Genomic DNA, 72,089 nt, shown 5'->3' on the forward strand with positions numbered 1-72,089 from the left:
GCTTATGCCATACTGACTGACACTATCACCTGGGTTGGAAAGTCTCAAGAATATATTCTGAGTATGCTCAGTGCCTCGGTCAGGGTTCCCCGTTCTGTCTTGGATGATGGTGTTCCCGTTTTTGATGGTCTCAATGAAAGCACGAAAAAGCTTAAGGCATATTCCGTAAGGGTAACTCGTGATGCCCTCAATGACACCTTCATTCCTCCTCCACCCGATGCTGGCAAAACGGGGGAGAAAGAACAAGCTGGTAGAACTCAGCATACAGGAGAAGCATCTGGTAGTCAGGAGCAACAAAGACACGCCAAGGGAAAAGGCAAAGATAGTACTGTCCAAGTCAACAGAAAGAAATAGTTTTGGCTAGATTTGTTAAGATCTTGACTTGTACTTTTGTTGTTATCTGGCGTATTTTGTCTTGCTGACCATCAATCTAAACTTATGCATCTATCATTCAAATTGACTAATTTTATGTGATGCTTATTTATGTTTTGTGCTAAACACTAACGTATCTTCGTTAAATCAACTGTGTTATTTATTCACATTGCCTTATGATTGTCTGCTGTGTTGATCTAAACGTTGACCTCTTTTTATATGTCTTCTTAACTAAACCTCATTGAACAAAGATATACTCAGTGTACTTTGATATCTAAACTCAATCTTCCGCATAACTTAATTGAGTAAAAAGAATATGTTCCATGAGCTGACCTAATTCAGAAAACTGACCTTAGACTTACTTGATTAAACCTTGAAATGTTTAAAGTAAAACTAAGTCAGTAAGCTCAACCCTTACGGGGGGGGGAGCTCAACACTGAGTTCCTTACTGAATATTTTTGCCAACATCAAAATGGGAGAGTTTGTTGAAACACCTTTCCACATGATTTTGATTTGACAAAATTATTTATATGAATGATAAAAATATTCCAACACATTAAATTTAAATACTTTGATTTATTCATACTAATGTGTTTGTTCAATGTTGAGTTATTTGATTTATAAGACATTAAGATAAAAATCCTAAAGGCCCATAAGTGGAAACCAAGCCCAAGTCAACAGATCAAGATCTCACGGCCCAGGAAGATAAAACGCAGTCGTACTAAGTAAAACGCCAGTGCAGCTTGAAGAAGGATCGAGAAGCCTTCATCACAACGGCTTCAAAACGAAGCTTCTGAGTTGAGCGACAAGGTAGTCAGGTCAGCGGCAGAACAGAACAAACTTGAAGACAAAGTATTTCTACTTTGGGTAAAGCTCAGAAGATGCAGAAAGCTGTCTGGAAGACTTTACTATAAATGTGGAAACATTCTGCTCTGTCTGCCGAAAAGCTGCTGAGCACTGCCGAAGATAGAAGATACAAGAATATGATTGGCCGAGGACACTAAGCACGTACTGAGTGAAAGCGACAGGAAACCGTTTGCCTCCAACGGTTATTTCGAAATTCGAAATCACAGGTGTTTGAAGTGTCACTATAAATAGGCCTCTCAATTGCTTCATTCAATGCAGATCTTCACATTAAGTCGAAACGCTGACCAAATTAATACTTGAAGTTCTGTGAGAAAAGCAAAGCAAATCTTACACCAATTCCAATCTTGTATAAAAGTCATGAGTGATTTTATTCATCTAAAGTGTCTTAGCAATTGTTGTTTAGGACAAACACTTATCATTTCTAGAAGTATAGAAAGGAGAAGCTGAGTACTCGGTTATAGTACTCAGCGGTAGTAATAGGAGTGAGTAGAGGAATAGAGGAAGGTACTCTTGTATACTCAGCTTCTGTTGTAAAAGGTTTTGTACTCTACCTTTAAAGAGCTCAGTAGAGGATTCAAAAAGCTCGGAACGAGTTCCGGGGACTGGACGTAGGCGGAGAGACCAAACCAGGATATATCTGCTGAGTAACATATTTCTAACCCTTAACTCCTTTATATATTGCTTGCTATAAAACTGACTAAGTAACGAATTCACGCTGAGTTGAGTGCACTGAGAAGCTGAGTTCAGGAATAGACTCAAGTGCTATCTCCGGACTCAAGAAAAGAAACAGACTTAGTCACCAGTTGACTAAGCTTGTGTCTTAAACTACTGAGCACTGCTGTGTAAACATTTTCTTAAAGAAAAGAAGTCAGCCTTAACAGACAAATTTTTTTGAATAGTTCCTATCCCCCCCCTTGGAACTAATCTTGTCACGTTACACGGGACCAACAGTTTGCTGGTCCCTGAAATATAAAACTATACTAAAATTAAAAAATTATACTAAAATACTAATACTATACTAAAATTATAAAATTATACTAAAACTATACTAAAATACTAATACTATACTAAAATTATACTAAAAGTATACTAAAATTATAAAATTATACTATACTAAAATTATACTATACTACAATTTAAAAATACTTGTACTCGCAAAGCGACCACCTCTGGACTGTGTCGGTTGTCTGCCCTGGGTCGGCTGCTCATCGCCATCCTCACCCTCGCCATCACCACGAGCTACAAACTCTCGCAGTACCTGGGCTACCACCTCCAAATAGTCCTCCACAGAATCGCTATCACGATATCGGTCATCATAATCCGTCGCCGCCTCTGCTCCACGAATATCGGGTTGATCCACAATTGGACCCCTCCGCACCTCCTCCGCCGCATCCCCTCTCCGCCTACGAGCCGATATATCAATACCACGCATTCTCGTATGCCGTGGTGTATCCTCCTCGTCCATATCTATACGACGAGCAGATGACGGGACGTATTTCCCCCTAATAGTAGGCCGCTCCGTCTACAAAATTACACTAAATTAATCTAAAAATTTAACATATAAATTATAATCAAATTAATATCAAAATTTCACATATAAATTAAGCCCCAAATTAATCTAAACATTTAACAATTTAATTTAAATGTAAATATAATTTTTTTTTTTAAAAATTCAAAAACCCCTCGGGCGTATGAATATCATGCCCGAACTATAGATCGGGCGTATGAACATCACGCCCGAACCATAGGTCGGGCGTATGAATATCACGCCCGACCTATGGTGCGGGCACTACAAAAAAAAGGCTTTTAGTAATGGTAAAATTGCTTATTAAAAGTCAAAATACCCTTTAGTAAAGACTTTTAATAAGTGGAAAAGCCCCTTATGGACCCCTTGTTAAACGTTGCCTTGCTAATTGTTTTTAATAACGGAAATGAAATCCCTTATTATTAAACTTACAATAATGGAAAATTTACCATTATTAATAAATGTTTATAATAATTCAATATCCGCTTATTAAAACTAATTATAATAACATAAAAAAGACTTATTAAAAACAAGTTTAGATAACTAAAAAGCCACTTATTACAAACTAATTATAATGATAAAAAGAATCACTTATTAAAAGTCCTCTCGTTTTATCGAAAAAATATATAATAATAAACAATGTTCCGATTAAATCACCATCTCTGACATTTAACGAGTCTCAACACAAATTAACCATATATAATAAAGATTGAAAGACCAACCATTGAATAATTACAATATATATATAGGTACCATAAAAATATTAGTGTATATATAGGTACCATAAAAATATTTCTAATAAGTGCACAAAAAGTTGTTTGTGAAGTTAGTTTCATCAAGAGATACAATTTCCTATACCAGAGAACCTGCCAACACCTTTCATAGCATCGCGCCGGGGGCACTACTCCTTATGGGTCGACGCCATCTCAGCAGCTGTGACTGGAACTGCTTCCGCATTCTGGAGCTAAACCCAGCTCAGCAGTGAACAAAACCTTCCCAGCGCACATAACAAAATATATCAAAAAAGTTGGGTCTGGTTCATAGGCTAATGATGTCTCTGGTGCTACCACCAATGCAGAAGCTAGTGATGTCTCTGGTGCTACTAATGATTCTCCTCTGGGTTCCTTATTCTTGCATCCTTACTCATTTGTTGACTATAAAGTGACAGCAAAATTCTTTTCTCGTAATCATCCCTAAAGACCTTGTTCTTGCTCTAAAATGACATAAATTTCTTAACCTAAATAACAATGTCTGAAACAAGGATTAAAATACAGGAGGAATATTCAAACAAGTAATGACCTGACTACAATAAGTACTTATCTAACATACCTCTTCATGGGAAAGCTTCTCCATCGCCATTATGTCTTTCTTGGCAGCAAGGTCCTTGGTCTCATTCATGGCCTTGTGACTACTATAGACACAGATTATAATTGAGGTCCAATACCATATTGAATCTTGCATTATAACATACGACATCATTAAGCTCTTCTTCAGACGAACATATACCACAACGAGTAGAACTAATTGTTTTCGCAGCTCACCCAGTGCCCGCTGCAGAGGTTCTATCTCCTTTCTTTTCTCATCAAATATTGATCTGTACTGAGTACTGATCATTTTCATTTCTTAGACTCCTCACTTGTTCCATCACTTCTGCGCATTCTGCAAATACATTCATCAAAACCACCCAACTAATATCAAAATGACACTTTGAGTAAACCATTTCTCAAATCAGATCATATCACACGCTTCCCTATGGTTGTTATTAGAACAGATTTAATTGTAGCATAAAATGAATGAAGAACATATTTTTAAATAAAATATCATGTCAACCCTCCACTGTACCTAAAATAATAATATGACCTTCAGAGAAGTACAACCTATCGACCTGTTTGATAGTTGGGTGTGCAGCTTGCAGGTTTGGAATTATGAAAAAAGTCCTCCATGCCATTATGACTAGCGGGTTATATATGATGAAGCTATCAAGTATATGATCCCAAAAAAATTGTATAATGACACTAGATTAGATTGAGCAACAAAAGTATAGAAGTTAAACACAAGGTATACATGTTTAGAAACAGAACTAGATACCAGTTTGCAGAACTGGGATACCAATTCTGGAAACAGAATTGGTATACCAGCTCTGGAAACAGAATTGGTATGCCAGTTCTGTTTCCAGAATTGGTATGCCAGTTCTGTCAACATGTTGAGACAATATTACCTTACTTTATGTGATAAACCTTTTACTTTGTGTGAAACATGTAAGTAGGAATTCTAATAAACATTTTACTTTCTGTGAAACATGTTGAACAATATTACTACTGACTGTATCATCTAACCGGATCTTGTACTTATTAACTAATACATATCTAATTTTAGGCTCCAAAATTTTCATAAAAATGGACAAGGTAATTGCAAAAAGTGATAGTTCAGGTCATATAACGTCTTTCTATTGAGTTTTAAGTTAATAAACACCACATCATGGTATTAATCAACAAATTAAGCAACCCATATCCAACTACCAAAACTGTAAAATTGAGTCAGATGCATGGAAGAATTAAATCAAACAAGCTTGCTCTAATTTTAATCCAAATTATAACCTAATTCAGGAAAGTGGGCAGGAGAAGAAAGCAATGATTAGCCAATTTGGAAATTAAAATCAGTTTGAGTAATAGGAGTACATCCTTGCTTTTAAAGCTGGTGTTGATTAAAAAAGTCACTACCAATTATGAAACTGTGACTTGTGCATTACATGCTTTTTCTATTGGCATTTACTCCAATATTATTGACTCTACATAGATTAAGGACAGAAGATTATATATTTAGAAGTTTTGCATGTCTTCCTAAAACAAGAAACATAGTAACTATACTTACCTGGTTAAAAGTATGAATATCAACATTTGCTTTTGAGTACTTCTCAATAATCTAAGAAAATAAAACTTAATTATTTTATCAGTACAACGAATGGAGGAAAAAATAAAAAAAACTCACTTAAATCATCCATGTCAGGCACCTTTAGAGTGTCATCATGAGTATTGAGTGAGTTCATCAAGAGCAGGGGAACGTTGCACCCATCCTTCGAATTAAGATTCTACAGCAATCCTAAAGTCATTTACACACACACACATAGATCATCCCAAGAGAATATAAAGCAACACATAAAATTATACTATATATAACCAGCAGATAGACGAAAGAAGTAATAACCTCAACCTCTATGACAATAAAGTCAAGGAAGGAATGTATCTACTACGAACTAGAATAACAGACCTGCAATAAGCAAGAAAGAAACCTATCAAATTAACATGTATGTCCATTGATGCACTCAAGCTCATAGGTTATTATATTCAAAAGAATCATGAAACAAGTATTTGAATGTTATACTTAAGTCTGGTGCAACCCATAGTTGTTCCAACTCCTCCATTAGGCTTCAAAACAACGAGTTCATCGAGAAGCTTCTTAGTTTCTTCTGGATCTGCAACAACCAGATCCACCATTTGAGCATACTTTTGAAAATACAAAAGAAAGGAAGCCACAGAATTGAGATATAGGATTAGCATACTAATTTTCAATAAAGATACATACCTTGACGAACAGGGGCCAAGGTATCATTAGGAACAACTACTTCATCAGAACATGTTTGAATCTTGCTCCATTTCAACCAGCCTGTTTGTCATAGCTCAATCAAAATAATCTTCCATATGTAAATTTATATAAAATAGTTTAACTAATCCAATTTGTTTACGAGTCCTTGTGTATTCTGTAACGGAATAACTTTAAGTTGAAAAACACTCAAGAGGAAAAAAACAACTTTGAAATTTCTATTAGTTATTGTACAAAATAACAGACCAAATATATGTACATGGATTGCACAATCATACATATAAATAAAACATATTGAATGTCATAGAACTAAAAATAGGTACATATATCTATCAACTTTGTTGTGGCAGTTTCTGCTGGCGAGGCTCCCTTAACAGCACTCCAATTGTTGTGGGTTAACCTCATTATGGACACACTCGGAGCTCTGGCCCTTGCGACAGAACGACCCACAGACGAGCTACTGCAGAACCCATCTGTAGGTCGAAGGGAGCCCCTTGTAACAAATATTATGTGGAGAAAACTGCTAGCTTAAGCTATATCCCAGATATCAGTACTTTTGGCTTTGCAATTTGAGGGTGAGTCTATATTTAATGTCACCGTAGAGGTAACTGACACCGATTATATTCAACACGTTTGTACTTTGCCAAGTATTCAACAAGTTCAATGCAAGAAACTTGGAAAAGCAAAATGTGTTCAAAAGGAATCCATAGGAACAATTTCAAAGCTCATATTAGTATCAGCTTCAGTATTAAGTGCACTCCAATTACATGATCATCTAGGATGATAGCATACCTTATTACGAGAGGCATAAATTTTAACTCTCTTTGCCCTGTTAGCAAACTTCAATGTATTATGTGTTTCCTCCATACTACTAGATGCAGAAATAACTGTAGATATAACCCGTATAACAAATTAAGAGAAGGAATCCATATATTAGTTGGCATTATCTAATAATGTCACTGCAAGACATTTGCTCCATCCTCTAGTTAGAAACCAGACGAAAGCAAAAAAACAATAAGAAAATAGATACATGAGCAATTCCCACTGGATTTTATCGAAAACATAATCTATATGATAGTCTAGCATCAACACATTCTGCGCATTTCATGTGTTATACATAATTTGGTTATAAAATTCAGAGTATATGCATGGTCAACTAATGAAAGCAATAAATTTGAAGAATTTTAAATTTACATTTTCTTTGAACTCCTTGAAGTTGTTAACTCTGCTTATTAGCTCCGCCTTAGGGAGGAAAGCCTGCAATCCTTGCTAAATCCAACTCCCAAAATGTGCTTTTGACACTATATGCAAAAACATGAACACAATCAAATCAATCACACAAACCTCAATCCTTGTAAGGAGTCTCCCAGTATTCCACTTTATGCATAACACCATGTAAAAAGCCAAAAACGATTTCAGCACTCATTTTCAATTTTGAAAAACTAAGTCCAATCTGACTGCTGAAACCTAAAACACTATTCCACCTCTTCCATGTACTTATAAACTTAGGAAGAGAAAACAAGAAGAAAACCCTAAAATTAAAGCAACTAAGACAAATAATGGGCACGAATTAAGAGGGGAAACCTCAATTTTCAACTAATAAACACCAAACAAAGATTAAATCGAATCTAATCAAAATAAAAGTTCAAATGTATCGAGAATCAATAAGCAAAATAGCTCAAGAATAAGAAAGAAAAAGAAGAGACGTTTAAAGTTTTTACAAATTGGATACTCTGATTAGGTTCTGGAGACTCTATGTGGATCTGTGTTTGTTTGGACTTAACATTTTGCGACTTCCTTCTCTTAACCTGCAATCAATAGAACAGATTCGCAGAAAACACAAACATCCATGGAGAACGATTACAAAAATTGAAGAAAGAAACCTTAGTAGTGAGACCGAACTGAGGCAGGAGGTGAGCGGCCAAGAGAGGAGAATGACGTTCATGGAGAGCGGCCAAGAGAGGAAATTGACGTTCATGGAGAGTGGCGAAGAGAGGAGAAAACATCAGTCATTGTGTTTGACGGAAGAAGAACAGCAGCCATCGGGTTAGGGTAATGACCCTCAATTTGGGGGGAACAAAACGAAAAGAGGGAGAGAACCAAAAGTTTGGGAGGGAAATGAAAATTCATGGGGGGAAAATTTAGGGCATTAAAAGCAAAACAAATTAATAAGGGATTAATTTGTTATTATTATAATTAATAAGTATTTATTTTTTTTATTAGAATTTATAAGGGGTTTTAATTTAGATATTAAAATAGAAAATAAAGGGTTTTAATTTAGAATGAATTAATAAGGGGTTTTTTTGGTAAAAGTAAATAAAAAAATATTTTTGCTTATTATTAAATAATAATAGAATTTGTGCTTATTAAAAGTATTTTTTATAAGTGAATTTTTGACCCTTATTAAATTTTTCTTACTAATACTCCTTTTTCTTGTAGTGGGGCATTAGGCTATCACACCCGAACTACTGGTGGGGCGTGATATTCATACGCCGGAACCATAGGTCGGGCGTGATGTTCATACGCCCAACTGCGATTTCGGCATTTTTGAAAAATCGCCCACAGATTCCATTTTTAAGCTTAAATCAAAAAACAAAAACCGTAAATCTTACCATTTCCGCTTTTCCTTTACAGTTGTTGTTACGCTCCATGTTTTGGTTCATAAATTAGTCCGGATTTGATCAAAGAGTGTATAGGGTGTTTGAGAGGTTTTGTGTTTTTTCAAATTTTGGGTAAAGGGTAGTTCGGTCTTTCCCGAGACTAGAGGTAGGAATCAGTGGCTAGGTATAGTAATTCACTATCCAAAATCAAGCCAAAACTCTCCACAATTTTACTTTCAATTTTGACTTCTAGTTTTTTTTATTTGATTTCATTGTAATTTTCGGTTTATTCAAGCAATTAAATTTCATTGTTGCACTTATATGTTTCAGTCTTCTTACAATTTTGTGATCTTTCTACAATTTGTTTATTTTTCTTTTGCTTAGCTCTGAATAATCCGGATCTTGGGAAATTATTCAATCCATTTTATTTCAAACAATTGTTTGAAAGTTAGATTCAGCGCATTTCAAAGTCTGCGAGTGTGAGCTCCTGAACCCCTTTGAAGGTTCGTTTAGTGCAATGGACATCGTCACTTAACGCTGTCTTAGGACGCCGCTTGGCAAGTCCTTTCCAGTACATGCATTATTAGTCTTTTCATCATGTTCTTAATTAGGCTAATTCGATATGTTAAAGTCACCACTCGGGACTAATATCCAGAAACATAAAATTAGATGACATACAGGTTCACATTATGTCATCTCTTCAAAGACAAGTTTGTGAACTAAACATTATAAGGGTTTGATTAATAAAATCGTAAACTTGACTTCCGTTAAAATACCAAATATTTCTAATCTATTTTTAGTTTATAATTCTTCACCACATAGATTGCGGAAAACAATAAATAAATTTGAAATTATAAATTATATCCCAATTTAATATCAAAATCATATACATTTGATGTAGCTCCAAACAAATCTATTAAACATTATAAATAAGCGTTAGCTGCGGGACGTTGAGACCCGTCTTTTGGATTTATTCTACGACGCCAGACTCGATCACATAGGACTTAATCAGATCATAGAAATCTAGCACATCAACATAACAATTCGATCCATGAAACTACATCTATCTATTCTAATAGATTAATCTATGCTGAGCATTTATATGCCTAAATATGCTTACTGGAATTTAAATTTACCGAAAACAGGAACTACAAACTAAACCCGAGATAAATGATGTATAGAGTGTGAGATAAATGATGTATTCAACTATAAAGCAGAATTCGAGACTTGCTAGAACTGTAGCCAATCAAGTATAGAGTGTGAGATAAATGATGTATTCAACTATTTTATTTACAGCTAGGAATTGTGTTAGCTAATCGAGCAGCTGATGAAGCAGCTAGGGGTATTCAAACTTGGGTTGGGTGGGTTATAATTTGATTTTTACCCAAACCATATAAGGAAACTACTTCATGGGTTGGATGGGTTATGTGAGTTAGAATAATTTTTTTAGATGGATTGGATGGGTTGGGTTATATAGGTTGGATGAGTTATAGTGGGTAGTGGGTTGAAACTTATTTTGCTTTTTTTTTACTATTTTTCTTCTATTTTTTTTTATCTCAAATTGTGTAGGCTAAATACTAAAAAAAAAAGTTAAATTTACATTATGTGGTTGAAAATATATTTTTGTTCTTTTTACTTTTATCGAACCACACATGTCAAATAATAAATAATAATAATAAAATATGGACATAAAGATTAAACTTGACCACAACGTTTACAAAAAAAAAAAAAAGTGTAGATTTGATTTTAATATATGAAATAATACATATTTATCTCTAACGATTCTAAGTAATATCATTTTTACTCTTACATTACTGAAAATTTGAACATCCTGAGTTGACTGTTATTTAAAAGTTACATCGAATATTCTAAACTTTAATTATGTCTATGATACAGTTAAACCTCGATAAATGAATGTTCGATAAAGTAATAACATCATTTATATAATAAATTATTTCGGTCCCGACTTGGGCCAATGGACTAAAGTAATAACCTCGCTAAATGCATTAAGTAATAAAAATATTTAAATCCTTAAGGACCCAATAAAAATATAAATAAATAATTATTGAATTACATACAGTATATATATATATATATACACACACCAAACCTTTCAATCAATCAACTAGAAGTCATTTCTTCTGAAAAAATGTATCTATAGTTGATTGTTGAACTTAGTTTTAAATGCATTAAAGTTTCACCAAAAAAATTAAACGTCTCTAGATTCAAGTGATACTTTAATTGATGTCTTTTGATTTTTCTTACCACATACAATGTATGCATTTTATAGTGAAAAATTATCTATAAAATAATAAATATTGATTTATCGATAAATGAATAATTTATTCATTTATCGATAAATAAATAATCTCGCTTAATGAATATTTCCAATCCCAATGATATGCATTTATCGAGGTTTTACTGTATATAGTGCGTTACAAACATAACTATAAAAAACTTGTTAAAATTTTAATAAGTAAGTTTTTTACATATAGCCGATTAAAGTTGATATGAGTAGTTAAAAGACTTAAGTAGAGAAAGAAACACATAAAAAAAAAGTTAGGAATTGGAAGTAATGAAATTTATAGTCTTTAATTGCTGCAAAAATAGCACATGGCTTTGCTTGAGCTGCACTCATTTGACGAACAATTTTTTTTTGAAGCGGGACTTAGTCCGCTCATTTGTCGATAGCCCTGAAGATATACAACCAATCCATGATTGTGATGTCCTCTCTCTCCAGCAACACCATTCACCATCCAACCCCCTAATTCAGCGATTTCAAGAACCTTCACCTGGAATTTGCAACCACAGTATTTTGTTTTCGTATTCCTCCGTACTACTTCCTCCATATCCCTATCCCTATTCCTTTGAGTATTCTTTATACCACGGGCACATTTAACCAATATCCATTTTAACTTACCCCATGTCTTGTGAGAAGCTATAGTTAACTCGAAGCCAAGCCGAATCGCCGTCTGTTTTCCCCAGTTAACAGCTTCATGGTATGTTTCAAACGTTTGTACAGGATAAAATTCCCCACTGTAATCGACACCATTACCTCCAAAGTCTTCTAACGGAACCTACAAATGATGACTAACGAATATTAGACTCCATTACGATCAAATTCGACAATTTTTCGGGGTCTAAACTCCTAAATTCAATTTTCAGACTACTGGGCGTGTGTATATCACGCCCCACCACAAGGTGGGGCGTGTGAACATCACGCCCCACCACATGGTGGGGCGTGATGTTCACACGCCCAATAGTCCGACAACCCCAATTTTTGCAAAAATTAAACCGAAAACAGATATACTCAAACAGAAAAATACATCGACTTCAGCGGCTTGGTCGTTCTCGTCTCCTCCTAGGGATGACGGATTGCTCGCCATTATACGTGTAATCTCTGATTTCAGAAAGAAATGAGTTTGAGAGAGTTTAGGGTTTTCAAATTTTTTGCTAAGGGGCGGTATCGTCTTTTTTCGGGGCTGAGGGTGGGAAATTGGGGCTGGATATAGTAATCCACTTTTTTTATCCATTTAAAATTTCAAACACATTTTTTTAATAGAGCACATGAATCGGCAGAATCGGTGGACTTGCTCGATTCACCACCGATTCGGGTGTCATGTCCGATTCAGGTATGCTTTTTTCCGTTTTAGAATTTTTTTTATTGTTTTCTCAATTTTCCGTTTTACAATTTTCATTTTTTTCATTTAAAAAAATATCATGAGATTAATAAAAAAACAAAGTGAGAATATAGAGAATTATATGGGTTAAGTGGGTTAGATGGGTTATGATAAACCATCAAATATAAGATTTATAACCCATTCAACCTATCTAACCCATTTAATACTATATTTCATGGGTTGGAATTTGGATGAGTTGAAATTTGGTGGGTTATTATAACCCAACCAATTTTGAACAACCCTAGAAGCAGCTCGTTTAGTAAAAAAAAGAAGCTATTTTATTATTTACGATGTGAGAAATAAAACTACCCATGCCATGGCTAACAATGATTGGGGTATTTTTGTCTTATCCCTTTCAAAACTAATTTCAGTATTGATTTTGAAGTGCTCAAGGCCTTTCTTGAAGGCAGGCTTTAGGCCAGTGTTGCTGGTATGGACTGGATCAATTTCTGGCCATTTGCAAAAACAAAACGACACCGTTAAACTCCAAACCTTCGTCAATGGCGAGCTGTGCGAACAGTTTGGAAAATAACAGCAACACAGAGAAAAATGACCCCTTGAACAGAACCAAGCGAAACGAAAACTGCAAATTCCATTTCCACGGCCCTTCAGCCTCTTCTAGAGCCATTAACAACTCTTTGATTATTACTTTTTTAATCCTCAAATCTCAAATAAGATCATCATTCAAATTTCAATGTCACCTGGTTCATATCTCTCCTTCTCTGATCTGTGTCTACCTCTCTTGTATTATTGTCATCCCAACTCTACTGTACTTTTTACCCCTAATTTCTCCTTTCTTTACAGTCCGGAATCTCATGGCGACCATTTCCAATCCTCTCTCGCTTAAGCATGGCCTTTCTCTTTGGTGTCCGCACTTATCCTCTCCTAATCGGAGATTCAACTCTCCTTCCATCGGTTACCGAAGTCTCCACCGGAACTACGTCGCCGCCTCCTCCGCCGGCTTCTCCAATGACAATCGAGAGTCTGTGCATTTGCTTTTGTTTAGTTTGAGCCTTGTGAATTTTATTTTATTTTTGAACTAACTGTTTTGGTTTGGTGTAGGTTTGTGATCGTCGGTGGAGGGAATGCGGCCGGTTATGCTGCCCGGACTTTTGTGGAGCACGGTATGGCTGATGGAAGGCTCTGTATTGTTACTAAGGAGGTGGATTTTCGCTTCTCTTATTTATTTAAATTCTGAATTATGTGTTTTGATTTTGTTCAACGGTTTGCATTTTGAATGTGATGATGTTTCTGTAGCCGCATGCACCTTATGAGCGACCAGCTTTGACCAAAGCCTACTTGTTTCCTCTGGATAAGAAGCCAGCACGCTTGCCTGTAAGAATTGCTGCATTTTTAGCTTTTCAATTTATGCAGCTTGTGCTGTTTTCTTGATGCTGAGAAAAGCTACTTGAGTATAATTTGCGGTTTAAACTTAATACTAGAGCTTATTGGCTTAGTTTCTTTTCAAAAGAGAGATTAATGTTGTCAGCAACTTTGACATTCGATTCATTTATTGTTTTCTCTGTAAAATCACTCTTTCTCTTAGTCCTTTTGTATGTTCATGTCAATTTGAGGCTTGAATATCATGTTATGTTGTTCAATTATGTTAGGGGTTTCATACATGTGTTGGATCGGGTGGGGAAAGGCAAACTCCAGACTGGTATAAAGAGAAAGGGATCGAGGTACTCTTTTATTTATTTTTTTCTATAGTACAGTTTCCAAGAAATGAGCTTGAAATTGTATTTCTGTTTTCCATTATACTATGGCGTTTTGCTTAAGAAAGTTATGTTTTCAATCGAGTAAATCTAACATATCTGTAATGTTTTATTTGTGATATTATGTTTGGAAAAGTAAAATTTTCCATGTGAATTGATAGCACAAGAGATTGACATGTTGACAACAACACACCTTATTAAGGATCATGATTTTTCTTTTCTTAATTCAGCAGAGCGTTCTTATGGTTTCTTTTTGCTTTTTCTTGTTCAGATGTTGTATGAAGATCCAGTTGCAAGCATTGACATTGAAAAGCAAACATTAGCAACAAACTCAGGCAAGCAGCTCAAATATGGAACTCTTATAATTGCTACTGGATGTACAGCATCAAGGTATTTTAACATTTAATAATCTAGTTATCACTTACTGTATCTTGTTGCTGTGGAAATCTTGATTTCTCTTCTTTCTTGGTCTTAGGTTTCCTGAGAAAATTGGAGGAAATCTGCCTGGTGTTCACTACATCAGGGATGTGGGAGATGCTAATTCGCTGATTTCTTCTTTGGTAATTTTACTTTCATGTTGCATATGTGCTATGACTGAACATATTCTCAGTTTCCATTATTTCATTGTTGTTTTTTTTTTGCAAATTAACGGAATCACCCTGAAATGTAACATTTTGTTGTTGTTTTTAACATTCCAACAACAACAACAACAACAACAACAAAGCCTTAGTCCCGAAATGATTCGGGGTCGGCTAACATGAACCATCATATAAAACCGTGAAAATCAAGTCGTGTCAGCCACACATCCCTCCACTCCGTCCTATCCACTACCATATTTTCCTCAATTCCTAATAAACTCATATCACTCTCGATCACCCTCCTCCAAGTTTGCTTAGGTCTTCCCCTACCCCTCACCACTACATCCCTTTGCCACTCTTCGGTTCTCCTAACCGGCGCATCAAGCGCTCTACGTCTCACATGGCCAAACCACCTTAGTCGGTTTTCTCTCATTTTATTCTCAATAGATGTGACCCCTACTTTTGTCCTAATTATTTCATTACGCACCCGGTCCTTTCTCGTGTGACCACACATCCATCTCAACATACGCATCTCCGCCACCGACATCTTATGGATGTGGCAGTGTTTCACTGCCCAACACTCCGTACCATATAACAATGCTGGTCTAATTGCCGTCCGGTAGAATTTTCCCTTCAATCTATTAGGCATGCCGGGATCACAAAGGAAACCCGTAGCACTCTTCCACTTCGACCAACCAGCTTTAATCCTATGAGCAACATCTCCATCTACTTCTCCATCCGTTAGGATAATAGATCCTAAATACCGGAAGCAATCCGAGGCCTGAACAACTCTCCCATCTAGGGTGATTGTCCCTGCCTCCCTACTCCCACGGCCGCTAAACTTACACTCCAAATATTCTGTCTTACTTCGACTCAACTTAAAGCCTCTAGATTCTAGAGTTTGCCTCCATAGTTCCAACTTCATCTCCACTCCTTCTTTCGTCTCATCAACCAACACAATATCATCTGCAAACAGCATGCACCATGGTATACCATCTTGAAGTGAACTTGTTAGTTCATCCATAACGATGGCAACCAGAAATGGGCTTAGTGCGGAACCTTGATGCACTCCAATCGTAATAGGAAACTCTTCAGTCTTCCCAACACTAGTACGTACACTCGTGCATACTCCCTCATACATGTCCTTTATGATGTCAATATATTTCCGCGAAATGCCTTTCCTTGATACTTCCCTTGGTACCTTATCATATGCTTTCTCCAAGTCAATGAAAACCATATGCAAGTCTTTCTTCTTATTTCGATAGTGCTCCATTAATTGTCTCATTAGATGGATGGCTTCCATAGTTGATCTTCCCGGCATAAAGCCAAACTGGTTTTCCGAGATCTTCACCGTCCTCCTTATCCTTTGTTCAATCACTCGCTCCCAAAGTTTCATAGTGTGACTCATTAATTTGATTCCCCGATAGTTGGCACAATCTTGGACATCGCCTTTGTTCTTATACAAAGGGATTAAGATACTTTTCCTCCATTCTGATGGCATCTTATTGTTTCTCCAAATTTTGTTGAAGAACGTCGTCAACCATTCGATTCCTCTTTCTCCCAAACATCTCCAAATCTCAATAGGAATGCCATCAGGTCCTACTGCTTTCTTCAACTTCATCTTACTTAATGCCATTTTGACTTCACCCTTTTGAATTCTCCGCAGGCATTCATGATTTATCATATCGTGACGGATACTTATATCTCCAACATCTTGTTGGCGATCTCCATTAAATAAGTCATCAAAATAGGACCTCCATCGTTCCTTGATATCCTTATCTCCAACTAGGACTTTCTGGTCCACATCCTTCACACATTTAACTTTTTCGAGATCTCGCGTCTTCCTATCTCTCATCCGAGCAATTCTATATATGTCTCTTTCCCCTTCTTTCGTATCCAATCTTGTATACAGATCCCGATTCACCTTTGCTCTAGCATCTCGTATGACCTTCTTTACTTCCCTTTTAGCCTCTTTGTATTTTTCGTAGTTCTCGTCACTCCTACATTTCCCCAATAGTTTATAGGATTCTCTCTTACTCTTTACTGCTTGTCGTACTTCTTCTGTCCACCAAGATGTGTCCTTACCCGGTGGCATGCTACCTTTAGATTCCCCTAGAACTTCAATTAATTTTAACATTCCAACAATTTCAATTAATTTACTTTGTGCCTATCATGCGAAGATATTTTTTTTTTAATTACGAGAAATTATGTGCATTCTTTACTGTTGAATGTTTAGATGGATCTTAAATCATTTTTCCAATTGGACAATCTTAATTGAGTTAACTTGGGATTAAGGCTTTGTGCATATTCATATGTTAATTGAATTGAATTTAATACTTAGTTGAGTTGGGTATCATATTCAAACCTTTTTGCTGTGCTTGATTTTTTAAATTTGCTACCTTTTCCCTTCTTATGATTAGAAGTTTCCATTTCCATGTAGGAGAAGGCAAAGAAGGTGGTAGTTGTTGGTGGCGGTTACATTGGCATGGAGGTTGCTGCAGCAGCTGTTGGTTGGAAAGTTGATACCACGGTATGTGTTCATTGTAGCTTCTTTGGTGTAGGGAACTGGTCATAAATATGCATTCTTTGAATTACAGAATTTGTTCATGATTAATGGTACTTTCCTCAATTGACTTGTCATCTCTTTCATTTTGGACAATTTCTCTTAAGATAATTATCTCTTAGCACATTACTGTCCATGTTAGTGCACCTTTATTATCAAGGTTTTCCGACTGATCTTCACTTCATGCAATTCTTGTTTTGTTTTTTCACATGAAACTATGAAAATACTCCTTAGGTTCTCTTTTGTGAAGGCTATTTGATAAATTATGGTACTTGTTGTCTCGAGCAAAAGTCTAGGTAGAGTGCTATATTTCAAATTTTTACATGAAGTGGGTGTTCACAATTCAAAGAGCAATTGTTTTTTCCCTCTAATGACCATATATATTTATGAATGTCATTCTGATGACCGATGCTCTTAGAAACCTTGCATTTTTTGCATGTCACATTCTTATCTTGGCATTAGCTTACTGTTTAGTTTATTGGAAAAATTTCATGGACAAGCAACATTTATAAAATGCAGACATTCAGGTTTGTGAATTACATTTTAAGCATCTCCTCAAAGCCTGTTTAGTTCATCAATGGACAAAATAGCAAAGGAAAGCCCATTCCATTGCATGAAAACAGTCTTTTATATGTTGATGTTGATGCTTGAGCTTAAATTGAACTACAAAGTTTTTATTCTGTGAAATATATAATTTTTCCAGAGATTGTGCTTTCGCTTGAGGGCGAGCCTTGGCGCAACGGTAAACGTTGTTGTCGTGTGACCAAGAGGTCACGGGTTCGAGTCTTAGGAGCGGCCTCTTGCCAAATAAATTGGCAGGGGAAGGCTTGCCCCCAGTACACCCTTGTGGTGGGACCCCTCCCCGGACCCTCGCTCAGCGGGGACGCGTAGTGCGACCGGGCCGCCCTTTATTGTGCTTTCGCTTGATCTTAAATTGACCTACAAAGTTTTTATTTTGTGAAATAGATAATTTTTCCAGAGAAGCATCTTTTGCAAAGGTTGTTCACTCCTTCACTTGCCCATAGATATGAAGAACTCTACAAAGAGAATGGTGTAAATTTTGTGAAGGTGTTTTTTTTTTCTTTCTCCCTGGATTAGAACTAGTAGGTTTTATGTAGCTTGTATACATAAAAATTGGAACATAACTTTGCATGTGGAATTTTGAATTCTTATATTTTTGTCCAGAGTGCCTCTATAAAAAATTTAGAAGTTGGTTCAGATGGACGTGTGGCTGCTGTTAAACTTGAAGATGGATCTACTATAGAAGCAGACACGGCAAGTTCCAGAGCTTCATGTTTGGCATTTTTTATGCATTTAATTTTAAGTATAGTTTCTAATGCACTTGTATATAAACATACATATATCTTGGAATTTTTAACATATTTTTACTCCCTTACTAGGATGGCGAAGGGTTCTCTCTGTTTTCCTAGTCTAATGGAACTGGAAGCAACTAATAATTTTCCCTTTTATTTATATGTTGCAGGTTGTAATTGGTATTGGGGCAAAGCCAGCTGTTGGTCCCTTTGAAAGTGTGGGGTTGAATTCTACTGTTGGTGGAATACAGGTGAGCATGGCGTTACAAAGTCTTTTGATATCTTAATGGGATATTCTTTTTAAGCCCAATAAGAGTAATTTGACTCGCTTGTGCTTGAATTACATGTCACTCTGTCAACTTCTGAACTCATATTTACATGTGTCAAAGAACTTTCATGTACTCTTTTAGATAAGCGTAATATTTATAGCCTATTGATTGTCTGATCGCATTCTGCCAGTCAAGTTTAATAATTTAGCTGTTCACATTCTTCTGAATTAGTAGAGCACATCGGGATTACAGATAGATAATGTCTTGACTGTGACATATTCTGGGGTTTTCATTTTTATCTGAATCTGCTCTTTGTTGTTTCTTAGGAGCATCCCAAAAATGTCGGGCAATTTATTTTGTCACCCTCAATTAAGTTAGACAGTTGAAAAATGAAGAAAATCCTTGTTTTTATACTGCTCTTCACAAAGCATCCGTTAGTGAGAATAACCAAATTTGGATTGTGAATTAGCTCTAACAATGTTTCTATGTTTTCATGGATATAAGACAAGTTATCTCAAATCGTAGTTCCTCATTCAGGTTGATGGTCAGTTCAGGACAAATGTACCTGGAATTTTTGCAATTGGAGATGTTGCAGCCTTCCCGCTGAAGGTATGGATCTCATAAATAAACTTACATCTTTTCATGTTCTTTCTGGAGTCCACGTCTTGAAGAACAAATGTTTACCGTCTGCAGATATATAACCGCACAGCTAGAGTTGAACACGTTGATCATGCTCGTCGATCAGCGCAACATTGTGTTAAAGCATTACTCACTGCACAGACTAGCAAGTAAGATACAATCTCTTATATGGTGAAACTTTTCTTGTGTTTCAAATGTGCTACAACAGTTTCCGTCATGCTGACATGCCCTTACTGATAATTTATCTGTTGCTTGTCCAGTTATGATTATCTCCCTTACTTTTATTCAAGAGTTTTCGAGTATGAAGGCAGTCCAAGAAAAATATGGTGGCAGTTCTTTGGAGACAACGGTAGAACTTTTGTTGGTGCTGTGATACTGTATTTTGTATACAAGTTAATTATTATCACCTCATGATTAATTTTCCGATTTTCCAGTTGGAGAAACAGTAGAGGTTGGAAATTTTGATCCAAAGATTGCTACGTTCTGGATAGATTCTGGTATTTGAAACTAAAATTCTACTTTCTATCATACTTGCATCAGAACTCGCATACGCACCACTTGGGCATTGTTTGTTATTTGCCCATGTGATAATTTAATTAATTCTTGCTTCTCCACAGGTAAACTGAAAGGAGTTCTGCTTGAAAGTGGGAGTCCTGAGGTATTCTTAATATCGACTACTATGACTTGATAGATAATAGCATTTTAGAACTGATCAGTGATCATATATAGACTAGAAACCTATGTTGCACAATTTTTCAGCTTTTCATGTTTCCATATCCATTTCGGAAACTAAAACCCTTGGAAACTTGTATAAAAAAATGTGTTGGGTCATGTTTCCGTATTTAAAAGAAAAATTGAAATCTGTTTCTTAAAATTTGAAAACTCATTTCCTAGGACGTTGATGTGTTTTCAGAAGTGGATCAATGCTAATCAAATGTTTAGTAATTTCCTAATATTTTCCAGATCATCTTTTACAAGCTTTCAAAAAAAAAAAAAGATTCTTTTCCCCCCTCAATTATGTGACTTGTATGTAATTTTTTTAATCTATATATATATATAAATTTACATACATTCTTATAATTTGAAAAATTCATTGACATGTCTACATATTTTTATTGTTTTCACATTTCCCCATGTTTCCATTTTCTATATTTTTTACAAATATCGTTCTCGATTTCCATTTCAGTTTCTGTATCCGTTTCCATTTACATAACTAGAAGCTTATGGTAATTAATAATTATGCAAAATTTCAGGAATTCCAACTCCTTCCTAAACTTGCAAGGAGCCAGCCTAGTATTGATAAATCCAAGCTTGAGAAAGCAGCTTCAGTTGAGGAGGCCCTAGAAATTGCTCAGGCATCCATGTAGGTTGCAGTTTAGTTGAGAATTACGCTTCTAATTCTTCAAGCGTCCATTCATTATATTCGGTATCGCTTTTATTGAAAAGCAGCATTATTTAATGATGTTACTGCATCACGAACCTACATGCTACATTTTTAGCTCCTAGTGTCCTTTGCGGAGTAATTTTGGTTTTGCTGAAAGAGATGAATTCAGAGACTGGGAGAGGGATGTGTCAATAAAATAAATCAACCCTTAGTTTTGTTCCATTGAAATCATTTGACATATTTCTAACATTTTGAACCTTCTGAAACTTGACTTGAATGCTGAGTCCACCAAATTAATGCGACGCTTAAATAGGTCGACATATTTCATTTCCACATGCGGCGTTTATATGATATTAATCTGGTTTCATCATTCTGGTCAATTTTAGGCTTTAACTTTGGTCAACATTCAGTTATTTTGATGAAACTAGAGGGGGAAGGTGTTAGGAGAGGGTTTGAACCCAAGTCTCGGAGTTTCATTTAAAATTCTCTCCCAATCCACCTCAAAATGGATTGCTAATTCTGGTCATTAATATTTTCACTCACTTTGTTGAGGCCCTTTTGGCGGCTTTTGGTTTCAACGATTTTCTTTGCATGTTAGAAGTAGGGATGACAACGGGTAGTATACCCGCGGGTACCCGACACTACCCGACCCTAATGGGACTACCCATACCTTGTATAAAAGAGTATGGGACGAGTATGGGATCAAAACCATTACCTGTTAGGGTAATGGGACGGGTATGGGAATACCCCTAGGGTACCCGTTATCCGTCATAATTTATTTATATATTAATAAATATAATTATTTTTTAGATGTAAGACGTGAGATTTGAACTCCAATCTTTATGTTTTTTAACCATTGAGTGATACCACTAAACTATTTTATTCTTATTAATTAAGGTTCAATTTGTTCAATTTTTAGATAGATGATTTATTAAATTTATACTTTGTTAAATTTGTAATATTTTTGTTTTATTTATTGATTCTTAACGGGTAAGGGTACCCGCGAATTAAATGGGACGGGTATGGGATGCAAAACGTATACCCGTTAGGGTAATGGGACGGGTACGGGTAATTAAAAGATAAAAGGGTAAGGGTTTGGGATTGACATTACCCGCGGGTACCTTACCCGTTGCCATCCCTAGTTAGAAGAGTAGATTTATTATTATTATTATTATTATTATTATTATTATTATTATTATTGTAGCATGTGTAGTACATTAAGGGTCTTGTATTTGTTTAAATAATTTGATGGACTCTTTTTAACTTTGGAGAGGTTTCGTTAGTTTACTAAACTTGTTTTAAGGTGACATGATCTCTCAGGTGCTGTTTGATAAAACTGAAAATTAAGTGCTGAAAAAATAAGTACTGAATTTTAAGTGTTGAATATTATAAGTGCTGAAATTATTAAATGATACAAATGTTTGATAAATATTAAAAATACGTGTTGAATATTAAAATATTAGTTGATAATTTTTAACTTAAAATTTTAAGTTAAATATTTTGACTTGTCAAATTAAGTGATATGTAGTTTAATTAAATAATTTAAGTGGTTAATAAAAAGCCATTATCAAACACATTTAAATTAAATAAGTGCTTAATCTATTAATTTAAGTGATTTTTTGTTGTTATCAAACATGGTCTAAGTCTTAATTGTTCAAAGTAAAATGGCGGAGCCAGCACTAGAAGTTTGGAGGGGCTGGACTATGCGTACATGGATGGACTATGCGTACATGGATGCTGATTTAAGGCTTTAGAATCGAAGTTATAATGTTTTAAAAGCAAGGTCTGATTTTGGTTTTGGTTTTTGTTTTGGCTAATATAAACATATTTGCCTATACTTTAAAAAAAATATGGTTCCATACTTTGTATCCTAGTCAAAATGGCCTCTAATGTTGGTAGCAAGATCAGTTTATTAAGTCAGTTTAGTCCAGATCGAAATTTAAGTATTGACTTAGTTATGAAGTTAGCAATAGTTTACAAATTAGTCCAAATTTAATAAAGGGCAAAGTACGAAAAAAATGCTCGTGGTTTGCCTTATCTGCAAATAGAGGTCCGTGGTTTAAAAGTTTACAAATAGAGGTATGTGGTATGTTTTTTTATAAAACAAAGTATTTAAAATTAAACTTTTAAGTAATTAATGACAATAAGAACATTTTTTTATTTTTTTTCAATTACATTTATATATTAACAAAACACAGATCCCAAAATCAAATTGCAACTGTGTAAATGAACTTAAATATCAATTTAGTTCATAAACTGTAAGATTAGTAAAAAACGTAAAATTACACCATATTATTTATTGTTTCGATTTAGGAAGTTGTTTTTTTCGGAGGTTGTGTTTTGCTGATATGTAAGAATAATTTTTTTAAGATAAAAATATTTTTAGTTGTAATTAGAACTTAACTGTGTAATTGTAATACTTTGTTTTATAAATAAAACATATCACAGACCTTTATTTGTAAACTTTTAAACCACATGCTTCTGTTTGCAAATTGGGCAAACCACAAATATTTTTCACGTACTTTTCTCTTTAATAAATTCTTAGACATTGAAATCAATTCTACTTTGCTAATTTGTCAAATATTATAAACTTTAAAGCTGAATTAATACTTAAATTACGATATGGACTAATAAGATCGTGTCAGCAAACTTCTTGAGCCATTAATACAATTATAAGTTAAGAGATGCGTTTTGTTTATCCATGATCTGAACTTTTTTTGCAATTTCATTTGGATATGAACTGATGGGTCAATTCAATACTCAAAATTATGACCAAACTGAAATTGGATTGGCAAGCACCCACCAATGGAATTCAGATGTTAAAACCATTACTATGCCTCGCTCGATGATTTGGGAAGAGTTGGAGATTCGTATCTCCTTTCATCCCTTGCAGGGGAGTAACAGAAGGGTGTATAAGGAGCTCTCCCGCACAGGGCCCCAAATTTAAGAGGATCCAATTTTTTTTATTATAGAAATCTAAATATATTATTGTTATTAATTATTATGTGAAAAATTAAGTGGATGCTAAGAGTCTTAAGGGGTCCAATTTTTTATTATTATTATTATACAATATCTAATTTAATTATTTTTATTATATTTATTATGTTAAAAATTAAGTTAAATGTATTAATTTTTTTAATGAATAGGGTCCAATTTTTCATTTAGCACAGGGCCCTAAAAATGTTTAAGACGGTCCTGATCCCTTGTGACCTTAAAACCAGAAACTCCATATGGAATTGAACTCCTAGCAAGGCTGCCATCGTCTTCAACTCCAACCATGGCAGAAACCTGACGGACCCAGGAATGGAAACCCCTCCCTGGGGTTTTCGGATGGGCCGGCCGACCCTCTCCGACCCCTGGCTCTGCCCTTGGTGGAGAATGGGGATAGGTTGAAGCGCATATTGTTTTAAAATAAGTTTAGGACTCCAATGGGTGGCTTGAAGTAAATTTAAGAGATCAATTTGTTCCATACTAGAAATGTCGTGTTCCATATTAGAAATGTTGTTTACTTTTTCAAAAAATATTAAGGGTAAATTGGATTTTATTCCAAAATATTGTGACTTCAGCAGAGATAGATAAACTCCAAGTTCCAACCATTAAACTGGATACCATTAAAGCCAAAGATAATATGCAGATTTTACAAAATAGTTCCTTTTGTCTGCCAAAGTACTAATGAGTAATATGGGAATATGATAACAACAAAATCCAGATTCCACCTACTACCATTTATATCACAGGTAACTAGACTAGGTAATTTAGTTTATAGAGGCATATAGGTAACAAAATAAACCAACTCAGATTTAAATTAAAAATGTAAAGCTAAAAGGAAAGTATACAAGTTTTAAATTTATATACCATATAAGAATGACAAGTATATATTTCACGGGTAGAACTACCCGATTTTATTGAACTACTCGAATTCTATATAAAAAAGTTTAGAACAAGAATGAGATTTAAAAAAATTATTGCCATCATAGGAATACAGTAGTGAGTATACATGAGTAATATATTACTTGAAAAGTTAAACAACCGCATATCTAGATTGAAGCCTCTCAATCCCCTAATTGTTTTGTTAGTCAGTTGAGTAACAAATACATATGTAAAGGCGTTTGATTGTTCTTTTTTATGTTTTTGTTTGCCTTTTCACTTTAAAATTGAGAGTTTTAGGTATTCGGTTAGTGACATCATGTTTGCTTTTACGCCTAAAAGTAGTCTTTTACAAAAGTAAAAAAGCTCTACTTTTTGGAAAATCAGTTTTTTCTAACCGCAAACAGTAGGTAAAACAAACGGTAGAGAAGTCCAAAAATTGAATTAGACAGGTGAAGGATCTTTTATTCTGTGACAGGAAAAATCACAAATCTGAAAAGCAAGCTCCATAGTCAAAAGAAGCAAATAATAGACTTCAGACGCAAGTGGATAATCTTCGTGAAGTGATGACAGGAAGTGGAGAGTGGCGACCGTCGATAGACATTGACAGCAGTGATGATATCAAATACATCAATATCATAAAATTACAACTAACTCATATTACCAAATTTAATTTAATATGTCATTATTTTCTATATATTATACACTATAATTTAAAAATTCCAGACTATAATTCATAAATCATAAACCCTAAAAAATATATTCTAGATTTCTAATTTATAAATTGTAATCCTTAAAATATATTAAAAGTACTGATTTTACATAATCTAAAATTATGACTTGACATAGTTGTAAATAGTTTTTAAAAGATGAATTTCTGCGTAATTGTTGGGCTCAATATATTTTATTGTTCAATCTATTTCTATGTTATATCATAACATAACTTGGTAATTTATATCTTTTAATCTTCTGAAGATTGATGATTACATGTTTTTGGAAGGAAAATTATTATTTGTTGTTAAGATTTTAATTTATGATGATTTATAAAGTTTACGGAGTAGTAAATATATTGCATAACACTCATTTGAGTTTTAAACTAACACTTCAAAATCAATTAGGATATTTGATAACATCGGGATATTATCCAAGGGTTCAAAAAGGATATTTACCGAAACGACCACGTATTGGGAGCGCCAAGGAAGCAATGGCGTATCAAGCAAGTCATCCGAGTGGCGGATCACTAAGACTCTGCCACACAAGATCCGTAGTCAAACCTACGCGAGATCCGCCAGCCAGCCTCGATCCGCCTGGCCAGCGGTTGAGCCGATTCCCATAAAGACAATTAATGGACCGTTAATGAGCTAACGGCCACACTTAAAGGAGATTCGTAACCGCCATTAATGAGGCATTAATGGGGACTTTCTGGTTACTGGGAGTTACGATCACATGACTATAAATAGCTTGCACCCCAAGTTATTGAGGTACTCATTCACTCTCTTCCTTAAACCCTACCTTGTCAATATAGTTTATTCTCCTTTTCTCCATACTGACTTTAGCATCGGAGCTTCCCCCCGTCGAACCCAACGACGCCCCCACAGGGAAGGAAGCTGATCAGAAATTCATCACTGGTGTAGGTGCCGCGGCCTCGCCCGGAAGACCCGGGGGGTGGACACCGTTGACGACAAATGCTGTGATTGGCGCCGAAAGCAACCAATCGCGGAATCAAGCTGCTCGGCAGGGCCGGAGCTCGGAGTATGGAAGAGTCGCCACCCACGAATGGGAAATGAACACCAATCCCTTGCGGGAGACCAGTGAGGGCTCGGGAAACTTAGGTACGAGCCGAGAAGGCTATCTCCTTTCTGGAGAAAGGCTACTAGGCACCCCGATTTACAGAGTTGGTCCAACAATTTCCAGATTTATTCAAACACTTTAAATCTACTCTATTCTATCATTTTGGGCCTCCGAACTACCCAAATTGGATCATAGTCTATAACGGAGACTCCTAAAACGATGTTTTATTTCAAAACGTTATTTACAAATATTTTTAAAATCTATATTTACAACGTTTTAATCCCGAACTACCCTTAAATCGGGTCACAGTTCGTGTTGGGATTTTAAAACGAGGTTTTTATTGAAAAACAAAACGAAACATTTATTTAATACGAGACGGAAATTAAATAAATACGGAATAAACAAATGCGATAAATAAATAACTTAGAGCAATAAAAACTATAAACTAAATAAATAAAGGAAATAAATAAATAAATAAATAATAAAACGAGTCTAGTCCTCGGATAATACCTCAAGATCGGTATTGACGGCTTGATGTCGGTTGATTCCACGATTTATGATTTTTCGGTGTTTTTTCGTGTTTGGTAAAATATTCAACTTTTGGGAATTTTCAAATTTTTTAGGAAAAAAAATGTTTTTTCCCAAAAAAAAATCACTTTCTCTCTCTAAAAAATGTTTTAGAGTGAGAAGCTCTCCAAACCCCCCCCCCCCCTAAATGCATGGGGATCCATGCCTTTTATAGGCACGGATCCCAAAGTTGGGCGGACGCCCAACATCAAGTTGGGCGACGCCCAACAGGCGCTGGGCGGACGCCCAACCTTGAAGTAGGCGCGCGCCCAACTGCCGTTGGGCGCGCGCCCCGGGCTGTTGGGCGTGCGCCCAACTGCCGTCGGGCGTGTGCCTGACGCGGCTGGACGCTCGCCCAACGCCGCTGGGCGCTCTCCCCACGCCGTCGGGCGCTCGCGAGCCGTCGGGATGCAATTCTTCGGGATCCTTTCGTGGTTTTTTTTTATTATTTTTTATTTTTTATTATCGGAATCAACCGCTTTAACCGTCTACTATGGGTTTTCGTCACAGGTCCTCCGACTCGGTGTCTACAACTGGTTATCAATTGGTGCGGTGAACGTGGAATCCTAACCTAATAAGGATTTCGTTCACGTTTTAAACATGACAAGCGGAGGGTCCAATCCCTCAATAGGAACAGAAACACCACCCATAACACCATCAACTAATCCCGTTATGAACGATGGTCGCGTTGATCCTGATGCACCAACCGTGCATGGAGAGGGAAGCATGTCACCTGACTCTTTCATTGAAATTTGCGCAGGATCCATCGAAAGAGAGCATGGACCCGCCATGAAGAGTCGACTAAGGTCTTACCTGACGATTCCCCCATTCACCCTCCGTCGTCCTCCTCCAGCTCATACGCCATCACAATGGCAGAATACTCTCATAGGACCCAATGCTCGTGACTCGTCATTTTTTCTTTCTCACCCTGCGGACTCCACAGTTGTTAATCCAGTGCTCGCCAGTAGCCAACTGTTGAATCGAAGGCTGTTTTCTGAGATACCAGAAGGGAGTCAAAGGAATGATCCAGCTCTTCCTAGGGTCACCGCAAACCCTGGGATCACCATTGGCAGTCAGGAGGGTCGGAGGCACAAGAAGCGTAAAAAGACGCATGGAAATGAGCGGTCTCAATCCCCTTCTCGCCCTAGGCGTAGATCACCCCGGCGAGGTAGATCTCCTCCAGCATCTGACCGAAGGAGAAGCGAGCGGCAAGCTGGGTCACCTCAATAGGATAGGCAAAATCCGCCACCAAACCAAGGAGAAAATAGGCGAGCTCCTCCAGGCGGACGTGGCGGAGGTGGTAGAAGGTCACCATCAGACCCATCATCCGACTCTAGCTCTTCGTCTTCTCAGAGTAGACCTCCAAGTAGAAGACGTCCTAGGGAGAATCGAGGTACTATGGCGGAGCAGATCAGAGCCGAGGTACGTCGTCAGAACGAGGAGAATGCTAGGCATAACCCATTCGCCAACCGTGATTCGCCATTCACTGCGTGGATCGAGGCTGAGGAAACTGAGAGGCACTTTAAGATTCCCAACATCCAAGTCTACTCAGGTGAGGATAATCCTGAGGCCCATGCAAGAAAGTATCGCATGTTGCTTGGCCTTAATCGGGCCAGTGAGGCAGTGCTGTGTCGGATGTTCATCACTACGCTCAAAGGTCCTGCCTACGACTGGTTCCAGTCCCTTCCCCCAGGATTGATAGACAGTTGGGATCAGTTAAGCCGAGAATTTTGTGCGAAATTCGCCGGATGCATTCCTCCAGTGGTTAAATCGCGAAAGCTCTTTGAGTTAAAACAAAAAGAGAATGAACCCCTTCGGGAGTATGTCGACAATATCAACAAGTTGTGTATACGCATTGTTGATGTGGATGTCTCCATGGCAGTAGAAGCGCTAGTGAAAAACACAACATGTAAAAGCTTACAAGAGAATTTAATCAGAAACAAACCAAGGAATATGGCAGAGCTGATAGAAAGATGCAAGGATTTCATGGAGGTTGACGACATCCGCAGAGAGTCTGTATCTCCACCCAAGAGAGACAAAGGCGAATCTCGTAGACGGTACAAGGAAAAACTCTCTGATTCGTCATCCCGAGGTAGGCGAAGAGGATCTAGGAACAAATCCGCATACATATCGTCGTTTACGCCATTAAATGCCTCCAAGAGTGAAGTGCTAATGTGGATAGAGAACAGCCAGCACAAACGGAGCATTTCATACCCCGAACCAAAAGGAGGGGAGTACACCAACACGGGGAAAAATCCCAAAAATTATTGCAAGTACCACCGGAGGAATGGTCATGAGACGGATGCGTGCTGGGAGTTGGCCAGGGAGATAGAAAGGCTTATCGAAAGGGGAAAGTTGGACAAGTTTGTCCAAAATGATAACAAGAAAGGAGACGGTGATAAACCAAGAGATGATCCGAGAAAGAAGGCGAAAGGGGTCATTAATGTCATAGCGGGCGGACCAGGATATCAACCTATGCTAAAGAAGACAAAAACCGCTGCTCTTGACAGGATGTCACTCAATCGCCCTTTTGCGGATGTAGGCCCAGAGGTTCCTCCTCATGTAGATGCTCTGTGTAAGGGGGGGAGTTTGGCCATAGGCAAACTCAACCCTAGTGGCAAGCTGTGTGGCGTATGGAGCTTACCAACGTACGCGGATGGGAGGACCCGAGTTGGTATAAGAAACACTATAGGGGGACAGGGACTACCCTGGCGTATGGATCTCCGCCGCCCCCGGGGTCAGTAATCGGTACTGGCCTAAGTGATCCGCCCTAGTCTACTAGAGACTAGGAGAGTCGGGCATACGTCCTTCGGGAAGGAAGGCGGATGTCTCCGTAGGGTGGAACCCTACGGACATTATGGGGGCCGGTGAGCGCCCCATAGTGCGAGCTCATTCTAGGGCGAGGCTCGCCCCACAGAGAGACCCTTCCGGGACAGAATAACGACAGAGGCATTGACGGGACCCTTCGGTAGGAGTTGGCTGGCCGAGACTTGGGGAAGTCGAGGCGCCACACGGGGCTTAGGCCGGGCCTAGGATTACCCCCGTGACACTCTGGTCATCACCATGATGGTGGAGGGATGGGAAATGAAAAGAGTAATTATCGACACTGGCAGTTCATGCAACGTCATTACAAGAGGGGCATTCGCCAAGCTCAAGATCGATCCTATCCAGGTGGAGACCACCATTGTAGACATCCTGAGAGTAACAGGACACACAATCCAGACGAAAGGGCAGGTAATGTTGGAATGTGAGTTGGCAGATGAAGATCAAGTCTGGAAGGGAGATCTGGAGTTCTCCATTATGGATGGTCAGTTGGCTTATAATGTCATCTTGGGACGGCCTTTCATCTCAGAGGCGGCTGCTCTCATATCCATTCGCCATTTAACCATGTACATCCCTACTGCCAAGGGAGGAGTAATGGTCAAAGGGAATCAAAAAGTTGCTCAGAAGACATATTCGGCATCCTTGACGATTCACCCACAGTCTAAGGATGATGAAGAGGAGGAACTTGTCACAATGGCCCTGGGAGATACAGAGATGTTTCTTATGGCAAATGGAAAGCAGGTACGAATCGCTAGAGGGCTAAAAGATGAGATTAAGGCAGATATTACGAAGGTTCTCCTCGAATCAGAAGATGTCTTCACATGGAAGGATGAGATCCTCCCAGGGATTAGTCCAGATGTGATTACTCATAAACTTAATATCGCCGAGGACGCGGTCCCGATAGCACAAAAACGGAGGAATCATGGTCCTGAGAGACAGAAGGTGATTGAGGAAGAGATTTCTAAACTCAAGAAAGCGGACGCCATCGAGGAAGTAATTTATACGCAATGGCTGGCGAATGTTTTACTAGTCAAAAAGGCGGGCGGATCATACCGCATGTGTATTGATTTCACGGATCTCAATAAAGCTTGTCCCAAAGACAACTATCCTTTACCATGTATTGATATCTTAGTAGAGGGAACCGCGGGACACGCCATGTATTCCTTCACTGATGTGAAGTCGAGCTATCACCAGATCCCGATGGAGCCATCTGAAAGGATCAAAACTTCGTTTGTGACACACCAAGCGACCTATTGCTTTAAGGTCATGCCTTTTGGACTCAAAAATGTAGGGGCAACTTACCAGCGGATGATGAATAAAATATTCGAAGGGAGAAAATGTGACAACTTTTCTGTCTATGTAGATGATATGATCATCAAGAGTACCGCCGTGGAGAAGCATGCGGATGACATAAGGGAAGTCCTTGGGGTCCTTCGACAGCACAATATTAAATTGAATCCGGAGAAATGCACCTTTGGGGCGACTTATAGAAAATTCCTGGGATTCATGATCAGCCAGAAAGGGGTGAGTCCAAATCCAGACAAAATTCAAGCTGTTCTGGATATGAAGACGCCACAAAGTGTTAGAGAGGTACAACGTCTTAACGGGCGTATCATAGCCTTGGGCAGGTTCATTTCATGCTCAGCTCGTAGATGCCTACCCTTCTATGAAGTGATCAAAAAACAGAAAGCATTTGAGTGGAATGAAGATTGTAAGCAAGCTTTCGAAGGAATCAAGCGCTTCCTCACGGAACCTCCCATGATGAGCAGACTATTGAAAGGTGAGAATCTTTACATGTATGTCTCTGTTACAGATAAAGTAGTTTGTACTGTCATGATAAGGGAAGAAGACGGCCAGCAGTATCTGATCTATTATGTGAGTAAAATTCTAAAAGACGCCGAAACACGATATTCGAAATTGGATAAGATGGCACTGGCCGTTGTCACCACTTCGATTCGCCTTAGACCTTATTTCCAGGCTCATACAATCATTGTCCGTACAAGTATACCCATGAGGAAAGTACTGCAAAAGCCAGAGACTTCAGGGAGATTGATGGAATGGGCAATCCGCCTGGGTGAGTTTGATGTCCGTTATGAAGGTAGATCAGCCCTGAAAAGCCAAGTTTTGGCAGACTTTGTGAATGAATTCACTGAAGAAGGCGTGAATCTCCCCAAATCTAAGGTTGAAGAATGGACGATGTACACTGATGGGGCTTCTTCCGTTGAGGGTGCAGGGATAGGCATTGTGATTAAAGGGTCGCATTACATAAAACTACATTATGCAGCAAAGTTAGACTTTCTCGTAACAAACAATGCAGCGGAGTATGAGGCCTTAATATTGGGGCTACACCTGTTGAAGGAGATTACACCCGAGCGGATCGTGATCTATAGCGATTCTAAGCTCATGGGCAACCAGGTAATCAAGAATTTTGAAGTGAAAGATGACATCCTGGCCAAATACGTAGAAGAGGTCAAAACGCTGCTGAGCTACCTTGAGAACAAGGAAACCAAGTGGGAGCTGGTCCATGTGCCTCGGGGATCAAACACAGAAGCTGACCATCTCGCTAACCTGGCTTCTAGCAAGGAGCAATGGGCGGACCTACAATACCCGTTCGACGTCAAGACGGCGCCAGCATTTGTCTCAAAAACTGTATCTCTTTTAACATCCGTTGAAAGCGATTGGAGATCACCTATCCGCCAGTATCTTGCAGACGGAACTTTTCCCCAAGACAAAGAAGAAGCTCGGCGGACGGTAAGAAAAGCCGCTTATTTCTCCTTAATAAATGATTGCCTATACAGAAAATCTTTTGGACATCCCTGGTTGAAGTGTGTCACGACGGAAGAGGGAAAATAGGTCCTCAATGAGCTACATGAGGGTACTTGCGGAGCTCATGAAGCATCCGCCTCCATCTTGAAAAAGTCTAGACTGGCGGGATTTTATTGGCCCACGGGGAACTTGATGCTCAAAGGTTGGTAGAATCCTGCCACAATTGCCAGGTTCATGCAAATGAATCCCACACGGCTAAGCATCTTCAAAGGCCCATCATCGAAGGGCGACTCTTTGTAGTGTGGGGAATCGATGTTGTCGGTCCCTTTCCTCCTACCAAAAGACAGAGAAGGTATGTGGTAGTAGTTGTGGATCACTTTACGAAGTGGGTAGAGGCCGAGGCTGTCTCGTCTATAAATGCAGAACGGATGGTCGAGTTTGTCAGAGACAACATAGTTGGAAGATTCGGAGTTCCTCACACAATAATTACTGACAACGGGACGTAGTTCAATTGTGGAGAGTTCAGAACATTCTGCGAAAGTCAAGGCATTCAAAACAGGTTCGCCTCCATTTACTACCCCCAATCCAACGGGATGACCGAGGTAACAAATCGAACGATTGTCAAGGGCATAAAAAAGAGACTAGGAGAGCATAATAAAAAGTGGGCGGATCTGTTGGGCTTTTCTGACCCATGAGGAGCCCAATTAGGGTTAGGCCCATGCTTTAACCCTAGGAGTATATAAGGGTAAGTTTAAGAGTGTTTTTTAAACCTAATTTTCGGCCATCACAAAAGAAAGGAGAAAGTGAAAGTCCATTCTTCTTTCATTTCGCCCAGCCACACGAAATTGCCCATAGCCGGAGATTGAACCGTTGGATCGTCGTGAAATTTGGACAGGAGCTTCCTAACACCTGTTCGCTTGTTTTCACCGGAGCGATCGTCGTTCGGAGGCTTGGAAGACCAGTTCGTACCAGGGGCAGATTGTAGTCAGATTTGTAACTTCTTTGAGGTTCTTCTTTTCTTTTGTGTTGTGATTGATTCCATACTTCTTGAGGGAAAATTCCAAGATTGTATGTTGATTGTGTATGCCTCTAGTGTTGTCTAGGGATGAACTTGTGTATTGCCCATTATTATTTGATATAGTGGAAGGTTTAAGCGGACTACGGTCCCCGTGGTTTTTACTCCTTGCATTGAGGGGTTTTCCACGTAAAAATCGTGCTTGTTCATTGTGTTTGTGTGGCTGCCATTTAACTACTATTGTTGCTTCGTTGTGTTTGGTTGTTGCTCTACTAATTAGTTTCCTCATAGATTCATTCAAGTCGGGAAAGGATTAATAACGAAGGTTAATTCCGCATTATTGTTGTTACCATTGTTAGTCTGTTTTTCCCATCAGGATCACCTCATGAATGTCCTATGGGCATACAGAACCACTCCTCGAACTGCGACCGACGAATCACCGTTCGCCCTTACTTATGGAGTTGAAGCTGTGATCCCCATCGAGATCCAGATTCCTAGTGACAGAGTCTTGTTTTACTACGAAGACATGAATGACCAAAGGTTAAAAGAAAGTCTTGACCAATTGGAAGCAAGACGAGAGAAGGCGTATGTGCGAATGGCCGCCTATAAACAAAGGATTGCAGCCTATCACAACAAACACGCCAAACTCGTGGATTTAAACCCAGGAGATCTTGTACTCCGAAAGGCGGACAAAATTCAGTCTTTAGAAGGCAAAGGAAAGTTGGGGGTCACCTGGACGGGGGCCATATAAAATTGTCACCAAAATTGGACCTGCGCAAATATTTCGCCAGAAAGTAAAATGTAACCAAGGTCTTGAGTACTCTTTTTCCTTTAGTAAGTTTTTTATCCCATGTTGTTTTTCTTATTAAAGGTTTTAACGAGACTCACGCATAAGACCAATCCGTTGTAATAAAAGCGCATCGCCATTTAATAAAAAGCAATGTTCATCTTGCAAATTATTTCTTTGAGTACTTTTCTTGCAGTAATATAAATATTCCATATTCAAAAAAGGGGAGGTAACAAACGCATTCCCACAAGTAGAATAATGTTATCATGGCATAACTACTTTCTCCTCAAAGATAGGAAACAATTGATCCCCGTCAGAGATAGAGTTAAAACATTTCTCAGACGTGAGATCTTTACACTCTCACACACTCTTTCCAAAGAAGAGTTTAAAGTCCTAGTGGCGGATCGATTCATCTCAAAGATAGGAAGCCAATCGATCGCCTAAGGCAGCTTAACTTCCTCTAAATGAATAAAAGCTCCAAGCCTTCACAAAGGCTCACATTCAAGGGTGTGGCTGGCCACCTACCTCGAACAAATCATAAAACCTATAAATTTACTTGCTGAAAGATATAAAGCGTAAAGTAAAGATAAATGGTTGAAAAAAGGATTAAAATAAATTGTACTCAGTTACATTTACAAAACTAAACATTTATAGAAGTGTCCTCCTTAGCATCTTTCTCACCAGATGCGCCCTCCAGAGGGACCTCCTTCTCTACAGTAACGATTCCTTCCTGAGGAACCGTACAATCAACTATTTCGTTATTCTTATCACCCACCCCCTGAGATGTTTCGCCGAGGTCCTCTGATTCGAGATCGACAAGGGGTTTGCTCTCTTCGGCGGATCCGCTCATCACCTTGCGAATATGATCACGGATGAAGTCCTTAACGTTCAGGATCTTGCGATACTTAAGGTAATCCTCGACCTCGGGGACCACGTACTCTGGGTCCACAAAATCAATCTCGGGGTGGGCAAGTTTAACGTATGCCATGATCCATTCGCCATAATAGTAAGCACGTTCCGCCGCCAGGATCTCCGCGTTAGACAAGGCAGCCTTATGGTCTTTAGTATCCTCCTCCATCTTCTCCTTCAGGCTGCGGATCTCAGCATCCTTACTCTCATTAAGAGCAATAGCGGAGGCAGCGTTCGCGTTGGCAACGGCGACCTCTTTCTCCAACCTCTTTATGGTCGCCTTATCCGCCACCCCTTGGAGTAGATCCGCCTCCATAGCACGCATGTGCGTGTAAGCCTATCAAAACAAAGGATGGGGTAAGGAACGAAAATCTCCTCAAGGAAGATCACTCTTTCATCCAAAAATATAAAATAAAAAGAAAACTCACCAGTAGGAGATCCCTTTTACCCATCTTGGCATGGGCAGACCCAGAGAACTTGTCCTGGTTCATTTGCACTTCTCCAAGCTGACCAAGAGCCTCATCAAGGTCGTTGATAACGGACTCATTCCTAACGGACCCCTTATCACCATACTTGGCGAGCCAATACCCTCCTAAGTCAGGCTTCACCACCTACGCAAGAATTAAAAGGCCAAAATTAAGATTCATGGTAGGAAAAGAAAAGACGGTGAGGCAAACATACCTGTTCTAACTCCGTTATTGGCTTCTCAGCTCTCATGGCATCCGCCATTAACTTTCCTCCACCGGAAGCGATAGATTTCTTTTTCTTCTGTAGGGGAGGATCCGCGGCGCCTTCAGTAGGACGTTTCCCAACACTCTTTTGCGGATCCGCCACCTGCGTACCCTTCTGGGCCTCCAGCTCCAGCTCCTTTTGTTTTTTACGAATCTCTACAAGGGCGCGACTTGCCTCAGACAAACCCCTGACAATGGAGCAAAAAATAGTAATCAAAAGGAAAGAACAAAAGTACCTTCATCAAATTGATAAAACTTCGCATAAGTAAATCCACTCTCTTCGCGGCGGATCAGGGGAATGTCATTCATCATGAATTCCAAAGCATCGGCGTACGTCCAGGCCTCTGACTTGATGCTTTTCATGAGATCTGCCACCTTCTCGTCACTGTCCGTCAATATACGAAGATCTCCAGCCATATGCAGAGGTTTGGCATTCCAAACCGAGGGGAACCCCAGAGGTTCGTCCTTTTTTACCTTAACGAAAAAGAATTTTTCATCCCAGAGATGGACGTTCGACATCTTACCACAGAAGGGCGAGTAAGTTTTGAATTTGACGAAAGTATAGAAAGACTCGGATTTACGCTTCGTGGGTTTATGAAGGGATCGGAAGACTCGAGGATTACAGACCACCCCTAGGTTTGAAGCCAAGTAAAAGTCTAAAGCCACATCCAACCTGCCATTTGGATGCAGCTGGCAGACAGTGATCTCAAAATACGCTAGGATATCCGCTATCATCTTGGAGAGAGGAAGACGGAACCCTCTCTCCACATGGCAACTATACACAGTTAGATATCCTACAAACGGACAAGCGGGTCGTTGGTGTGTAGCCGTCAACTCAGTCTCATAATTCTTGATCCATGGATAGCGATTCACTAAATCTGCTAGATCCGCGGCGCTCATACGAGACGGAGTAGACTCCGTCCGAGGCGCCTTTTTCCTAATTGGGGTTGAGGAAGAAGCCTCCATCCCAGAAAATTTCCTAGAATCAATCGCCGGAGCAGTACAAGTCACGGCGACGGAAAAATTTTGAGTTCTACGATTCCTACTCTCCCTCACCGAGTTGCACAAATCCCAGCTAGGCGTACTTTCAGAAGAGTTAGAACTCTCGGAAGAAGTGGTCCAACTAATTACCGTTTCAGAGGAAGTGGTCAGATTAAAGAGTTCGATGGTAGACTCAGAGGTAGAACTCATAAAAAATCCAGAAAACAAGACGAAAAGGTTCACTTACATAAGAGTTAGGAGCTTTGAAGATTCTTGACGCCGGAAAAAGCTCTGGAAAAACTCGAAGCAGAATGAGGGAGGAAGACGCAAATGAAACTGAGAGAGGTTGAAGAAGGTATCCCCTCTTACCTCGAGTAGCGCGTCTATGACACTTGTCGCTCGATGAGTGGCCTAGAACAGAGTGACCATAAATGTGGTTCATCATGACGGCGTGCAGTGGAACTCAAAAGCCCTAAAGGACTTTAACGGAACTTAGGGGAGGCTTCTGATAACATCAGGATATTATCCAAGGGTTCAAAAAGGATATTTACCGAAACGACCACGTATTGGGAGCGCCAAGGAAGCAATGGCGTATCAAGCAAGTCATCCGAGTGGCGGATCACCAAGACTCTGCCACACGAGATCCGTAGTCAAACCTACGCGAGACCCGTCAGCCTGCCTCGATCCGCCCGGCAAGCGGTTAAGCCGATTCCCCACAAAGACAATTAATGGACCGTTAATGAGCTAACGGCCACACTTAAAGGAGATCCGTAACCGCCATTAATGAGGCATTAATGGGGACTTTCTGGTTACTGGGAGTTACGATCACATGACTATAAATAGCTTGCACCCCAAGCTATTGAGGTACTCATTCACTCTCTTCCTTAAACCCTACCTTGTCAATATAGTTTATTCTCCTTTTCTCCATACTGACTTCCCAGTCGAACCCAACGACGCCCCCACAGGGAAAGAAGCTGATCAGAAATTCATCACTGGTTATCAATATTAAACTATTAAAAATAAGTAATTAGGTCCCTGAACAACGAAAAAAAATCATCAATTAAATTTTCATCTTATCCTAAAATAAAAAAACCATGACTATTTGATATGGGACAAAAATGAATAAAAGTATGACACAACATGCTAGTAAGCTACCCCGTGCCATCCTTAAACGTACATATACTAGATCAGTTCGATTATCCAGGGAAGTCACTGAGGGACTATCGACCCCAACAACTCTAGAGAGATAATAATAAAAATTCCCACAAAATTTTCCAATGCTAAATGTACAATTTCAATTAGTAATTTCACTATGTTCAGAATCTGTAATCCGTGCCATTAGTGCCGAAATCTGCGACTAACATCATCTTTCGCTGATATTTAGTCCAAAAGGACCCTTAGTTCTAATATACTGTAAACGGCTAACCAAAAATCTCATTAAAATTGAGCCGAACTGAACCGAAATTGTCAACTAACCTAACTGTATGTTTTCTCCAGTTCGGCTTTTAGAGCTTGCTTTGATATGTTGGAAATTTGGGCGGGCCTGGGTTTTTGCTCACCACCAGCAGGTTTTGGAGGTTTTGGTCTCCAAAGAGTTTCCTCCCCCTCATCCATTAGAAAAATGCCTTTCTTCTCTAACTCATCCCTCATTTGATCACTTTTTTCCCTGTCATTGTTTTTTCTTGCCATTGCTCTTTCCTCTATGAGACCCGAAAGTTCGCTCTCCGTTACTCCGGCCCTCTTCAACGCCTTCTGTTTAAGCTGCTGCAGAACCTGTCCCAACAGACAGATATATAATTTATTTACTGGTGATTCAATAGATAATAATGTATTCAGATGTTCAAGATCACTGCCAACGGACACGATAAATCTACCTCAGTGTAAGAATGATCCGAAAGCAGCCCCACGATATCCAGAACCGACCTCATTCCTTTCTCAGTTTCACTAAGGGATCGAACTAATGATAACTGCTGTGAGGAATTCTCTTGTCCATTTTCCTTTAGGGACTCCACTGCTAACAATTGTTGTTGTCGCTTTTCTTGGTCTTCCTTCTGCAACGAGGCGATAAACCATGAACTCCACTTGCATATTCTAAGTTACTTAGACACGCATTTATAGACGAAAGGAAATAGAAAACGTAATTGGAAGCTTAAAATGGATGAAGGAATTACCAGTAGCTTTCCTGCGGCATTTTTTATGAACTTCAAGGCTTCCTGGAAAGCACCTTTGGTAAGCAAATGGGAAGTCTTCAAATCATCCGACAACTTAGTTTCGAAATCATCACGCAGTTTATCGACATATGCTGTAGCATCAGGAGTAATCTCCTCGCTCTTGCCATCGTGTCCTACATCATCGTTTAGGCTTTCATCTCGAAACAATGAAAGGGCCTCCTCACAAGTCAGCAATGCCTATTTCAAGACCAAATAATGTCACTATGCAGGTATGCAAGTTCATAAGTTCATAGAAAGATAACAATGTCATTTCAATTATTGTGAGGATCAAATATGAAAAAGATACAAAAAAAGGCGAAATTTTAAGCCACACTCATACAGAATTTCATTTGACCCAACTTTTCTATCAAAAGCATAAAGTTTAGAGCGACTTAAATATCACATTCTCATCTGCCATTCAAATTGGTAGATATTGACTGTTATCTGACAAACAACTTAAAGTTTCCTGTCGTTTCATAATAAAACATAACAACGGTTCGAATTTAGTTTTAAAATCTTCTCTAACTGTAAACAGGAATCTGCGGTAAACTTAAATCTCACAAAAGTGATCAAACAAATGATAATAACAGTGCCAGGCAGAAAACCAACCAAGGGATGATGCTGGTTTTACATTGGAATGTTGATAAAAAGAGAATTACTTTTACCTGATAAATATTGAAAATGGAATCTGATGCGTTTTCCAGCTGTGTGATGGTGTAATTCAGTGGAGAGCGGTAATGGGCACTCATCAAAAAATATCTCAAAGCCAACGGATGATACTGTTCAGTAACCTATACAAATTTAACAATCTACTTTAAAATCGTTCACGAACGAGTTTAAAAATAATAATAATAATGATAAGAAAATGACCAACACAAGAAAAACAAGTTAACTTTATCAAAAAAAAAAAAAAAAGAAAAAGAAAGAAAAACAAGTTAATTGGATCATTAGTTCACCTGACGGATTGTGAAAAAGTTACCGAGTGACTTTGACATCTTGTCACCATTGTTCTCAACATGCCCATTGTGCATCCAGTAGCTAATTTTGCTTTCTTGGCAGGCAGCTGTACTCTGAGTGAGCTCGTTTTCATGGTGTGGGAATGCCAAATCAATTCCACCACCATGGATGTCAAACTTGGAGGTCAGATAGCAAGAACTCATTGCACTGCACTCTATGTGCCACCCCGGCCTTCCACGACCCCATGGGCTATCCCAACTCGGTTCACCAGGCTTTGAAGCCTGCAACAAATAATGAATGGTTCCATGAGCTAACACCCATTATTTAACCATAACTGGCCCATCCCTAACAAACGGAAAAATGAAAAACTTAATTAAAAACTCTACCTTCCATAATGCAAAGTCAGCAGGATGACTCTTTCTTAGGTCAACAGCAACACGCTCACCAGCTCTGTTATGTTCCCTTTTCTGCCCAGACAGTTGACCATAGTTCTCGAATTTCTCAACCGAAAAGAACACATCTCCTCCTTCAGCAACATATGCAAAGTCATTCTCGATGATCTGCAGAAAATAGTTCCATTAAGAGAAAAGAGCAACAGACATTTCAGACCATGATTCATGTGTGCAATAGTTAATGAAAAATAACCAAAGAGGTCTAAAACAAAAGATATTACAGGTTGGAATCAACAAAAAGAATCAACCTGTGCAATCATGTCTATGATCTGTTTCATGTGCTCAGTCACACATGGCTGGTGAGTAGGAGGAAGGCAATGCAGGGTCTCCATGTCAGCAAGATACTCCTTGCAAAATCTGCTACTTAAACTTAGTGGATCTTCACCGATCTCATTGGCTCGATTTATTATCTGCAAGAAATCAACCCACAAGAGAAACTCATTGATACTTGGAATATAGAATAGAAGATGCAAATTATCATGTATACATCTAAAATTGAAGCTTTAACATGTACATATTACAATTTCCCAATCAATTTCTCACCTTATCATCAATATCTGTGAAATTCCGCACATAAGTAACTTCATAACCTAAATGCTTTAGATACCTGCATAGTTTTGATTCAATTCAAAAGAACAACACCAACCGTATTAGTGTTAACATTACTCAATTCAAAATTGAGCTTTTAATTTGAAATCAGTTACTCTAACTCAGTCGAATTCAACAGAATTAAACAATTTCATTGTTCAGCCGCAGCTGGAGTGAATAGAAAGAGAAAAAAAAGGATCTGACCTGAAGAGGATGTCGAAGACCACGGCAGCACGTGCATGACCAATGTGGCTGAAATCATAGGCAGTGACACCGCAGACATACATACCAACCTTCCCAGGAACAAGAGGCTTGAATTCCTCAACTTTCTTGCTCATCGTATTGTATATTCTAAAACCTAACTTTTTCTTCTGCCCCTTCTTTCTCGTTTCTTTTCTTCTTTCCGCATCCATTGAAATAAGTTATAAGATGCTGTTTGGAATCCCTAATGGGTTTGCTGCAAATTACACGAATGCAATTTGAATGACACAAAGCAAATCAATGACAGAAAATCTAACCTAGACAAAGAAAAAAAAATCTGAACTTAAATAACAAATTTCATGGGTAAATTTCATCAATGGTCTACAACTTTTGACCTATTTCACAATTTGTATACAACCTTCAATTTGTCTCACTAATATGTATGAAATTATAGGTGACCTCCCACTCTAACTGTAGAGAGAGAAATTAAAGTGGGAGGTCACCTATAAGTTCGTACATATTAGTGGCAAATGTTGTATACCATTGATGAAATTTACCCCAAATTTCATCCAAACACAAATAAGAAAACGCAGTAAAAATCACATACCAAATCTCAACTTCAAATGTAAAATATGGAAACGGGAAAATAAAAAATGATTTTCAAAGCAATTTTCAACCTAATAAGAACCAAACCGACCGAATACCGAATTTACTAAAAGAATTAAACTAACACTGAACTGAATAGCATGTAAAATGGAAATAGAACCAAACCAAAAACCGAATTTAGTTAAAAATAAAAACCACAAATAAAAAATCACTATATTTCCTCAATTAATTTATCTCAATGACCAAGAAAACTTAAAATACTTTCACATTATACATATTTTGGGTTATTATCTCAACAAAAAAAGAAAATAAAAATAAACATCTAAAATAAAGTATGTACAGGGACAGATCAAGGATTTTCTACTAGTGGGTATATATGTAAAATAATAAATTTACAAGAATTAGTTTAACAATAACAAATGTGATATGTATATACAAAATCTATATGACAACTTTAAAGTCACTCGTTTAATGTGTATGACAACATTTGTGCAAAGCAACTCCTACCAATCACTGTCATAACTCAGATGAATCCAATTAGCAAATAATTCAAGATTGGACTTCAATTCCATTGAATATGACTTTCACAAAAAGGTTGTTAATGGAAAAGTTCAGTAGAGGGACTCTATGTTAGGAGCACCACTAAAAAGGAAATAACTCCGGTTATGTATATTTAAAATGGAAATAAGCAGGTTATGCTTAATAAGAACTTAGAAGAAAGGGCGAGAGAGGGAGGGATTGGGTTTAGCGTTTAGGGTAACTTACACCGGTCCACGGTCGAACCGGTCCATGGCCGGTTCACACCGGTTTTTAGAGCGTCGATCAAACCAGTCAAGTTCGGACCGGACAGCCAGCCGGTTCCCGGTCGAACCGGTCCGGTCCGGGCTTGATAACATTGGTATAAAACCTCTAAAAGGCCAAATCCAAATCTTAGCTCAAGAAAACTTCATCAATAATAAGAAACTTCTAAACAGAAAATTTAAATAACCTCTTATATCTACATTCATCTTATTGATAGTTTCCAAATTCTAATTCTGAACAAAACCAAGTTAATTATGATTTATGAAAGACAAATGAAACCAAATTCCAAAATCCAATTCTGAACCAAATGAAAGATAAATGAAGCCAAATTCCGAATTCCAATTCTGAACCAAATCAAATCAATTGTGGTTTATGAAAGACAAATGAAACCAAATAAATTATGGAAAACAAATTAAAAGAGAAAGTTAGAAACTAAGAAACTAACTTAGGGATTTGAAAGTCACTCTTCCACACTTCCGAGCGACGGTAAGAAACGGGGGCGAGGAACGGCTTCGATCAACAGTGGTGAGAATCCGGCAATGTGAAGATTGAAGAGAGGAAGGGGATTCGCTGCTGCTGTCGCCGATTTCTCAATGGAAATCGCAATTCGCACCTGTCACAGATAGAAGAACAGAGGGAAAGGGCGACAGAGGGAGTGTGTTTAGCGTTTAGGGTAACCTACACAACTCATTTTAACATCATCGACACTCAACTTCAAATTTTAACAATATGGACACTGAACTTTACATCTTTTGATATAAGTAACCACTCAATTTTAACTAACTCCTCAAAATGACAGTTAACGGCCTCAAAATAAAAATATTCAAAAATTAAAGTTATTCAGGACGGTGTGTACTATGAAACCACATTTTTATTTTCAAAAATCACATTTTTTTTAGAGTTTTCTCTCTCATCTCCTAACCAAACAAACACCTAAATAACTTCAAAATGAACATTTTCAAAAATCAAAATTCCTTAGAATATCACTAACTCTTCGATTTTTTTTATTTTGAGATTATTAACAGTCGTTTTGAGACGTTGAGTCGAATTTTATATTCAGATTCTAGCGGGTTTAGGCAAGACTTGGCGAAATATTAAATATACATGTTCCAGTTCATTTTTTGAATGTTGGTTTGAACAGATTGAACGGACTAACGAGGTTATGAACAAATCTAAATAAAATCGATCTTATATTTTTATGTTATGAATAAAATTTTATTATTTTATATGATAAGGATAAATCTACATTTTTCAAAAAATGTTTATCCTTATTTAACAAATCACCATTTTATAAATTAACGTGGATAACTCTCTCTCTCTAGTTAAGATTAAGAGATAAAATACTAAAATAATTTCAATTTTTTTTTGAGAAAGTATCAATTTAGTCTCAATATTTAAAATAGCTCCATTTTAAACTTACTAACATTTATGGAATGTCATAATTATAGTCATAGTTAATAAAACTTTTGATAAATTATTAATACCATTTTAGGAACATTGAGACATCAAGTTCCGTTCTATAGAAGTATAATCTATAATTTCACAAATATTGAACTGAAATGATGTTATTTAACGGCGCAGCTGTCGATGCGTGTAAGTAAATTCGTCGCGCCGGACATTCAGACATGGCTGCTGCTATGTTTGGAGGCCCTGCCGATAGCCAAGCAAAGCAGCTGGGCAACGATGCTCTGGAAACTATGATACCGCAGGAACAAATGGGTGCATGACAGAATTTGGATCCCCGATGATATTATCCTACGCCAGGTCCAGGAACTGCTCCATGTTGAGGAATTCACCGAGTCTGGAGCCTTGATAATCAAGTCCATGCCGGAAAAATCTCGAGTTACAAACCTTCGCCCTACAAGAGTTTGGTATCCTCCCCCAAGCGGCATTGTCAAAATTAACGGCGATGCCAAATTTGGGGAAAACGGCCTTGCGTGTAGGGTAGGTTTGATAGCTAGGGACTGTGCGGGACTAGTCATGGCTTCAGCAGGAATGCCTATTGAAAATTGCAGTTCGGTGGAAGAAGCGGAGTTGCAAGCCATACTTGAGGGTCTCTACCTGGTCCGAGATTGCTGTTTCAATAATATTATTATTGAATCTGATGCCAAAATAGTAATAGATTGTCTCCAAGCCAGGAAATTACCCAATTCTCGACTCCTTTTTCTCTATGATGACGTGATTCTGTGGAGCTCGATTTTCAATTCCTGTGTTTTTTCTTTTGTTCATAGGGAAGGCAATAAGGTAGCTCACTCACTAGCCAATTGGGTTACCCCTTTCACTAGCTCTATGGTGCTTATTGAGGATGTACCTCAATCAATTTGGAACTTAGTTTGTAACGATTCTTTATTCAATTCTGATTAATAAGAGCAGTTCTTCATTAAAAAAAAAACTAAATTGACACTTTTTTTTTTTAAGATTTTGAAACTATTTTAATATTTTATCCCTTCAAAATTATCATGGGATAATATATTTTTAAAATAAATAAAATAACCCCGTGCATGATTTGTGAAGTAACATCTCATGTCATCATTGAATATTAATTTTGTCAAGATATCATTAGTGAAAATTTCATAATGATTGAATTTGCAACATATTTTCTCTGTTATTACTATTATTATGGTCAAACTGATTAGGTTTAGTGCTGTGCTTATGGATAATGTTAGTAACTTTTGTGGTGTGTTTTGAAAACGTATTGCTATGTAAAGCTATTGGTATTCGAGAGACTTTCAGCTGGATTTAACTCGAGGGTTTGAATGGTATGGAATATGGAGTCAGATGCGTTATCAGTGATAAAGCATATTTATCAAATATACTTTCGTTCTGCTTATGGTTCAATTATAAAAGACTATAAAAGTTTTATTTTTAATATCAATAATTTTTTCTATCAAATTTATAAATTGTTTTGCGAATAAGGTGACTCATACTTTAATTAAGTTATCTCTTTTTTTTCTGAACTTTTAGAATGGTCTCTAGATGTGATTTTACATTATGTTGATTCCGTTTAATAAAACTTATTTTTCTTATTATTATAATAATAATAATTTATTAATATTATTAAGTTTAAAGTGGAAAAAATACCTAATTTCAGGACCCTTACCAATAATTAATCGTATAGTGGATCAATTTGACTTCCAAATTTAGCTAACCAGGATAAATACATTAAAAGGGAAAAAAACCTCTACATAAGGTTTATAAATTTTAACATTTTTAACAAATTAAGTTTTAAAAAAAAAAGACAAATTAAGTTACGTGTTAAAAATTAATTAACATAAAATTAAATACTATAAATTATATATTGATACATATCGATTTTAAATTAGAGGAGTGTATTGGATTATAGTTTGTGCTTATCGAGTCTTAAATTGAGTAATTAGAAATTTTATTAACACAAAAGTAAATGACTTTTATAGATGAACTTTTTATTGACTTTTGTATGTTTTATAAATTTGTTAACGAGTTCTATTCATTTGTGAGCTATTTTATAGACTTTTACTCAACTCACTTTTACAAAAATGGACTTTTAAATGGGTACCTATGGAATGAGAAATAAAGTTTGGAAATAAAGTTCATGCCTAGAATACGTACAATGTTAGTTAATTTAGTTGCTATCCCTACTCTTACTCTAACCAATTTAACTACACACTTTCTAGGGCTGTCAATTGGTTGGGGATTTCCCATCTCCGTTAGAGACCCGCCCCGTTGGGGACGGGGAATCCCCGTTTGAGACCCTCATGGGGTGGGGATGGTTTGTATTTCCTCCCTCACAGTCGGGGATGGGGGCGGGGATGGTTATAAGTGTCCCATCCCCGTCCCCGTCCCCGTCCCCATCCCCGACCCCGAAAGTCCCCATCGGGGATCCCCGACTAAATACCCGAATCAATAAAAAAATAAACTTAAAAAATATATAAGTGACCCATTCTAAAAATAAATTAAGAGCAGTACTAAGTAACTCTATTATGTCTCAAAATATATAAAAAGAAAACCCATATTATCTATTTTAGAGCTGCAATATAAAATTAAATTGTTTTTTATATGTAATTCGATGGTCGCACCTTCAACTGCAACAAACCCGAAATTAAATTGATTTTGAATTTTTTTGTAATCTATGTTTGTTTGAATTTACATAGACAAAATTATACGAATGCAGTTTCTGATTTGGAATATCTGTTCTTTTTTTTTTTTTTTGTATTTTAGTGATATGAATTTAAAAAAATTATGAACTTAAACGGGGACGGGGATTCCCCCCGGGGATGGGGATTTCCACGGGACGGGGATGGTAGCCAAATTTTCTCCATATGTTATTCGGGGACGGGGACGGGGAATCCCCGATTGACTAATGGTCGGGGATGGTTAAGGCAATCCCCGCCCCACCCCGCCCCGTTTACAGCCCTAACACTTTCGTAGCAACTAAATAAATTAAAAGGGAAGTTAATAGTTAGTGGTGGAAAGTTAGGAGTTATTTACAACTAAACAAAATCTCTTGAGTATTTTCTTTTGGCCCTTTTTGCCTTGGTTTTCGAGTTTTCCCAACTCGAAATGACAAATTCTTAGTTTTCTTTCTTTAGTTTGTCTATTCAAAGTCCGGTTTTTAGAGTTTTCATCGTTCGAAGTTCATAATTTTTTTTCTTCTTTTACACATTTTACCCAGATTTCTTTATAGCCTCATTTTGGTATTATAGTCTATTTTTGTCCAAAATTTCACCTTATTATTGTTTCCAATATCCTAAATGTAACATCCCTAAAATCCTAACATATGAGTCTTCCCACATTCATATATGTTTTCATGATTGAGTACATACATTTTAGATTCATCTCATTATCCGTAGAGGTTTCATATGTATAATGCGATTATCGTGCGATTAGTAGACGATTAGTGTGTCGTTAAAATGTAACGATTGGTTAATTGAGTTAGGACTTAAATGAATGAACAAACATGTCCTTAATTGATTAAATTAGACTTATGGAGGGCTGAAAATGAAGTTTGTGAGCAAGCACCTCACTAAGCATGAGGTGTCACCTATAGTTAAGACAAAATACACCTATTTGATTCAAAAAGATGTATATGACTCAATTCTTATCATTTGCTGCCCAAATTTTGACCATAGCTTCAGCAAACGTTCATCTTACATACTCTAAACCTCTCCAAAGAAACCTCTTCTAATTTCTTCCATTTTCAAGCCAAACAAGTCAAGTTAGGAAGCATACTAGGTGACAGACACAAATTGAAGGTTAATATGTTGTTTTAGTTTCTTTTCTATGAGTTTGAGATTCTGAAATACGTAGCTATGATGATAGAATTTGTTATGGATTAGTTATGATTGAGTTTATTGAGTTTTGGTGTTGTTTAAATTGGCTATAGGCTGTCTAAATGAAAGATATGTATCAAGTACCCTAAACAGAAATATAGGGTACTACTTTCAGTCATTTTGGAACATGTTTTTCATATTGATATTGTTCGAATTTGGAAATATATAAAGAATAAACTATGTTCATATATATGTTAAGCAACTCTCTGTAAAATATGGGACTTCAATTCAATATATAGATGAAGAAAACCTAGATGGGTCATGACTGGCTCGAAATGGGATGTCATGTGAGGCAGCCATGCTGATGTAGTATTTTGAGGACCTTAGGGTCAGAATTGGGGAAAGTTTATTTATACAAAAGTGTTCCTAACTACTTGAAGTATATGTCTGTAAAAGAATCTAGAAATCCATTGTGTTTATTATGAGCTAGGTTGAGTGAATTATGGTAGATGCATGTCATGTGATGATCTAAGACAAAAGGATTAGATTGCATGAACTTTGTGGAGTTAATGTTTTGTAAATCATATAGCATGCATTATTTTACATTTTTATTAAGTTTATGTTATGACTAATTGTATAAATGTTATGTGATATTAGGAGGACAAGGTGCAATTGAATGCACACCTGATCGTGTAAAATAGATCAAACTGAGTGTGACGGTAAGCATATTGCTTATATATGTGTGTGAATGTATTGTGGCTTGTGACTTGTTGAGTGTAGATGTGGTTGAATCTGATGTGAATGATGTGAATAATGTTTGAGTGTTTGTGGCACGTTGTGATAGATAAGAAAGTGATATGATTGAGTACGTTGCAGTGTTATGAGTTAATGTGGCATGTTGAGCCTTGTGCACATACTAGAACTGAATAATGGTTGGATTAGAAATGAATTTGTGCTTGCTTAGACGGATATGTGAAATGGTCCTAGTTGAGAGTGCTATCCGAATATTGTGAGCCGAAAGCACATGTGTTGAGATATATGAGTACGTGAGTTGAGTTTAACTCCTCCGTAGCACAGATGATTGTATTCCGAATTTAGTGAGTCGGGATACAGATTGGGTCCAATGACCATTTTATATATATTATCTAAGTATAGCAGGGCCCTTACTTACTAAAATAAGCATTACTATAATAAGTGTAACAAGTGAATATCTTTCCATTGAAAATTCTAACTTGGAAATGATGATATATTTTGATTTGTATTCTTTACATTACTTTTGTATACATATATGCACAATATGTTTATTGAGTATGCATCTCATCTCTTGCCAACAGATTTTTACAGGTTAGGTGGAGTTCTTCTTGTTTAAGGTCGCATCGGCAATGTCAGTCCATTATCGCCTAGGCATTTTGGAGTATTTTGATGTACTTTTGTTTTGTAAATCCTCTATGTAGGATAATGACTTAAACATGTAATATAAATTGTAAACGCTTTCTCTTATTTATAATATGTAAAGTTTATATGAGATTGAAGTTTATATGATTGAGACTGGAAAGTATGTCTGTAACTGATGTTGTGTGAGATATCATGTGATCCTAGTGAGGGGGGTGACACTAAATTTAATTCTAGGCTTTTGTTTCGCTCAATTCCGTGTCCAGAAACTCATTTTATACACGTTTTTGTGTCTTGATTTTCTGTTTCAGCTTTCAAAAATCTTTTCTATTTACTTTTCGTGACACCGAGTTAATTCAATCTAGAGTCATCCCTCTTTCTTTGTTTAACATCGTTTCGGTCTACATACTCGACATCCAATTCAAAATCATTTGTCAATCCCGATTCTAAACCTAAAATTCCCCAAGCATCCAATTTGTTCATCGTCAAATCAACATTAAACTTTCACATTCAAAGAGTTTATATCAACGACCGTTCGTTCAAAACGCTCCCACACTCGTAGAATCAAGGCCAACTTCAACTCAAGACTTGTCGAAGCTAGCCATTTATGATTTCAAATTGCTTTTGATTCTATTTATAGCATTTCAATTCTGTTATTTCATTTTCGCATTCTGGTAAACATCTATAATTGATTTAGCTATTTGTGTGATAGCCATGAATTGAATTCTAATTGCTTATATTTCATTAATTTCTTGTAATTAAACTACTACTATCAATAAAATTGACTTTTCCTCAAAATCATTGTGTCAATTTCGCATTTTATTTTTGGTAGCCATTATAATTCTAGTAAAGCTTCTATAGACACACTAGGAATTCAAGAGGGAGATTTTCTCAATCCTTGTGTTCCTCGCCAGTCGCTTTGTTTAGAAATCAAGTTATGCACGCATTTATTACGTAATCATCTAATTGGGAATTATTTTCTTAGCACGCACCCTCACTAAAATCCATATGTGACAAGGTTGAGATTAACAATATTTCAAAAATATCGCTAATATTTTTTGGCACGCCCAGTTGGAGATATTTCTTAAGCTTTGCCAAAAATTCTAAACCCCCTTTTCCTACAAGACATCCACAATTTTTTCCATACTCATTATCCCATTTTCACTATCACCAAATTTGATAGCTAACACTAACAACTTTTGACACACCTATTGGGACCTTTTTTTTAAGCTACCAAAAATTGCATCTACTCTCGTTTTTTCATGTCCATAATTTTTTTCTTAATTTACTTTAATCTAACCATTTTCCCCTTTCTTTACGGAGAACGTCATTTCAATGTCAATAGGCGTAAATCAATGAAATCATGGCGAGGACAACATACCAAGATGCAAGGAGGCTACAATACCGGTGTATTTTGGTGGCTTCGATCGGGATCGCCATTTTACAATAAATATAACAGTATCATAGGTACATTGATACACTGTTTTTAGATGCTACACTGATGGCTATATTCAATATATTCATACTGACGAAAATGATATCGACTGTGAGTGTTATGTTTATATTCATCCTACGTCATTTTATGGTGATCATAGACACCTGTATTGGGAGATGAGACAATAGGGTGTTATTTAGCTCGAACTGAGCTTGTGTCATGTCTTGCAAGAGTACAGATGAAAAAATTAGAAGTGAAGGAGGACACAACCATCCATTTATCATAAATTTATACAATTCATCAGATGACAAAATTGATAATTATCTTTCATTTTTCTATGCAAAAATACACGTAATGTTGATAGCTATGAACAATTTTACCTTTAACATCTACAATGATGCAATTTTTCTTTAAAGTTGACACCAAAAGCAAATTTACCGCTAATGCTGGCAAATTGGGTCAACTGAGAAATAATTTAACAAATTGTTTTTCTCATTCATGGATCGTGTCATCTACATTTCACGTATGCATCATTTTATCACTCATTAGTAATATATCACAATCATATGTATTAATGTGAAAAAAAAAATTATACTGTATTTTGTACGAATTTGATAAAAAAATTTAAATATTTCATCGAATTTAAATTAATCCTCAATTCTATTATTAAATCAAGAAAAATGTGAAATCTTTTTTTAAGAGCCAACTAATAGTAAATTGGTGCAGAATAATAAACAAAATATATGTATTTTACAATGATTTTTTAAATTGATCCAATTTACTAATGTTAGAGCAACCTTAGGGGTATGTAAAATTGTTCATGACTGTCAATGCTAAAAATATTTTTGCACCTTATAAAATTCAAATTTCGATGTAAAGTCTTTAAATTTTTGCATTTACTTATGTACAAATCTCTTATGAAAGAAGATAACCTGGAAATAACTATTATAATTCCAAAAATAGAAAATTCTAAGGTGTCGTTTGGTTCGCGGAATGGAATGTAATAGAATAGCTATTCCAAAGGAATAGAATAGCAAAGAATGGAATATAAATTTCGTAAGAATAACTATTCTTATGTTTGGTTGGTAGAATAAGATAGAGTGGAATAGATAATTTTTTTTATTCAAAAGACAACATTACCCTCAAATATAATTTCTTAGTTCTTTTAAAATTTTAATTATTACTATAAATTGTTCAAATATTAAATATATATTATTTTAAAAAATATATAAAAAACGAAAAAATGGAAAACATGAAAGATGGAAAAAACACGAAAAATAGAAAAAAACATTAAAAACAAAAAACAATAAAAACATGAAAAACGGAAAAATTGTAAGAACACGAAAAATAAGAGGTGTAAAACAGTAAAAATACAAAATGTAAAAGCAGAAAAAAAAGAAGAAAGAAAAGTGGAAAAGGGTGAAAACGAGAAAAACATATAAACGGGTTAATACAAAAAAAAGCGCAAAACATGAAAAAAAAAAACACAAAATGTACAAACGGTAAAACACAAAAAAATGTAGAGACGTGGAAAGCTATGAAAATGGAAAAATAAAAAAGAATATAGAAAAAATTCATGAAAACAAGAACATGCAAAAAAACATAAAAAAAAGCGTGAAAAGATGTGAAAAACACGAAAATGTAAAAAATGTTAAAAACACGAAAACCTGAAAAATATGAAAAACTTAAAAACGTGAAAATTTGTTTAAAACGCGAAAACGTGAAAACACAAAAAGCGGAAAAATTCAAAAATCACGAAAAGTAAAAAAAAACATTAAAAACAGAAAAACGTAAAAAAGGTGAAAAAACACGAAAATGTGAAAAAAAGAGAAAAACACGAAAATGTGAAAAATGTGTTTATAACGTTTTTTCATATTTTCATGTTTTTTGCATTTTTTTTTTCATATTTTTCGTGTTTTGCAAGTTTTCTTGTTTTTCGCATATGTTCATATTTTCGTATTTTTTGCGTTTTGTCACGTTTTCATGTTATTCATGTTATTGTATTTTTTTACATTTTTTCGCGCCTTCACGTTTTAGTTTTTTGGTTTTTTCTTTTTTCGTGTTTTTGTATTTTTCGAATTTGGTTACTTTTTCGTGTTATTCATGTTTTTTTCATATTTTTCACGTTTTCGTGTTTTGTTTGCGTTTTTCGTAATTTCATGTTTATCGCGTTTTCATGCATTGTCACGTTTTTGTGTTTTAGCATTTTTTGTGTTGTTCGTATTTTTCACGCTTTTGTATATTTCGTGTTTTGTCACTTTTTCGTGTTATTCTTGGTTTGTGTTTTTTCGTGTGTTTGTTTTTTTTTTTTTGCGTTTTCTTGTTCTTCGCGTTTGTTCACGTTTTTATGTGTTTCACGTTATTTTTGCATATTCTCGTGTTTGTAATGTTTTCACGTTTTTCATGTTTCATATTTTTCGTATTTTTATAGTTTTTAACGTTTTCGTCATTTTTCCATTTTTCACGTTTTTTATGATATAAATTATGGATTGGCCAAAATTTATAGGATTTGAAAAAGTGACTAGAGAGAAGATTGCAGATTTAATAGAGGATAATTTTGTAAATTATAAAAATACAATATTAGGAATAGGCTATTCCTAACCTAAATTGAAGAATAGATATTTCATAAAATCAAGGAATAGGGATTCCATGGAATAACTATTCCATCAAAAAAATTCAACCAAAGGTGGGAATAACTATTCTTTAGGAATAGTTATTCTATTCAATCTCTATTCCGCGAACCAAACGAGCCCTAAGAGTTAAAAAAATTAGGATTAAGGTGCAAAAATACCCCTAATGTTTTGGGTCATGAGCAATTTTACCCCTAACGTCTAAAATTGTGCAATTTTACCCCTAATGTTTGTAGCCAAGAGCAATTTTACCCCTAACGTTGATAAATTGGATCAATTTCAGACACTATTATAAAATACAGTCATTTTTTTCTTTATTTTGCACCAATTGCATATCAATTTGTTCTAAAAAATGATATAATGTTTTTTGTAATTTAATAATAAAATTGGAGATAAATATTTATAAATTCGGTGGATTTTTTGAATTTTTTGTCTATTTCGTACAAAAGACAGTATATTTTTAATATTTTTTTTCTTATTTTTTTCACATCCCAATATATGTTTGTGATTTATTTCTGATAAAATAACGCATGTGTGAAGTGTAGATGACAAGATTCATGACCGAGAAGACAGTTTGATGAATTATTTCTCAAATTGATCAATTTATCAATGTTAAGGGTAAGATTGCTCTTGGCTTCCAACATTAAAGATAAAGTTGCATCATTTTAGACGTTAGGAATAAAATCGCTCCTGATCCAAAACGTTATTAGTAAAATCTCTCGTGGGTTTGGGTACTCAAAATTTGGGTAAAGTAAAAGAAACCTGGTATTGGGTCTCCGCAGCCAAAGTTGTCTGTGCCCAATTTCCAAGTCTATGACTTTGATCCATTTTCTAATTCTAGAACTTTGGGCTTTATGTGTTTGACTTATTTATTGCTCTCCTCCTTCTCTAGCAAGTTTCATTTTATTGATATCCTCCTTCTGTAGCAAGTTTCATTTCCTCTTCTTTTATAATTCATCCATCTCTTTCTCTCTATTTGAATAATCAAGTTGAGGAGGACTGTTCTGTTCTGTTCTGTTCACTTCCAGGTCAATTCAAAATGAAGGTAAAATTCCCTCAATCCATTCTTATTTCTTTTCATTAATTCAACTATCTTCTCTTTCTGGGTATTTCTTTTTTTGTTTGTGGGTTTCTGCTTTAGTGTTTGGAAACTATGTTAGCACAAAAACTCCTCTTCGTTAACATGTCTGCTATATTTTAAAAATAATGTTTGGGGTTTCCATTAGCTTGAAAAAGCAACCGTCTTTTTTTCTGGGTTTTCTTCCATTCTCAAAATATGGGTTTGGAAGATGCCATGGATTGCATAAATTTTCTTCCTTTTTTACCTTTCAGTGTTCTTCATCGAAAAATTACATAATACTACTTTCAATTTGTACACAGTTAGTATTTGTTAGGGTAAATTACAGGTAAATTACAACCACGGATACTGAATTTTACACATTTTAACATTGTGGCCACTAACTTCAAATCTGATCATTAAACTTTACACTTTTTAACATTAATAGCTATTTAGCTTCATCTAACTTCTCAAAATATCTTTTAATAACCCCAAACTGAAAATATTCAAGAATTATAGTTACTCAAGTTCTTTAGAATGATATTTACTATGAAATGATATTTTTTATTTTTGAAAATCACTTTTTAGAGTTATTTTTTTCTCTAAAACTTAGCTTTCCCTCTTAACAAAATAAACACATCAATGATAAAATTTTAAAAATCTCACTAATATTTAGTAGTCATATATTAAGAATTGAAGTTTAATAACCACAATGTTAAAATGGATAAAGTTGAGTAACCATGGATGTAAGTTACCCGAACTTGTTAACACCTTTTCTCATTCAATTGAATTGATTAAATGTATTGATTGAATGTATTTTGTCGATATTGATGTGGTCACTTCCTTGAAATACGATAAATTGTTAGTTTATGACTGAGAATTTGAATACGGATTCTCCTCCTCTCTTTATTGGATCAGCAAAAAGTTTGGATTTTTATTGCTTTCTTGATTCATAACTTTTGTTTTGCAGAAAGTGGTATTGAAAGTGGACCTACACGATGACAAGGCCAAGCAAAAGGCCATGAAATCTGTTTCCACCCTTTCAGGTTTCTACCACTTCAAGCAAAAGGCCATGAAATCTGTTTCCACCCTTGTTTTACCTACGGTTTTGGTTTGCCATTTGTTGTTACTGTTTGCTGTTTTGGTTTACCTACTGTTTGCTGTTTGCTTTTTGAAAAAGTTGTTTTTCAAAAAAGCAGAGATTCTCTACTTTTGTAAAAAGCTGCTTTTCAGGTGTGAAAGGCAAACAGAAGATCATTAACCAAACACCTTTTCAGATTTAAAAGGCAAACAACAGATAACTAACCAAACACCTAAAACTCTCCCTTTTGAAATAAAAAGGCAAACAGAAGCGTGAAAAGTAGCAACCAAACGGGCCCTTAAATGTCACCACAAAGGAGTTTTGATTCATTTTCCTATATGAAATGCAGGAGTTGACTCAATTGCAATTGACATGAAGGATGGAAAATTAACAGTAATAGGAGGTGTTGATCCAGTAGTAGTGGTCGGAAAGTTGAGGAAATCCGGTTGGCAGACTGAACTTCTGACCGTCGGACCGGCAAAAGAAGAACCAAAGAAAGAAGAAGCAAAGAAAGAGGAAGGAAAGAAAGATGAAGGAAAGAAGAAAGAAGAAGAAAAGAAAAACAACAATAATAATATTCCAGTAATTCCAAATGATCAAATTGCAGAGCTTGTTAGAGCTTACAATTACTCCTATTATAATCCTCCTGTCACTCAATATTACCACCATGTCACTCCTGAAGACAACCCAAATGCCTGTGTTATTTGTTAATTATGGTTATTATATTACTTAATTATAGTTATTTAATTAATTAATTAATTACCAACTTTTGTTAAGTTTTTGCCCCATTTTAAATAACTCTTATATGGGTTTATTAGTTGGTGGCTTGAATTGTTCAAGTATATGTATATACAATTTATGGTGTTTAATACAATATATACAGGATGTGCATACAAGTTTAGTGAGAATTAATCATACTTTTCAATTCAAATTTATGATAATTTTTGCTAATGATATTATTCTTTAGATTTTTTTTTTTACTTTTATAATTTCTTTATTCAATAAATTCTACAATACTTTTTGGAGTAATTAGTTGATGAGAGTTAGTCTGAATAATAAGAAGTTGAATATGTGATTGTCAGGTTTGAGTTCGATTTCCCACTCTATCAAAATTTAGTCATTATTGATAGATGATTTGTAAATTTCACTTTAAATCCTAATCGAAGTCTATGATTATTTATTTAAAACAACTTTAATGTTGTTTCGACTTGTTTTTTCTTTTTAATTTGCTTAAACTAGCAATGGCGTATAAAATATGTGCACTGTTGCCTCGTAAAAATAAAAAATAAGTCCTGACAGTTTAAGCAAGTTGAATTGGTCATTAGAGATTTAGGTGCAATTTGGAATGTTTGAACAAATATTAAGCTACAAATCATGTTCAACCAAGAATCAATAATTTTTTTTTTATAATTTATTCAATTACTCGATTCGAAACTCGTTATAAACTTTTTAGATGGACTAGCTACCAATTAAAATTAACTTTCAATTATTTAATAAATAAATAATTAATTTTGAGATTAAAATTTTAAACATTAATTTTATATTCAATTGAAAAAAAATCCTAATCTAACTTAACCTTAGTACAAAATGAATGTAAGATTTAAAATAATTAAAATATTTTATTTGTATTTAGAAATAATATCATAAAGCCTTTTGATTTTGTAAGATAAAAAATAAAAATAAAGTTGTGCTTATTAGTCCTTGTGCGAGTGTCCAAGTAGTAAAATACAAGTTTGAGGTGTTGGATTAAGGGTAAATTACCATGTCCACTGAACTTTATCAATGTCCATTATCACCACTGAATTTTACACTTTAATATCGATAGCCATCCAACTTTAATTAACACTTCAAAATAACCGTTAATGACCTCAAAATGAAAATATTCAAAAATTAAAGTTGTTCAAAATAACATTTATCATTAAACCACATTTTTTATTTTCCAAAATCACATTGTTTGTGATGAGGACATCCGGTCCCTAAAGGTTGAACCGGAGTTGAAGGATGGGACCCGTAGAAAGCTAACCGAGAGGGAGGAAGAAAAGGGCGAAGAACAGAGCACGCGGGGCGTGCCCATTGGAACGCGAGGCGTGAAGGACTCGAAGTCGGGGGAACAACCCAAGAGGTCATACACGCGGGGCGTGTATGGCGAGGCGCGGGGCGTGGAACCAGCCTCCGATGAGAGTTCAGATCAGGAGGTCAAGTACGCGGGGCGTATGTCTCAAGACGCGGGGCGTATGTCTCAAGACGCGGGGCGTAAGAGTGCCCAACAAGAACCACCAAGTCCAGGGACACATCCACGCGGGGCGTGAGGGAGGCCACGCGGGGCGTACCTGGGTTGGGGAATACTTCCTCCCCAAGTTCTTATTGTTAAGGACAATATCTGCCACCTCTTATTTACTGTTTTGTCATTGAATTATTTACCATGTTGCCATTGAACTTATTTACCCTAATATCTATCCTTATGTATTTCTTATTTTACCCCTAGGGCTCCTTAGTTGTTGGTAACCCTAGGGGTGGTCTTTTAGTCTTTATCTTTTAATTAAGGGAAGTATATATTCTCCATCTTTTGTAATGTTGATTAACTTTTGATGAATATTATATTTTGAAGTCTCCATTGGAGCAAGGATTCATTCCTTTTGGGTTTATTCAACCTTCAAGTTAAGCTTGAGAAGTTTGTAATCTTTGTTGGTTTACGATTAAAACCTCCAGATCGATTTTATCTACATCATTTGGTATCAGAGCCGAGTCGTTTTCCTTGACCGGAGACTTCTTCTCGGAGATGGTTCAACCACGTATCACCACCGAAGCCATTGGAGCCAATGATCAAAGGTTTGAAGCCTTAGAAGCAAATATGAAGGCAATGAATGACAAGATGATGGAGTTTGAAGAGAAGTAAGAAGCGGGTAGAAGAGAAATGCAACTTGCTATGGAGAGACTTGTTCTTGAGATTCGGAATACCCACACTCAACCCACCGGAGACCTTCGCCGGAAAAATGAAGAGGCAATCCGGCCTCCACCGGATAGACACCCGACGCCACCTCCTTTGAGAAACCAAGCACCACAACGAGTGGACCCTCGGGTTCATAAGGTAAGGCATCCTAACACCATGGTCATTAGAAATGCCGATAGTGATAGTGACGACGACCTATTTGATGATTTCGACTTGAATAGGATTGCTAGAAACATGGGTATTAAGCATGATGTCGGTATTGGGAATGTTAGGCATGTGAATGATATGAATATGCATGATGTTGTTGGTCCCGTGCATGTGCGTGCCGGGAATTTGGATATTTTGAATGATGATGATGTAGGTGGTCATGGAAGGGGAAATTATGGAATGAATGATCCGTATGGGGGTCATGCTATTGATAGGGACGGATATAGAGACAGAATGAATGGGAGAGTGGAGTATGGAGGGGAACTTGACATTGAGGGGTTCCTTGATTGGCTGCTTGAGGTGGAGAGGTTCTTCGACTATGCGGGGATACCGGAAGATAGAAGAGTTCGGTTAGTGGCGTATAGGTTGAAAGGGGGAGCCTCGGTATGGTGGGATAATGTGAAGGAAGAGCGGAGAAGAGGAGGAAGGGAACCGATTAGGTCTTGGAGGAGGATGAAATCGATGATGAGAGAGCGGTTTTTACCACCCGACTACGAGCAGTATATCTATAGCTCCTACCGGAATTGCTCGCAAGGACCGAGGAGCGTGCACGAGTATACTTCGGAGTTCTCAAGGCTTTCAGCAAGAGCTAACTTGTCGGAAACCGAAAGCCAAAAGACTTCAAGGTATCTAGAGGGGCTACGGTATAATATTCAAGACAAAATTGGGACACAAATGGTAATCCGGATTCAAGATGCAAGGAACCTAGCTTTGAAGGTCGAGTCTCAACTGAATGTTAGGGCACGTGACGGATACCGGAGGCCGAGAATTGAGGAAGTTTGTGAAGAGAGGGAAGAGTCCAAAGAGGTGGGCAAGGATAAGAATGGTGCTAGTTCAAGTGGAACCAAGATCTTGAGCGGGGGAAAATCACCTAGCGGAGATGTGCGACCCTTTAGGACAGCCACCCTCCCTAAGGGCAACAACCCGTACACAAAACCGGCTCCGTTTAAGTGTTTCCGATGCAACGAACCGGGCCATCGTTCGAATGAGTGTCCAAGGAGGAGGAGCGCTAATATGGTTGAGCGATGTGATGATGGTGATTATGGAGGTAATGACGAGTTGTATTGTGAGCCCATTGATAGTGGATCATCCGGGGATGAGCGGAAGGTCCATGTAGTGAAGAGGGTACTGATGTCGGTTGAACAAGAGCATGACCCGAGGCACCAGTTGTTTAGGACTAGAGGTCTAATCCACGGGTTGAAATGTGAATTGATTGTTGATGGTGGAAGCCAAGAGAATATCCTTAGCAAGGCCGCTTTGAGCAAATTTGGCTTAGTGCCCGAGCCACACCCGAAGCCATACCGAGTGGGCTGGATCAAAGAGGGGGAGAAGCTTAATGTCACCCACCGGTGCAAGGTTCCTATCTCTATTGGGGCCTACCAAGATGAGGTTATGTGTGATGTGGCTGATATGGATGTGTATCACTTGCTTCTTGGGAGGCTTTGGCAATTCGACCGTGACGCCTCACATGCCGGACGGGACAACACGTACACCGTCTTCAAAGATGGGGTCAAGTATATTCTCATACCGTTGACGGGTCCTACAAAGGGAGAAAAGAAAGTGGCATTGACTGCGTATCCTAGCCGGGAACCGACGCCGCTAGGAGATACCGGCGTTGAGCAGCCCGTCGGATTGTTAGGTGTGGGTGAGCCGACCCGAGAGACGAGCATTGCTAGTGGGGAGAGCGGAGCATCAACCTTGGGGGTGAGTCATCCTTGTACTATCATTGAGTTGGGGTCCAACTCCTCTAAAGAAGGAGAGTATGATGAGGACATCCGGTCCCTAAAGGTTGAACCGGAGTTGAAGGATGGGACCCGTAGAAAGCTAACCGAGAGGGAGGAAGAAAATGGCGAAGAACAGAGCACGCGGGGCGTGCCCATTGGAACGCGAGGCGTGAAGGACTCGAAGTCGGGGGAACAACCCAAGAGGTCATACACGCGGGGCGTGTATGGCGAGGCGCGGGGCGTGGAACCAGCCTCCGATGAGAGTTCAGATCAGGAGGTCAAGTACGCGGGGCGTATGTCTCAAGACGCGGGGCGTAAGAGTGCCCAATAAAAACCACCAAGTCCAGGGACACATCCACGCGGGACGTGACGGAGGCCACGCGGGGCGTACCTGGGTTGGGGAATACTTCCTCCCCAAGTTCTTATTGTTAAGGACAATATCTGCCACCTCTTATTTACTGTTTTGCCATTGAACTATTTACCATGTTGCCATTGAACTTATTTACCCTAATATCTATCCTTATGTATTTCTTATTTTACCCCTAGGGCTCCTTAGTTGTTGGTAACCCTAGGGGTGGTCTTTTAGTCTTTATCTTTTAATTAAGGGGAGTATATATTCTCCATCTTTTGTAATGTTGATTAACTTTTGATGAATATTATATTTTGAAGCCTCCATTGGAGCAAGGATTCATTCATTTTGGGTTTATTCAACCTTCAAGTTAAGCTTGAGAAGTTTGTAATCTTTGTTGGTTTACGATTAAAACCTCCAGATCGATTTTATCTACATCAGTTTGGAGCTTTTTTTCTCTAAAAATTCACTATCTCCTAACCAAACAACACTTAAATACTCAAAACGAAAATTTTCAAGAATTAAAATTTCTTAAAATATCATTAACTCTTCGAATTTTTTATTTGAGGCCGTCAATGGTCGTTTTGAGACGTTGAGCAGTCATCAATATTAAAAGTATAAAGTTCAATGGTCATAATGTTAAAATGAGTAAAGTTCAGTGGCTATAGATATAATTTACCCGTTGGATTGAACATGAGTCTCTTCAGAATACCTCCATGCATAACAGGCTTTTGTTTAACTTTGGACATGTATTTCTTCAAAAAAAAAAAAAAAAAAAACAAAAAAACAAAACTTTGGACATGTAAATCTTTTTTCTTAGAATATGGGAATTTAATTAGTTTTTGTGGATAAAAAGGGAATATAGTGGATAAGAAGAAAAATAGAGTATTTTAAACATTTTTAAATTAATTAAAAAATTAAAAAATTGTGGTTGATATTGAAATCAAATCACCAACCCATCTGGGTGACATATATAATTGTGGCTTTACCTTATAATTCCGGATTGATGATGCTAACCAAATTTTGTATTTAGAGAAAATTAAAACCAAACCCACTATACTGATTAATTTTTAATTAATTTCATTTTATTCCGGTCACAACCATAGCTACCCTTAGTTATATAATAAAATATCAGCGACGGCTATATCTTTTAGTTTGTACAATAATTTATGGATGTTGTTATATTCAGTCCCAATTTCCCACCCCCAGTCCCGTGAAAGGACGAAAATACCCTTTCATAGGTTTTGGAGGTGAGAAACTATTTTTTTTGCCTTTCCGTCACGCGGGCGTGTGGCTATCACGCCCGACCACACGGTGGGGTCGTGATAGCCACACGCCCGCGTGTCGGGAGGGCAAAAAAAATTAGTCCTTTAATCCGATTAAACCCGTAAAATACCTGTTACCTGCTCAAACTACACAATTGTACTTAAAACCTATAATTACCATACAATTTTAACTAAAATCGGTAACAATAATATAAGTTCATGAATAAATATTATTAATTACAGCATATAAACTAATATAATCTAGTCCAAGCCGCTCTCCTTTCAGCGTATATATTGTCCAAGTGACGAATGCTCGGATCACGAAATGTATGCCATTGGGTGGCAATGGGAGGCACTGGAAATCCAGGTCTTAAATAAAGACGTATGTAGTGATGATAACTCCCCAATGACAAATCACAATCTCTCGCTCCGGTGCTCTTCCATCGTCCGAACGCATCGACAGTATAGTGCAACATCCTAACTGTGATGTAGTAAAAAGGAATATTACTGCATTCAATACAGATGCAGCAGCATATACGTCATCCGGACTCACCATCCAGTGGGACTCACCACACCCCGCTCATGTCCATCTAATACGCGTGAGGGCAGCATCGAATCCGTTCCAGAACACTGACGCATACAAATCACGGTGTGCCCGCACCTCATTCTCTATAAGCACTCTAATCAGCTTCCACTCCTCTTGATTATTTGTGATGGCATCGGCTAAAACACGAAATCCACAGTTACCATCTGCTACAATATCATGGTATCCAGTAATAAATGGTACGATGAGTCCTTGAACCCGATGTAAATGGTGGTAACCGGCGATATCCGCATCAAATCCGGCTGAAAATATTAATATATGAAGTTCGTGAGCGATAATATATTTACTTTAACATTAACATATATATTACTAAAATAAAATATACCCGACATCTCGTTGTTATGTACAAATGAGGATGAGGATCAGCCTTGACTACGACTACTCCTCGAAGGAGAGGACCGTGCACGACCTCGTGGTTCCTGATTGTACTTCCATGCACTCGGATTCCGCTTCGTTGATGAATTCCCCTTTGGTCTACCACTAACAGTGTCTTTGACCTCAGGTTCTTTGTAGCTACTTTGATCCGGGTTTATTTAATCATGAATGTACATCGATATGCTACGCACCATTGAAGGATCTAATTTTTCAACCTTTTCCACAAGAGAGTGAAAAAACCGGTGATCCTGAGACCCGTCAGCATATACGGGAGCAGTAACTGGTATGTCACTCAAACCTTCAAATGCAAGAGATCTCCAAAAAGGATGGATGCGCTCCACACTAACCGATGTGTCCGTGTCAATATACTTTTTAAGCTCACATGCACAAGGGAGGCCATGAATCATGGGCAACACACATCCGCATTCACTTACCACATCCATACTCAATCCGCGCATATGCCCTATCTCATTATTCAGTACACGCAAACAGTAATGTGAAACGTGTAAGTCGAGATACTTGAATTGTAACATCCCCAAAACCCTAACATATGAGTCTTTCCACATTCATATATGTTTTCATGATTGAATACATACATTTTAGATTCATCTCATTGTCATTAGAAGTTTCATATTCATAATGGATTACCGTGCAATTAGGAGGCGATTAGTGTGTCGTTAAGATGTAACGATTGGTTAATTGAGTTTGGACTTAAATGAATGAATGCACATGTCCTTAATTGATTAAATTAGACTTATGGAGGGCTGGAAATGAAATTTAGTAAGTAAGCACCTCACAAAGCATGATGTCACTCAAGTAAGACAAAGTATGCCTCTTTGATTTCAAAAGGATGTATACAACTCATTCCTCCTCATTTCCAGCCACAATTTCGACCAAAGCTTCAGCAAACTTTCATTTTTCATACTCTAACACCCTCCAAAGAAAACTCTTCCAATTTCTTCCATTTTCAAGCCAAACAAGTCAAGTTAGGAAGCATACTAGGTGATAGACACAAGTTGAAGGTTAGTATGCTGTTTTAGCTTGTTTTCTATGAGTTTGAGATTCTGAAATACCTAGGTATGATCATAGAATTTGTTGTGGATGAGTTGTTATTGAGTTTGTTGAGTTTTGGTGTTGTTTAAAGTGGTTATAGGCTGTCCAAATGAAAGATATGTATCAAGTGCCCTAAACAGAAATATAGGGTACTGCTTTCAGTCATCTTGGAGCATGTTTTTCATATTGATATTGTTCGAATTTGAAGATACATAAAGAATACACTATGTTCCTATATGTGTTATGAAATCCTCTGTAAAATATGGGACTTTAATTCCATATATAGAGGAAGAAAACCTAGATGGATCATGACTGCCTCGAAATTGAATGTCATGTGAGGCAGCCATGTTGATGTAGCATTTTGAGGACCTTAGATTCCGAATTTGAGAAAGTTTCTTTATACAAAAGTGTTCTTAACTACTTGAAGTATATGCCTGTAAAAGTATTTGGCAATCCATTGTGTTTAGTGTGAGCTAGGTTGAGTGAATTCTGGTACATGCAAATCTGGGTAGTCTGTTTCTTGGCTGGAAACAGGACATAATCATTTTACATGCCATATATTGTGTATAAGTGATATTAATGTGAATTTTGGATATATTATAGCCATATATGTCTAGTTTCAGTAGGTTCAAGAAACAGGGAATTTGGATTTATATAGAGAGAGTTATGGCAGAATGTGTGCAAGTAGGTCATGTGATGATCTAAGACAAAAGGATTAGATTACATGAACTTTGTGGAGTTAGTGTCTTGTAAATCATATAGCATGCATTAGTTTCCATTTTCATTAAGTTTATGTTAAGACTAATTGTATAAATGTTATGTGACATTAGGAGGATAAGGTGCAATTGAACGCACACCTGATCGTGTAGAATAGATCGAACTAAGTGCGACGGTAAGCATATTGCTTATATATGTGTATGAATGTATTGTGCCTTGTGACTTGTTGAGTGTGAGTTGTGGTTGAATCTGATGTGAATAATGTTTGAGTGTTTGTGATACGTTATGATTAATAAGAAAGTGATATGATTGAGTATGTTGCAGTGTTTTGAGTAAATACGGCATGTTGAGCCTTGTGCACATACTGGAACTGAATAATGGTTGGATTAGAAATGAATATGAGCTTGCTTAGATGGATATGTGAAATGGTCCAAGTTGAGAGTGCTATCCGAATATTGTGAGCCGGAAGTACATGTGTTGAGATATATGAGTACGTGAGTTGAGTTTAACTCCTCCGTAGCACAGATGATTGTATTCTGAATTTAGTGAGCCGGGATACAGATTGGGCCCAAGGACCATTTTATATATATTGTCTAAGTATAGCAAGTCCTTTCTAAAATAAGTATTACTATACTAAGTGAAACAAGTGAATATCTTTCTATTGAAAATTCTAACTTGGTACTGATGATATATTTTGATTTGTGCTCTTTACATTACTTTTGTATATACATATATTCGTAATATGTTTATTGAGTAGGCAGCTCACCCCTTGCCAACAGATTTTACAGGTTAGGTGGAGTTCTTCTTGCTTAAGGTCGCACCGGCAGTGTCAGTTTATTCTCATCTAGGCATTTTGGAGTCTTGTGATCTACTTTTGTTTTGTAAATCCTCTATGTAGGATAATGACTTAAACGTGTATTGTAAATTGTAAATGCTTTCTCTTATGTATAATATGTAAAGTTTATATGAGCTTGAGATATATGAGTACGTGAGTTGAGTTTAACTCCTCCGTAGCATAGATGATTGTATTCCGAATTTAGTGAGCTGGGATACAGATTGGGCCCAATGACCATTTTATATATATTGTCTAAGTATAGCAATACCTTTCTAAAATATGTATTACTATACTAAGTGAAACAAGTGAATATCTTTCTATTGAAAATTCTAACTTGGTACTGATGATATATTTTGATTTGTGCTCTTCACATTACTTTTGTATATACATATATGCGTAATATGTTTATTGAGTAGGCAACTCACCCCTTGCCAACAGATTTTATAGGTTAGGTGGAGTTCTTCTTACTTAAGGTCGCACCGGCAGTGTCAGCCCATTCTCATCTAGGCATTTTGGAGTCTTGTGATCTACTTTTGTTTTGTAAATCCTCTATGTAGGATAATGACTTAAACGTGTATTGCAAATTGTAAATGCTTTCTCTTATGTATAATATGTAAAGTTTATATGAGATTGAGATATATGAGTACGTGAGTTGAGTTTAACTCCTCCGTAGCACAGATGATTGTATTCCAAATTTAGTGAGCCGGGATACAGATTGGGCCCAAGGACCATTTTATATATATTGTCTAAGTATAGCAATACCTTTCTAAAATAAGTATCACTATACTAAGTGAAACAAGTGAATATCTTTCTATTGAAAATTCTAACTTGGTACTGATGATATATTTTGATTTGTGCTCTTTACATTACTTTTGTATATACATATATGCGTAATATGTTTATTGAGTAGGCAGCTCACCCCTTGCCAACAGATTTTACAGGTTAGGTGGAGTTCTTCTTGCTTAAGGTCGCACCGGCAGTGTCAGTCCATTCTCATCTAGGCATTTTGCAGTCTTGTGATGTACTTTTGTTTTGTAAATCCTCTATGTAGGATAATGACTTAAACGTGTATTGTAAATTGTAAATGCTTTCTCTTATGTATAATATGTAAAGTTTATATGAGATTGAAGTTTATATGATTGAGAATTGAAAGCATGTCTATAACTGATATTGTGTGAGATATCATGTGATCCTAGTGAGGGGGGTTACATGAATGGATCTTTATTTTGAGCCACCGCAGATCTTCTTCTCGAGTCCTCAAGTGAATATCTGGTTATATACAGTAAAGGGGCTTCAATTATACTTTTCCATTTGGAATTCTTAAAAATTTCACCAAAAACCTTCAATCCACACAACTTACCTACTCTATCCTCCACATCTTTATTAATATGCCATGTTCACAACAAATGATGACTATCAGAAAATACCTCACGAACTAGTCTCATCAGCCCTAACTCCTAGTCCGTAGCAATGGCTGTCGGATGCACATCAGCTTGGAGCAAAAGCTTCAATTTTTGTAACACCCACATATAACTTCCCTCAGTTTCATCCTTCATAATTGCACAGGCAATCAAGAAGTTTTTGTTTGAAGGCGTCATTCCAATGATCTCAAAGAATAGCATTTTATACTTGTTTGTTTTATATGTTGAATCCATACCAACAAACAAGTAATATGATCGGAACAATGTGATCAATGTAGGATGTGCCATAAATAGGTGAGTCACAACATTGCTGCCCGGCCGCTTGCGTCCAATGTATGTATTCCTTATCTATAGCAAGCCGATAAAACTGACTGATTACATCCCGACCCTCAAAGCTCTCAGTCTTGATTTTTTCCCTGTAGTTATAAATATGTCTTTGTGTCGGGCGATCCTCCGGATGTTTTTCTTTAATTGCAGCAAAAATAGCACAAGGCTTAGCTTGAGCTGCACTCATTTGATGAATAATTTTTTTGGAACCGGGACTTAGTCTGCTCATTTTTCTGTAGCCCTAACGATATACAGCCGTCTGATGATTGTGCTGTCCTCTATCTCCAGCAATTCCATTCACCACCCAACCCCCTAATTTATTCTAGAACCTTTATCTAGAATTTGCAACCACAGTACTTTGTTTTTGTATTCCTTCGTAGTATATCATCCGTATCCATATCCTTTTTCCTTCATGTATTCTTAATACTGCAGGCACATTTAACCAATATCCATCTTGACTTTCCCTCTGTCTTGTGCGACGCTGTGGTTAACTCAAAGCCGATCTCAATTGCCGTCTGTTTTGCCCAGTTAACAGCTTCATGATATGTTTGAAACGTTTGTTCGGAAAAAAACTGTGCACTGTAATCAACGTCGTTCCCGCCAAAATCTCTAACGGAACCTCCTGTAAATGATAAATAACGAACATTAGATTCCAATACGCAATATTTCTACAATGTTTTAGTGCCTAAACCCAAAAAATCGCCAAAAATAAGCTCGGGCGTGTGAACATCACGCCTCACCACATGGTGGGGCGTATGAACATCACGCCTCACCATGTGGTGGGGCGTATGAATATTATGCCCCACCACATGGTGGGGCATATGAACATCACGTCCCACCATGTGGTGGGGCGTATGAACATCACGCCCCACCATATGGTGGGGCATGATAGCCATACGCCCCACCACATGGTGAGGCGTGATGTTCACACGCCCACGGGTCTGAATTGCGATTTTTTGAAATAAATTAACAGAAATCATTGGAAGTTCAAGCGGAAAAATACCTCGACTTCAGGGACATCGTCATTCTCGTCTCTTTCCGGTGATAACAGATTGCTCGCCATGAAACGTGTTGTCTTTGATTTCGGAATAAAATGTATTTGGGGGAGTTTGAGAGGGTTGAGATTTTTCAGTTTTTGGCTAAGGGGTGGGAACGTCTTTTTTCGGGACTGGAAGTGGGAATTTGGGACTGGGTATAGTAATTCACTAATTTATTCATAGCTTAGTCTATTAGGAGCACTCTAAACTTAATTTAAAAAACTAATTGGTTCTCTAAATTTATAGATTGTCTCGTTAATTGAGAGTAAGCAACAAGTTTGATGAAAGATGAATGTGATTCCGAGTATTATGGTTGAATTCAGGAAAAGGACTTTCACATGATATGTGGCCTAAACCTTTACAATTATAACATGTTAAATTATTGACATCCAAGGGAGCAAATTGGGTACACAAAGTGCGAGTAAAAGGACAGAAGAAATAGCTACCTCGACCATGTCCTCTCTCCCTGTAAGAGTTACACATAGAGTAATTGATAGAAGGGGAAAAGATAGGAGCATAACTTTCACGAGACAATTGACGCTCCTCACTGAGCCAATCGAGTCATCCAAAGAGACAACTTCCAAGCGTGCCTCATGAGCATGAATGAACGAATTGTAAGCAGGTAAAAGTCCATTAAGAACAACTTCAACCAAATCTCCGTCTGAAACAGGATGTTGAAGCGTAGTGAGTTGAGATACTTTCTGTTTGGCTCTTTTGTGGAAAATGCAGACATGTCAGAAAATTATAGTATTCTCGAACTGTGAAATTAAATTGAGTGCGTCTACGGACTCCTAAAATCAAATGACGGTTGGAAATAAAAGAGACCTTAAATTTTCCTGAGGTTCTAATGATCAAAACGATACCAGCCTAAGAAACAATGTAAGAGCAAAATAAAATAAATTGAAAGGAAGTTATGTACTTTGATTGAAATTAAAGTGAATGTCTACAGGCTGAGAAACAAATACAGAAGAAAAAACTGAACTTGGAAAATTTAAATTACTGATGTCTAGAGAGAAATTACTAGAGTTTTTTTTAGTTTATGTTGGGTTGTCCCTTTTGTTTTCATCGTGATTTCTTCCTTTTATTAGGAGTGTTCATCGGTCGGTTCGGTCTGAAAACCAAACCGAACCAAAATAGCCAAAAACCTAATATCTAAAATGAAAAACGAACCTAACCGAATAATATTTATAAAACGAACCTAACTGAATTGAATATTTCGGTTTTCGATTTCAACACATACTAGATAAATTATTTCTATTTCTTGTTAAAATCTTAGTTTGGTTTTAATATTCATGTTATCATGAAGGAATGAGTAAATATCTCCACATCTAGGAATTGTAGGAATGATGTTGCTTTGGTATTATTGTTGTTGGTCACTGGTGTTTCCTGTGACATATCGGTAGTAGTTAGAATACTGATTGGTGCATACACATATATTTTGGTGCTTTAAACAACGGAGATTTACTTAAAATGATAGTGGAAAGTGCTTGTATACATTTCTTATTGAACTCAAAGCCATTTTATATTTGTTTCTAGATTTCATTGAGGTGAAATTAGGGGCCTTTTATTTTATTGTTGTTGTTCTTGATAAAAAATCAAATCTGTATAATGAAGTAGATACTTTCAGTTTCAAGTGATTAAGATGGGGAATGAATTTAAGAGAAAAGAGACAAGAATGTAATTCTGACACAACAATAGGCACCTAATGGAGAAATGTAAATAAGCTCCACTAGAAGCAAAAGTCATTTAATGATACAACTTTTTTTTTGGAGGAGTTGAAAGGATAATGGCATGTCTTAGTTATTGGGAATGCTATACTTAACTAATAATTTATACCCACTTATTGCCTAAAGGTAAAACCTTTCACACTTTTGGTTTTATCACTCTTCTGAACATAATGAAATGTATAATTTTATTACTATCAGCTATTTATTTAGTTGTATATTGTAATTGTTAACAGTGATCTAGTGAAGATATTTCAAGGAAGTTAGAGCAAATAAGTGCTCAAAAGAACCACAACATATAGGATTTTATTTTTTAATTTACAAAAAGTTTAAGTAAAGGATGAAATTGCTATGAAATTGTGGACACTTAGATACAAAAAACTGAATAAATTAAACACATTAGAATCGAGTATGAAATTGGTATACACGCATAACTTCACGTCTTCCCCTGTTTACCTTGCAAAAAATTTCAATCTCTTAACTCCTTGAACCTTAACAACAGCAATCATCTTGAGTATCTTTTTCTTTCTATGTGTCGTGGAACCGTTTGAACTAAAAGTTCAAGCTGATAGTTAAAGGTCCACTGCATATTAATATCTGGCGCTATGATTCTCTCTCCTAATTTTCGTATGATATTTGTATCTATCGTTTTGTCTTTTTCCTTTTGTTATAAGTGTCAATTGAGCTATATCATCTTCAATAGCTAACAATCTGTGTTGAAGTCAATGTATCAGTGTGTATAATGAACACAGATAGTGCAGTACATAGTACTTTTTTTTTATCATGGAGTCAAATTACTACATATGCATCTTCTGCTTTGAAAGTTTGATGAGTATTCATTGGTTTTGAATTGACCAATCTTCGTAAATTTGATCCCTGTTCCTTTTGTCCATGATTCAGTACAAGTGGTACACCATAATGAAATGACAAACAGTAACCTTGATTGTCAATATGGTAACAATGGGTGCAGAAGAGTTCTGCTGACATGGAAGGTTGCGGCCAAGATTCTTGGTGACATGAAGCTTGCTGATGATGTTAAATGTAAGCAGAAAAGAATGGACCTCAGCGACATGGTTTGTTTTTTTACTTTTAACACAAATGTTATCTTCTAAGAGACTAGTTTTGTTCCTATGGAGTTGAATATATCTATATGTCAAGTGCTTTGAGATTTCGTTCATCTTAATCTCCTCAAGCAGAACATCGATGAAGATGATGATGACTAGTGGATGGTTGTGGAACGGACTGCATCCCAAGCTGAGGTGACGTACTTGAATTAAATGATGCATTGAAGTAGATGGTTGCATATTGGGTTATAATATAATCACACACTTAAACTTGTCAATTTTGAAATTTTGGTACTCTTATTTGGTGATTTGAAAAAATGTAAAACTGATATAATATTGCTGACTCAAACTTATACAAGAACATGTTCCATGCCATATCAGCAAATAAGGGTACTGAGCTCCAAAATGAATAGTGTAGGTGTGTGATTATAAGTTC

At 37.0% G+C, this 72,089-nt stretch overlaps 4 protein-coding genes and 1 long non-coding RNA gene across 6 annotated transcripts; 3 read left to right on the forward strand and 2 right to left on the reverse strand.

Moving 5' to 3' along the window:
• Positions 1-13,098: 13,098 nt before the first annotated feature.
• Positions 13,099-21,438, forward strand: LOC136210858 (monodehydroascorbate reductase, chloroplastic/mitochondrial). 2 transcript variants are annotated; one of them, XM_066002277.1, is made up of 17 exons: positions 13,208-13,348; positions 13,449-13,626; positions 13,707-13,806; positions 13,902-13,979; positions 14,255-14,326; positions 14,631-14,749; positions 14,835-14,919; positions 17,378-17,467; positions 18,467-18,568; positions 18,686-18,775; positions 18,984-19,064; positions 19,620-19,691; positions 19,776-19,870; positions 19,982-20,070; positions 20,156-20,218; positions 20,339-20,379; positions 20,975-21,438. In XM_066002277.1, exons 1-17 carry the CDS (start codon positions 13,339-13,341, stop codon positions 21,086-21,088), a joined length of 1,479 nt encoding a protein of 492 aa, XP_065858349.1. In that variant the 5' UTR covers positions 13,208-13,338; the 3' UTR covers positions 21,089-21,438. The 2 variants fall into 2 exon arrangements, with proteins under 2 accessions (XP_065858347.1, XP_065858349.1); XM_066002275.1 differs by having other exon boundaries at positions 13,099-13,626.
• Positions 21,439-35,350: 13,912 nt separating this feature from the next.
• On the reverse strand, positions 35,351-36,534 carry LOC136210859 (uncharacterized). Its single transcript, XM_066002278.1, has 3 exons — positions 36,312-36,534; positions 36,059-36,241; positions 35,351-35,967 (listed from the first exon to the last, which is right to left on the reverse strand). Exons 1-3 carry the CDS (start codon positions 36,357-36,359, stop codon positions 35,362-35,364), a joined length of 837 nt encoding a protein of 278 aa, XP_065858350.1. The 5' UTR covers positions 36,360-36,534; the 3' UTR covers positions 35,351-35,361.
• A 2,055-nt stretch (positions 36,535-38,589) lies between these two features.
• LOC136210860 (cysteine--tRNA ligase 2, cytoplasmic-like) lies at positions 38,590-43,829 on the reverse strand. The gene is made up of 10 exons (XM_066002279.1): positions 43,603-43,829; positions 41,754-42,006; positions 41,505-41,568; positions 41,210-41,371; positions 40,896-41,069; positions 40,509-40,790; positions 40,218-40,343; positions 39,514-39,750; positions 39,217-39,393; positions 38,590-39,115 (listed from the first exon to the last, which is right to left on the reverse strand). The coding sequence occupies exons 2-10, from the start codon at positions 41,960-41,962 to the stop codon at positions 38,819-38,821; spliced, it is 1,728 nt and encodes a 575-aa protein (XP_065858351.1). The 5' UTR covers positions 41,963-42,006; positions 43,603-43,829; the 3' UTR covers positions 38,590-38,818.
• A 10,901-nt stretch (positions 43,830-54,730) lies between these two features.
• LOC136210861 (heavy metal-associated isoprenylated plant protein 39) lies at positions 54,731-56,909 on the forward strand. The gene is made up of 3 exons (XM_066002280.1): positions 54,731-54,908; positions 55,891-55,966; positions 56,351-56,909. Exons 1-3 carry the CDS (start codon positions 54,903-54,905, stop codon positions 56,710-56,712), a joined length of 444 nt encoding a protein of 147 aa, XP_065858352.1. The 5' UTR covers positions 54,731-54,902; the 3' UTR covers positions 56,713-56,909.
• A 7,460-nt stretch (positions 56,910-64,369) lies between these two features.
• LOC136214664 (uncharacterized) lies at positions 64,370-66,305 on the forward strand. Its single transcript, XR_010681747.1, has 3 exons — positions 64,370-64,497; positions 65,359-65,420; positions 66,025-66,305. It is a non-coding gene; the product is annotated as an uncharacterized lncRNA (long non-coding RNA).
• Positions 66,306-72,089: the final 5,784 nt, after the last annotated feature.

The sequence above is a fragment of the Euphorbia lathyris genome, chromosome 1 (genome assembly GCF_963576675.1).
Source record: "Euphorbia lathyris chromosome 1, ddEupLath1.1, whole genome shotgun sequence".
NCBI lineage: Eukaryota > Viridiplantae > Streptophyta > Magnoliopsida > Malpighiales > Euphorbiaceae > Euphorbia > Euphorbia lathyris.

Excerpts from the sequence above, each read along its gene's own strand:
- LOC136210859 (XM_066002278.1), bottom strand. The coding sequence starts at position 36,359 with ATGGCGGATGCCATGAGAGCTGAGAAGCCAATAACGGAGTTAGAACAG. Across the intron at positions 36,242-36,311 it reads CAATAACGGAGTTAGAACAG|GTGGTGAAGCCTGACTTAGG; the intron begins GTATGTTTGCCT and ends ATTCTTGCGTAG. Across the intron at positions 35,968-36,058 it reads GTAAAAGGGATCTCCTACTG|GCTTACACGCACATGCGTGC; the intron begins GTGAGTTTTCTT and ends TTGTTTTGATAG.
- LOC136210861 (XM_066002280.1), top strand. Across the intron at positions 55,967-56,350 it reads ATCTGTTTCCACCCTTTCAG|GAGTTGACTCAATTGCAATT; the intron begins GTTTCTACCACT and ends TATGAAATGCAG.
- LOC136210858 (XM_066002275.1), top strand. The coding sequence starts at position 13,145 with ATGGCGAGCTGTGCGAACAGTTTGGAAAATAACAGCAACACAGAGAAA. Across the intron at positions 18,569-18,685 it reads ATGGTGTAAATTTTGTGAAG|AGTGCCTCTATAAAAAATTT; the intron begins GTGTTTTTTTTT and ends ATTTTTGTCCAG. Across the intron at positions 20,219-20,338 it reads TACGTTCTGGATAGATTCTG|GTAAACTGAAAGGAGTTCTG; the intron begins GTATTTGAAACT and ends GCTTCTCCACAG.
- LOC136210860 (XM_066002279.1), bottom strand. The coding sequence starts at position 41,962 with ATGGATGCGGAAAGAAGAAAAGAAACGAGAAAGAAGGGGCAGAAGAAA. Across the intron at positions 41,569-41,753 it reads GTCTTCGACATCCTCTTCAG|GTATCTAAAGCATTTAGGTT; the intron begins GTCAGATCCTTT and ends AAAACTATGCAG. Across the intron at positions 40,791-40,895 it reads CTGACTTTGCATTATGGAAG|GCTTCAAAGCCTGGTGAACC; the intron begins GTAGAGTTTTTA and ends TATTTGTTGCAG.